Below are 72,089 nucleotides of genomic sequence, written 5' to 3'. Positions count from 1 at the left end.
TTGTGCAAATCTCCAATAAGCCCCATGAACCAGAATAAATTCAAGTATGAGAATAAAACATGACACCCTTTAGCCATTCTGCATCAAGAAGGTTTCTTCGTCCGTTGAAAAAAAAAAAAAAACTTTCAGTTGGCAGCTCTCTCTCGGCAAATGTTAAGGCCACTTGATCGAGAAGAGATCTCTTATCGTCCGTCCTTCATGCTCCGACAAGCATTAAAAAAATTACGTTTGGTGTTGCAAAGTCGCTGATTTTATTTCTTTTTTTTTTTCACCTTCCGCTACTTCATGAAGTTTTACACCTATATAAAAGAAAGAAAGAAGTATCTGATAAAAAAATAGAAAGTTAAAAAAAATGAGAGATATGAATAATCACTTGGAATGGAATCACAGCTCCTTCAGAGTACTTTCAAGTACTCTGAAGCAGCGGTATACTCGTACGGTTTTGTAATGTGAAAACATTGTAAGTAAGAGAACGGGGAATTCTAAATCGAAATAAAATTTAGAATCGATTGCGGAAAAATTTATCCACTAGCAGCATTGAAGATGATGATTGTTAGACATTATGTTAAGCAAATTTAATTGAAACTGAGCTAAGTCCTTATAAGGACTGGCTTAAAGGGGCGAAGCAAGAATGTTTTTCATCTTCCCCGTTATCTGTAGAGGACAGTCTAGGGATAAGGTGTTATTGAGCTATTAAAGCTCTGATCATGGCATGGCAGGAGGGTAACAGCAATAGCAGAACCCTCAGTTAGAACTTCATTGGCTACAACATTGCCATCCAATACCCTCCAAGGGTAATGGATGGCAATCTCCCTAATTTCCTCATAATTTGTATATTGTGATCTTTCAAGCAACAAAAAGGTATTTAAATTATAATGGTAAGATATAATTAAATAATTAAACTACAATAATAATCCAAAGAATTTTAAAATTATCGTTTTCTTTCAGGAAATATTATTGTAACACTTGTGATTAAAAAATAAATGTCTAACTATATTTTTTTTCTTTGGTTTCGAATATCACTGTAATTCACAATTTGAAAAAACTTTCAAGTACTAGGTAAAAGCGATATCGATTTTATCGATTATTCGATAAAAAGAAAGAACAAAACATCATCACACTGTACAGTGATGATATTCTTCTAAAACATAGCGGTAATTTGAGAGGGTAAATTGATTCAAATCAGCCATAATTACTATTGCAGAATTCTTGCATTGTTATCGTGCGGTGCATTTTGCAAATATAGAGAATACAGATAACTGTATTTAAAATATTTCGAACTGTGCAAAGGACTAAATGTAAACATTCAAATATTGAAACTTCGCCATAACAGTGCTCCCGCACATTGTTATGAGAATAGACCGTGTCAAAAGTTTTGATGAAACACTATGACGTTCTTTATTTCTAGCTCCTATACGATGATAACTTTCAAACGTGTCAGACCTTTAAGTGAGCATCATGACCAAACACCACCAAATAACCCATGCTTCTAATGTTTGCGTCATTATCGTCTACATTAATAATTTTATTGCTACTGCATCGAATATTTGTAATTTTTGCGAAAAGCTTTCTCTCCGTCAGTGGGCCACAAAAGTAAAAAAAAAAAAATGTTGTCGACAATCTATTTTTCCTTAATCCTTAATGTTTTTATTGATGACTGGATTATGAATCATTTAAAATATTTCATGCAATTGGAAGTTTTTACGAATCGATGAAGCTCATAGAGAGAAGCATTGTCTACGATGGTCGAAAAACTGTTGACGGTTTAATACACAATGTTCGATCTCGCTTTCTACTTTTCAAACCAGAAATATCCTGCTTCATAGCAAAGGTTTGCTATCTAAATTACATCCTTTCATCAAAATAAGTCGCATGATGAGCAGAATATTTTCTGAACTTTGCTATCTTTAATCATGAAGTAGATTAACATATCATTATTAGTTCAAAAACTGACTGCCATCTCTTTATATATTTTGTACTCTCGGTAGGTGAATAGAAAAAGAGATATTTTTGAGATGCACTTGATCGGAAATTCAAGAGAAGGATGAATAATTAGAAAAGCGTTAGCCGGTGGAAAGCCTATTAAGAAGAGCCAAGTTAATATCAATTAAACAGACTACAAAGAGAGGGGAATATGAGTGCTAGAGATATTAGTCTTGAGCATCCTTCATCATGACCTTCATTAATTCGGTGAGCATATGCTAATTTAATAAACTCCAGTACGTTATTCTGACACATGATGGGCTTCCATGCGGTCCCAGCATTCTCTTAATTATAAACGTACTAAAGACTAAAGTAGTCCCAAAATATCATAAAAATGTGAAATTTCATGAAAAGTATATGCCATTATTAATTTATCTTAACAAGAAATAAGCGGGCTGGTCTGTCTACGTAATAAAAAAAGATTCAAATAAATGCAATAGATGACGTTCTTGTGGGAAAGAGTTACAGGAAAATGTTGCATAGCATAACGTGATTAAAGCGCGCTAAATGAAATCGCGTCAAGCGAATACAATAAACAATAGGAATAATTATGATTCATCCGTCAGTTAGTATAAAGTAGGACAAAATACAGTACAAGCTATATTAGAGAATAAAACCAAAGTTAATATAAATTAATAGCTTTTAAAAATTTATTTAAGGTCTAAACCTTTGATTGAGCAACTTTGTTTACAAAAAAATTAATTATAGGTGTTTCAATTGTGCTCGACCTTTTCATCTTGTTATGCAATATGCGATAACTGGCGATCGCTTTATAAAGATTTCGGTGGACTTCGAAGCTTCGTTCCATATCAGGATCAGCATCAAACAAAATTTCCTCGGCATTCTCAATGTGATTGAAAACTAGCTCAAGTTCTTTTGGAATTAGCTTCTTAGTCGTAACAATATCTTCTTGTTCGAGCTCCTTATCTTCTTTTTCATATGCACTCTGTTATTCTTCTAGTTGAAGGAGATCGTTCTCTCTTAATTATTCTGAATGGGAATCAAGAACGTTTCTCACATCTTCATTATCTAGTTCATTAAATCCAAGTTCTTTTCCAACTGTGCTGATTTCTTCAATAATGTTAGATCTTGGGTTTTGCGCAAGATAAAATAACTTTGGCTTGAGTTGAAAGTCGCCTTCTGCATTGCATCCTAATGAAAGCTTAAGACGATATTTAGATACCTTGTATCCTGGTTGAGATGCTTCAGTTTTAGCTGGGAAAGTTTTTGTTGGCATACGCTTCCAAAAGAGACAAGTTTCGCCGACGTTGAATATTTGACGATCGTCATGATCACCTTCCTGAATTATACTTTGCAATTCTATAGGAAACTTGGCGGCAGAATCTTTATCAGAACTAGCAAATTCCCTAGTTATTCTTACGTTATTCAGTCCAGTTGCATTTTTAAAATGGTCAAACCATCTTAAACTCTCAGTAAAGCTTTCCCGTTCCTCTTGAAATTTGGACTCTTTCAATGAGGTAAAAATATTGAGATTTGCCTGAATATTCCTTGTACTAAGAGGCATTCTTTTTTGGTTACAATCTCTCCAGAGTAAGAGAAGAAGCTCCAGTTCGATCATTAAATGGCTTCTATTCCGATGATCTGCATTCTTAAAGAAGCAGTAGCAACCTTTCCACTTTCATGTCTCTTAATGAATTCCAGCTATTCGTTCGCTGGAACGAAAATTTTCACGTAACGTAAAAATCGCATGAACTGATTAATCGCTCGCTTAAAGCGGGAAATAGTATCATTTCCCTCAATCGCGCTAACTGATTATCACTCATATCGAATTTGCGTTAACCGAGGTTTTCCTATACATCTTTTCTTTAAACTGCGTCATAAAATTGATATTTTATGATAGAAAAGAGAAACCAACCCAACTATCAAACATGGACTGGCTGTTTGATCTGGCAATTCCTACAAACATTTCCAGTCATGCAAATGCTCTTTATTTAAAACGACAAGGAAAAGAACAACTGAATTGTATGATGACGTCAAATCATTTCAGAACAAGTTAATATTTCAATATAAAACTGAGCAGGATTTTTTGTAGCCCGGTCAGTTTCGAGAACACCCTTTGGTTGGAATGACCTAAGTTTAAATCCCGTCTAGGACACTAAGGACTCTTAATAACCAGCTAATTCATCTCCGCCTAACTGTGAATTAACTGCTCTTATACCGTGATAGTAGGACTTTTTCCTTCCCTAAAATCTGTTTTTTTTTCTTTCTTTTTTTATCCTTCAAAACTGCAATCCGGCAGTTGGAACACTCACACAATTAAAAGGCACAACACACTCTCCTCATAAATCCAAATCCATCAACTAAACTGAGCAAGACAATTTAGTTCACTTTGAATATTTGCCGAACTGTAATAAAACTTTGTATTTCAAAACCAATACAGTTGGTTCGTTGCTGAGGAGAGTTGCAAGTGTCATCATGTTTTGGAAAGCAAGTAAAGAATTACTTAGAGAGCAACCTTGCTTGGTCAAATAATGTACGCCGTTTTCGCACCCCAATCAAGGGTGACACGGACGCTTTGTGAATATCTCTAGACAACAGAGATGATTTTCTTCACCTGCTGTGACTGCACTTTAAGTGGCACTTCGAGGGGCTTGAAAAATACCACATTTGCCACCCAACGTAGACGAACAGGATTATCTTTAAGAAGTTTTTAAAATGCAAACGAATCCGAGAACAATTTTAAAAGATTTATCCAAAGATAATTCCGTATCCTCTTTAATAATAGTCGGAATGCCTTCCGTGAGAAGGAGGGAACATCTGCACGATGAAATCAAGATTAAAACTACATCTCCTTAAGAAAATGGATGTGAAAGATCAAAATTATAAAAAGTGTCAAAACCTAAATGTACTTCGAAGGTATTTGGACGCCTGTAGTGAGATTTCAAAAATCAGCTTATCACAGAGTATTTTCACTATACTTCAATATGCTGTGAAACAAGAAATGTGAAAGAAAGTCAAAATCTTAGAATAACGTCAATTTCTGATCAAATATAGTCGTTTCTTAGAAACAGTATATTTGACCTTCAATGTTTATATTGCAAAACGAAAACTATAACAGCGTAACACATTTTAATATTTCATGCAAAATTAATTAAAAAAACATGAATGGCAACATTGACTAGCAAATTCTCTATTGGTTGTAGCAAACGACATTACACACGAGCCAGAACTCGAAATAGCAGCTTTAAAGAGAATCGTAAAGAACAAACTCGCGTGCATACTCTTTTCCACGCCACCTTGAGGTAGAGTATTAGGCGCGTTTTTTTTTAACGTGGTATCCCCAGTAGGCCTACTCCACGATCTGTCAAAATAAATATACATTTTAGTGGGAAAAGTTGTAAAGTTAAGCAATAACGTCATACTAACCGTGATGACTATTACAAGGTACACAACCCTTTCCATCTCTTCAATAAATCCACAGTTTGGCTTTTTTCTTTTCTTTTTTTAAGAATCTGGATGAGCCAACACAGCCACTAATGATGTCAATGAACAAAACGCCATCTTGTCGGCCTTCGTGATGATGTAGACTTTAAAATTTTAAATATTTTATAAATTTTATATCAGAAATATTGTTAAAATTCTTCACTTTTTGCAAGATTATACATATCAGATAATTTACTTTTGATTTCTTCAAGATATTCATTGCTGGCCTGGAGGAAAAACATAAACACATCTTGAATTTATATCTACCCAGTTGTAAGAAATGAATTACCTTATACATCGAAACTAATATTCTTAGTAAGAGGAGTATTTTGACTTCTTCGTTGATACATTTGTTATCATCATGATCCATTGTCAATACATTGAGCACGTGTAGTTCTATCAGGAGCATGAGCTTACCTACTAATGAAATTTTGTTCTTCAAATATTCGTCTCTACAGCGAGATAAACGACGTTTCGATTTTATCGTTGGAGAAAAATGTCTCTTGGTTAGCAGTGTGTTCCATGAATATTATTTCTGTTCTTTGAACATTGAGAAAACATTGCATGTGCTTCTATTTTCTCGTTATTTCTCACTATTTCTCATTTCAGTCATCCAAGTAAAAAATAAATAAAATAAATAAGAAACACAATAAAATGAATTGAGCTGTAAGGAAGTGTTAACAATATGCATAATTTTACTAAATGGTGCAATATTAATGCACGATTAACCAGTTAAAAATCAAGATTTTTAGCTTCTTCCTGTTTTTGTTCATCTTGGGTCATTTTGTGCACATAACGCTTCCAAATCATTAATTCCAGTGGATAAGATTGTCTTAGGTACGTTGGAATACATTTCATCCATTAGCTGATCAGTGATTTATGGCATGAAAAGTCCAATTTGCAAGAGGAAAACCCTTCTAACTCGACACGAGACCGGCTAAATCATCTTCAGTTGAAAATCTCTTATCAAGGTTGTTCTTATCTTGCCTGGGAATCGAACCCAGATCTTTCCTATCACAGGCAAAATTAATTTTAACCGGACTCGTATTCAGCTTTCCTCTACTGAAAAGTGTCATCGAATTTGACTTTCTCAGTATAGTGCATCTCCATTTTTAAAAGAACAGAAAGATATGGCAAGAGTCACATTGCATTTCCATTTATATTTGGAAGTCTTCTTCGATTGAAATTTAGCGAAAAATAATAAGCGGATTTGATAATTCTATTACTAGAAATCCTTGTTTTATTGTCTCTGTCACATTCTCGCCGACTTCTTTTCAACACCTGTTCCAATGGAAACTGTCAGATGAGGTGGATCAAATTCCTCCATTGCTTTCTATCCTTCCAAAGTCTTTTTTCATGAACAGTGTGCCAGTTCAGGATTCTGTTTTCTAGATCTTCTCTTACCTGGTCCTCCTTCAACCTTTTTCGTAGTCTTCCTCTTGGTTTTTCCCTTCAAAATTCATTTCATACATTCTTCTTGGCAGTTTTTTTAACTCATTCTTATCAGATGCCCAAACCCATTAAAACAAGAATTCAAAAGCATTTCTTCAACACTTTTAGCCTTAAATTATTCATAATATCCACATTTTTTATTGTATCGCTTCTTCTTTTTGCCAACATTCTCCTTAAAATTTTCATTTCCACTGCTTTTATTCTATTCATGTCTCTTTTTGTCTGTCTCCATGTCCTAAGTAGCCTTTTAAATTGAGATTGTTAATCAAGATCCTTCCCTTCAACTGGACTTCATCGCAGTGAAATCCTCCTCATTGTCGAAACCACTATTATTAAAGTACACTACACTTCCCAGATATCTGAAGTCCTCACCACTCTTCAAACTTTGCCCATCCAGTCCAACACCATTCACGTTTATATTTCCACTTCAACGTGTCAGAACATTGAAGATTAATTGAACTACTTGAAGAATTCACCTCTAAAAGGATTCTTTTCCTGATATAAGAGAATTATTTCATCTTCCAAACTAAGTGAAATTATGTGCGCGTGTATCAGGAAATGAATCATTTTAGAGTTAACTTCTTAACTCTGAAACAAATTCGAGTCTCAGCAAATTATTCAACCATTATTGAATGCATTTAAACAAACTTTAATAAAATTTATTTTAGAATTTTGGACTTAATTTTTTTGTAAACATGTAAATAGCTGCAAAATGCTAAAGAGAAGGAAAAGGTGAACATCGTCCGTTGAACTTTTCTTTTTGAAATGTGGTTACTGAATTATCTTCAAATAATCAAGAATATAGATGTATGTCATGCACATGACATACATCCTACTCTTAATACATACATCCTTGTACGTTTTTATTCCTTATTACTTTCTCTCTTCGCCCTGATTATTTAGAAATTTTCCGTCACTTTAATTCTGAAATTTGTTCATTTCAAACGTTTATCCAACTTTCTATACACTCTGCCATACAGTTTGATATTCTTAACTGTTTTGGGGCACGAATAACTTATTTTCCAGACGATTTTATACTGTGTTGTTCCAGCCTACTTGATTTCTCTCTAGACTGGATAATTTTACAGTAATCATTTCAACGACAGGACTTGTAGTGCATTTCGTTTTCAGCAGTGAAGTCAGACATTGTCTTCAACGCGAATCATTATTTTTTTTTCCAATATCATTTCCAGTAACATTGCATTTGTTTGCAATGCTGATAATACACTGATTTCATACCAGCTGCCGACAAGACTGTTTGCTTGTGGTTGCGATTTTTTGTAGCCGTCTTTACTGATATAACAATTGCCGATTCATATCTTTATGAATAAGAACATTTTAATAATTTTAAAACCTCTCAAATTATAGAGCTGCTGATTTAAGCAGGTTGGAAATTTTTTGATTGTTGCATACTTGTCCCCGTCACTAGACTTTACGTTCAAAAAATCTCTAACAGACTGTCTCTCTCTCTCTCTCTCTCTCTGCTTTCGTGCTGTTCCTATTTTTCTTTAAATGACCTTCACATTTCTTACCGTTATCCAGAAATTGTCTTTACTCGCTTTCTTTAAAGTGCTTCCACCTTTCTCCTTTAGTTTCACAATGCCACGGGTTCACAGAATTGCTGTCTCTTGACACGGCTAATTTTGGTTGTTAACAGTTTTGATTAGTTATTTAGTTCTTTCTAGAAAATAATATTGTTCCCGCAAAAAAAAATCATAACAAAATATTTATCTACATAAATATTATAATACGTTTGTTACGTTTTTAAAATATTTCGTATCATAATTGTTTATATATCACAAATGTTTATACCATAAATATTTTTCTCTAATTTTGCTCACTCTCTCTGCAGATTAAAACATTTCTCACTTGCTCTCTTGCTCGCCAAACCACTGCTGAACAATTCTTGCGCGATGGAGTAGCACTGTCGTCCAGAAAACAACCGCCGCATGCTGGATTAAAAGTCAACAACGCAGAATGGATTTGATCGGCAACGATGTTATGTTCAGATATTCTCGAACTGTTCCGTAACAACAGAACATCTCCTACACGATGACACTATCTCCTTCAGAATCCTGAGTTATGTTCACAAATCAAACTGGGTTCATTGCTGGATGGGGCTCCCGCCAAATTCTCTGCCTTCTGTCCGTAGAGGATAAGGTGTGAGGAAATTGTCGGACCACAGATAACTCTTTTCCAGTCTTCCAGTGTCTAGCCACACTGTTACTGACACCACTTCAGATGAACGTTCTGGCTCTTCGCAGAAATCAGTGGTTTCCATATCAGCCTTCACTGCCAATACCGATTCTCTTCAATTCTCTGAGCACAGTTCGGTGAAATATGGGTCAGGAATACTCTTCATTACATGCTTAAGTCAGTTGCTGCAAACTCGAAGCTCTGTTTGTCCGCACAAGCCTCCTAAGACGACGACGATCTCATTTCTGTCAGACTGTCTTAGCACAATTACGCTTCTTAGACAACCAAAGTGAGTTATTTTTCCATTGATTAAACACACCGGGATATTTGACCTTTTGAGAAACAAGTTAGCTCTGCTCTTTTCAAAATTATGGCTCCATCCATACGGGCACGCATGATATGCCTTTTATCGAACCAGGAAAATTCCTTTGTTTTTTTTTCCCATTGTGATCAACACTGTTGACGATTATTGAAAAGCAGCATTCTTAAATAGTTGGCTAGAGCACGTGGTGACGCATGTGACCAAGTATTTTGAATATATACGCTGCGTCAATGACGCTTATATTTTAGCCGCTTTTATAATTAATATTCGATTTATCTACTGGTAAGAATCATCTCCGAACACCAATTCTTCTTAGTTCTTCTAAAGTCTGTTGCACGTTCAGCTCCCACGTTTTCCCGAGGTTTCTGTTCTTGTTTCATATGGTGATGGATTGTGTAACTTATGAGATGTCATTTGAAGCTTGAAGAGTGATATTTGTTTTTTGCAAAAACAGGGTCTACTCTGAATAGAAATGTCTTTCAAAATAAAAATAAACCACAAAGCAGAACAAAATATAATATTATCTAAACTAGCAAGTTTTATACGAAATGGAAGACAGAGCAATTTTAACTCTCTGTTAACGGTTTAATATGTTTATGGAGAAAACGATCTGCTTTCATGAGTCCATCTCAGATGAATGAATTTCATTCCGGTGATTCACACACTTTTCTTGTTCACATTTAACTGACAGATTGATGCCTGAATGCAGCTAAAAATGAAATGAAAATGAATTTCTGCAGTGGAGGGTGGGAAAGAAAATATCCATGAATGGGTTCTACTTTCTTCTCTAAAGAAAAAAAAAACACTGATGATGAACTTTTTTGTTTCTCATTTCTGTCAAATATCTACGTATGAACCAAAGAGAAGACCATTTGTCTTAATTGCATAATTCTCATATCTACAGTTCACAGTCTAGTTATAAAAATTACATAAAAATAAAAGAGGAAGAAAACAGGAGTGGAATTTCCGAAGGCTCTTTCGTTTCACCTAATAATTTACTGATTTTTACATGAAGCCCACGCAGAGCGGCTGCGCATCGTGATACCACTTTGGACGTAAAAGATCACTCTAAAGAACAATCAACGATTGCGTAACAAAGTTTTTACAAATCATTTAATGGAAAACCGCAGACATTTATGTACTCAAGGAGATACATATGCAACGTTCCTTAGGATATTATTCACTGCAATGTTGAATTTCCAAAAAAAATCACAGAATTTTCAGGGACTGCATATTTCTATATAAATTGTTGTAAAATGAAATTCAGATTTCTCTTGAACCGGAAGATAAAGAAACACCTCTTTTATAAAACTGAAACTCTTCAGTCTTGAAAGTCAGTTTTTTTTAAGAAATCTGAAGAACACGTTTTAAAAAATCAAATAAACAAAAAAGGAAGTTCATGATTAACTGACTGAGATGAACCCTCAATGGGTGTTGAGGCTAATATGGCATCATCTTCTGATTAAGTTTATCTTATAATTAATCTCCTATCAAACCTTTTTCTCCCACTTAGTTTATTAATTGTTAGAACTTCGATACTCTCGTATGTAACATTTCATCCTTCTAGAGTACTTCTCATTGAATCAGTCCACTTAGGTTTTAATGTTCCTCTGAGTCTTTTTCTTGGCATCAAACACCTGTTTGGCTAACCTTTGCTTTATTTCTAACCCATCTCTCAGATCCATAACTTTAAACAGGCTTGAAAATTGTCTTGCATATTGTTGCTTTCTTGTTTTTTCTCTTATTTCATATAAATGCATTCGTTTTGCTCCCCACCATATTAGCTTTGCTTATTCTGTTGTCTGATAGAATCCAGATTTCAGTTTCTATCTTCACTAAAACTATGCCTAAACGGCTGAATATTTTAATTGCTCTACTTGTTCTCCATCGAGAATTCAGCTGAATGTTCTATATGTTTGTATATTTCCACAGCTTTCGCCTTTCATTCTTGATTTTCATACCAAATATCTTACACCTGTAATTTAATTTAGTTTAAAGAATCTTGGTGACTTGCACTAAATGCTTTTAGGTGTATAATATTATCTATATAAAGCAAAGAGCCAAATTTGACATGTCCGTATCTAATACTAGGTTTAATTCCATATGCATATTAATAAAAATGACGAATATAACACTACAGATAATGTGTCTTACCCCTGATTTTATATCAAACTATTTTCCTGTATTTCCAGTTCCAACTGCCTATTTACAACTTAAATATAGATCATGTATTTGATCTGTATGATGTTTGATTTAGCACATCTGATTGTAGTGATTTTGAATAGCTTTCCTCGGGGCACCTTGTCATGCGTTTTCCAGATCTGCAAGACTTAAACACTGATCCAGGTTATATTCCGACGATTTCTCAACAACCTCTGTTTGGACTGAACCCAGCTTGTTCTTCTCCAAGTTTCTCTTCTACAATTTTCTGCCTCTTTTCAAGTATGCCTGCATAAATCTTATCTGAAACACTTAATAGAGAAATCTGTCTTTAATTTTCACATTCAGATTTATTCCTTTTTTTTCATAGATGAGAACAATGAGCGCTCTACTCCAGTCATTGGGAATTCGATCTTCCGAAAGGCCTTCTGAATTATGCAAAGTAGCCCTCTGCAAAACTTTTATACCTCCATATCTGAGCATTTCTTCTCGAACATCTCTTCGTTTTCTATTCTACTGTTCAGACACTACTTGTTTCATTCAACAGTCTTTCAAAGTAAATTCTCCAACACTTATGATATCTTCAGATTTTATGTTTCATGTTTGGCTCCTTTTATACAATTCTTTATCTAATCTCTAACCGTTTTCACAGAACATCTTACTATTGTACCTTCCTGATATTTAACTCCAGTATTTTACGGAAGATTTCCAAAGACGTTTCTTTAACTACTTGTACGCATGTCTTAGGTCTGTTACATTTTTCTCTGTATTCCCTTGGGTATCTGCCGACTTATTTGGTAGGAACGCTCGGAGTGCTTTCGTCTTTTCCACGACTGATTTTTAACTTCTTGCATCCACGTTGGTATTGTTATTTTTTTCATACTTGCAGACAACTTCAACACATACTTCCCTAGATGAATTAATCAATGTTTGCATTAGATTTTTCCAATGAGATTCCAAGGTTAGGTTCTTGTTTTCGTACTGTTTCATTTTTAATTGAAATATATCTGTATAATCGAACCTAAAGATAACCTGTGAAAGCCGTTCAATTGTAATTCTTTATAAAACTTTCTTGCATGTATTCTTTTGCAATGTGATATTCATTTTTATTCTATTTGGCATTAAGTGTTGGTCACTTCCAATTACAAATCCTGTCTACACCCTTGTTCTGAATCAGCATGAAGATATAACTATCAAGCATGAACTAGTCATTGAGCAGTTTCTTATTTCTCGAGTCTTATCTCCACGCGAATCTCTACAAGTCTTTATGTTTGAACGCTCTATTAGTAATGACTAGTCCCTATCCTGAAAAGAAATTCAGACGATACTTACCATTATTCTTAGACTTTCCCTTTTTGCAAGTTTCCCTAAACGTTTCTGTATGCCTGATGAAATTCATTTCTTGATCTGCTCTTAGATCCCCAACATAGACCCCTTTTGTCATTTTCTTTATATAATTGTGTGTATTATACGGGTAATGTGAGAAATTTTATTCACACAATAACCACTTCTTAAATTCATTTAATGATAAAGTGCTCACAGCACTTCTGGCTACCTGTTCCACCCATTTATCATTCCAACAAAAATCTTATCGTACTCTCCTTGCCAACCACACTCTCACATAATTTTCATGGGTGATTCGTCATTGTTTCTCTTCTGGTTTTATAGATGTATGGATACTTTTCGTACCCGTGAACTGAAAAACGTCTTCAGTATCGATCCTCTAAAATCCTTTTATTAACTTATATGTTTCTATAATGTCTTCTCGTTTTTGCTTAACTCATTTTGAAGCTCACACACCGTCAATCTATTCTCATAGGATGCATTCCATAGATCTGCCACAATCTTTGTCATTCTTATCTGGATCCTCTCCATCACTTCTTCATCCCCTTGGAATTCGATGTCCAGATCTGCACGAGTTAGTCAAAATGTTGTTATTAAATCTTTCTCCATGTCGTCAGCGTGTTCTTCAATAACCGCGTAATCTATAATCATTTACTATCGCTTTTCCCAGTTTTACATAATTGGCAAATAACTGAGCATTTCCCGTGAAATCATTTCCTGTATCATTGCTGTTCAAATTATACAACAGAGCATTAATTACTGAGCCCCCTGCGGTACACCACTGGTCACCTGCCTTCTTGGACTCAACTGCTCCTTAAACTACTCGTTGATATCTCTCCATTATCCTCCCTTTAATCCAAATCACTAGATTCATATCCATTCCAAGTTTCCTCAATTTATTCAACAGAATCGTCCGCGGAATTCTGTTGAATGTCTTTGCAAAGTCCAGAAGTATCACTGAGTAGCCATTTCCAAACGCTTTCATTGTTACGTTGTTCTAAAAGTAAGCAAATTACTCAGGAAAGACTCTTCGGAAAGCCATTCACCTTATAAAATACAATATTCCTAGTCTGACCATACGTAGCGTTTTGAAAGGGACAGTACCGTTTCTTTTATATTTTCCGACCGTCCCGTCGTTTTAATAAAAATGACAATCTTGTTCCGTTTTTAATAAAACCTATAAATATACTTTAATGTTGGTCAACCATAAATTATTATTCATAACCTATAATCGAACAAAATATCATGGATACCAGTAATTTGTATAACCATGGAGTCGCATTGTTCGATACTAAATATTAATATCTGCAGTGATTTATTCAGAGAAAATAAATACATGTTGGCAACTCTTGTGCGTCTCAGACGTGCCGTATTGTAGTGTTAGTTTTTGTTTTGCCTGTATGCTAACCTGGGGCTTTGTTATTCAATGCTAGTGGTTAAAATTTCATATTTTGTAAAGTTTTGGCTTATTTTTTAAAGACTTAAGTCTCTTCTTGCAGTGTCAAAGAGGCAAAACTGCGGCTTTAATGACGATCTCCAGAAAGAATTCAAATTTATTAAACTAAATAAGCTGTGCAGTGATGGAACAAAAGTGGTATGCCAACATTGTAATGTTCATTTTTCCGCTGCTCATGGAGGCAGAAGCGATATCAACCAGCATTTACGTAGCCAGAACATAAAGATACTAAAAAGATTTTGGATTCAGTTAAAAACATCAGCTCGTTTATGGTGAGACGTGGTGATAGTGAAAGCGATATAGCAACTGAAGCTCTTGTTTCTTAATATACTTTGCGTCTTATTATACTGTGTATGAACCAAACCTTTCTTCAGCATTCACCAAATTAGAAGCAGGAATAACTAACATTTTATCACCACACATACTCGGTGAAATAATAGAGGATTTTAATAAAAACAAAGTGCATTACAGGCAGTTTAGATGCATCAAAGAAAAAAAAGACATCAAACTTTTTACAATGGTTGTTCGGTGCTTTTTGCCAAATTGCGATGTTCAAGACAAATTATAGACTTTATTTCCTTACCTGGTGAAACATCCGACATACAGTGTGCTATGCTATGTTGAATTATTACACAAAACAGAATTGTTGCTTTGTGTGCAGATAACATGAACACCAATTTTGGTGGTTGCAAAAGACGACAAAAATATGTTTATGTAATGAAACGTTTTATCATCTTACTTTTTCATGATTACAGAATATTACATAACCCCCCATCACGGTTTTGCCATTCCAATGGCCCATTTTTGTCTCAAGGAAATATGGTAAGCCTACATATACCCTATCCAGGTAAAACTAAATTTTGTCTTTTACTAATTTCGACAATGCCACCACCACCACTCCTGAGATGACCATTGTCCTATAATTTGCTACTTCTGTCTTCGAGACACGTCAAGACAGTGATACCATTTTCATCTTTTTCTATTGCATTGCCACCTTCTCAGAACTGTGGGTTTAATTAAACAATCAGAGGAGCAGATAATACCATCGCACATACTCGTAATACACGGCCCAATAATCCATCTAATCCCATGGCCATGATCGTATCGTTGTTCTTCGATATTCTAAGCACGATTATTTCTTCAACTTCTACCCTATCAATCTATTTCAACTATTCGGTTTGTTCCAGCTACCTCCCCATCGTCAGAAGTATTTAAAATCATTCTTCCATAGTCATTCCTCCTTTTACTTGATCCAGAGGGAAATAAGTTTTGAGAATTTCTTTTGGCCTCATCAGCTAGCTTTCGCTCCTAATTAGCTTCGACTTTCCTTATCATACATGTCTACCTTCTTGCCTGTACTTGTACTGCTCATGAGCATCCTGGCCGTCTTTTCTTTATACTCCCTCCACGATATTTTTCTTTGTTTATATCTCCGGTTTGATAAGTCTGTTCATTCATCTAACTTCTACCTGGTTTGACCACTTTCCATACACTATCAACATCTCTTCCTTTCCAATTCTTCTGATGACTGACTCGTAAGCTTGGCTTGTGATAATTAACTGCTTTATAATTCCACATATTTTTTTCCTTACCAGAAAGTTTTGCATCTCTGGCAATCTCTCACAGGTGAATACTACATGACTACTTTTACCAAGAGGAGGCAGCGTATATAGATTAGTTACTCTTAAGGTTCTCTGATCGTTTGATCAGATTCAGCACCCTCGAAACTGGTGTCCCATTCATTACATGCTGTCTTAAGTAACCATCTCACAGCAGCTGCATAAATTCCATTTTTTTCTCTCCCTGGGACCATCCTTCCACGTAATCCATGTCGTTGTAGTAGAAATCTCGCATAATATTTACCCGATGTGCACTTATCGTGTTCATTCGCCAATGCATGTCAAATACATTTTCCCTTATACCCCTCCTCGTATTTTAGCATTAACGAATTATCAATTTCATCTTGCTGGCTTCAGTTTCACACTACATAGCCTACAGAAAACTTCCCTCTACATCCCTGTTCTCCTAATATATTTCTACTCCTTTGGGCTTTAGTTCTGCTATTATTATTAAATCCCAGGTCTCATCTTGCTCACTCTTTCCTCTATGAAGACGCCATGTATATGACTTCATGCCACTATTCCTCCTGCACAGTCTGTGCACTGACAAAGCTCTCCGTCTCTGCTCGCCTCTAGCATAGCGAGGCAATAGACCCACAACTTTTACTTTCTCATTATGCACTATCAACAACTCTTTTGCGTCTTAACACATAGCACATCTGCTAAATCATTTATCCCAATCATTTATTCGAAATAAACATCTCCTTCACCTACGCTTTCTGCATCCTTACAGTATTGCTGAGATTCTTCATCTTAGAGCCAGGAAAACACGACTTTGTCACACTTCCCTAAAACACTTCGTTCATCAATGAATCACCATACAAAATTAGATCCCTGTCCTCAAGATTCACCCTTTCATACTACTCTTCTTGCACCTTACATTGCCCTTTCTTTCACTTTTTTGTCATACTATCTGCCAGGTGTTTCTCCAACCACTCAACTCCCGTTTTGTTCTATGGAGAACTCCATGTAAGTGCGTTAACTTTTCCATTATTGCCTGTTCCTTCTCTTCGTTTTCGATTGTTTTATTCTTGTATTCAGTTACATCGTTTGGAAAGTCAATCTCACCAATATTCACCATATTCACGCATTCCGTCTTTCAACTGGCTATCATTCTTCTTACTCTCCACAGAATTCTGAGATTTCTGCTCAAAAACCCTTCCGACAAATCCGCTGACCAGTTCAGTTCTCCTTCGGTAAATCATTTTATTCTACGAGGTGTACATTTCGCACACGCTGCAGCTAACAAAATTACACCCATTGAAATGGCTCGCCACTGTTTTACGCATTGGAGCCATGATGTACAGTAGAGTATAAAATAAAAAATAAATAAATAAAATAAACGCTTATAAAGCACACAATTAAGCAAACAACCTTACAATTAAAGAAAAAACAAACACTTATAGACATAATAACGCAGAAATAGTGATGTAATTATCTCTACATACTTTTTAAAAGAACTTATTTATCGGCAAAAAAAATCTTCGGCCCTTTAGCAGAAAATATTATATCAGCTGCTTGCAGTAATAACTCAAAACATTCCTATACTTTTCCATTAGGAGAACCTTTTGTGGAATCATAGGCACAAATAAATTGCATCGTCCATTTTCCCACTGTGAAGTTCTCCCACATAAATCCACTTGAAATGCCTTCAATAAAGAAGTTTATCTTCATGTTTAGTGTTTAATGCTTTATTACCACCTCCTACCTTTCCCTATTGCCCGAGAATAATATTCCGTGCTTAGCTTTTAGTAAGATTTCACCTGTTTTTCTTCGTGGTCTCGAAAAAATTCCATTAAGTCCATGTGATACTTTTCCATTTCTTCTGCAAGTTCGATTTTCTTTCTATTATGTTAAAACTTTTTAAATGGATCATTGATGTCTTCAGTTCTTCTGACGTTCGGTTTGTTCTTCTTGTAGATGCTAACTTTGAGATTCTTCAATAGTTGACTTTTTCAATGTTCGCCCTGATTCCTCTGGAGAAAACAGCAAGGGGGGGGGGGGGGGTTGTTCAACAGGGCGACACCCAACCAGTATAAAATCTCATCATTTTGCCATCATGTATTTATCATTTAAGCCAACAGAGAGTATAATGTGATCGCCTGAGTCCCAAATTGACAGACTATCCTCGACTGTTCAGTGCTTAGTTAGATACCTACAAAGAGGCTGCACCACGTGATGGTGAGATTTGTACCTTAGGTCAGAAACCTTAGTTGGTTCTCCGCATTCCTTCAAGGTAATGTGCAGACCTTTCGCCCCGTTGCATGACATTGACTATTATTTGCCCTGCCTCACAAATAACGAAATTTAATAAACGAAAGAAAATAATTTGAGGGAATCCTAAGGGAAAGTGCTAAATATGCCATTGTGTATTTGGATCTAATGCATTGTCAAATACTATATAAAATACTTAACTATTTTCTTTTATAAATAATGAGTATATATTAATGAAAAATACTTTCCAGAATTCCTCAGATTGATAACTGCTGATGTGCATCTAGTTTCCATTACCCCAGCAAGGGAGCTTGAGATAATCGGATTTCTTTTGTAAGGCAACCGCAACCTTTCAATAATACGAAACGTCAGTTTTGTGCTAAAAAACAAACACGCTCATAAAGAAAGAAGTATATCCTTAGTGCGTCAAAAAGCAATTGAATTGAATTATAAATTACATAATGGTGAGTATCGCAAAGAATGAAGAAAATAATAATGTACTCTAATTGGAAATGACTGCTCAGGCTATAAATTTCCTATTCATAATTAAGGAGACTGCGAAAATCTCCAAGTTTGCGAAGTAAAGGTTAATAAATTGTCAGAGTTTTTCCTTTATCTACTCGCTGTTAAAACAAAACAAAAAATGTACACAGAATGTCGCCCTTCAAACTAATATTATAGAAGAACATGACAAAATATTATTATTATTATTATAAAAAAATCCTAAGAGATTCTTCGTGGGAGGTCAACTGTTATACACGCATTTATCATACCGCGCCTCAAATAAGTTCACTGTCTCTACTCTCATTACACTCTCGGGCAATGCATTCCAATCACTCACCACTTTCAAAAATGCACAAAATTCTGCTCCTCAATCCCCCGCCTTGCTCATGCTCTCTTTATACAGCTTCTAGGGATGATCTCTTGTTCTGTTCCTGTCTTCACCTGTTCTGTGCAAAACCTCCCCGGCATTAATATGGTAATAACCTCTTAAGAACATATACGTTTATGTTTCGATCATATTCCCTCTCTCCTTCTATCCATCAATTTCTGAAAATTGCAATTTGCTAATCTGTCTTGATACTCAACATTCCAGAGACCAGAAACCATACTCCATCATCTCTGAACCTTTTCCAATGCATGTTCATCTTTTTGGAAACCAGTGCATAGTAATCTGTGCATAGTAATCCATATGTGGCCTGATCAAAGCCTTATACAAGGGAACCATAACATCCTTATTCCACAAGGCAGTGCCCTCCGCAGCATTCCCCATTATGCGCTGTGCTGTCCTCACAATTTTAATAACATATCCCCGAAGTTTTAGGTCCTTATCCACAATCAACCCTAGATCTCTCATTTTCTCTACCTTTTGAAAGATATTTCCACCGATTGTGTACTCTACATCCCATCTCCGGTTCCCAAATTTCAAAACCTTACACTTGCAACACGGAATGGACATCCCCACTCATCCACCCATTCAGCCAGTGTATTCAAGTCCTCTTGCAAAGCTACAGCATATTCAGATCTCTCCTAATATCATTTACATACAAATTAAACAGCAATGGACTCAAAATAGACCCTTAGCGTACACTAGTAGTAACTTTCCTCTTCTGGAATATCGCTCCTCCATAGACAACTCACTGATGCCTATCAGACAGCCAAATCCTGCGCATTAATATACTGTTCATACCCACCGTCCAATTTAATGTCCAGCTTGTCATGTGGCAATTTATCAAATTCCTTTTTCTAAATCTAAATATGCCATTGTATATGCAACACCCTTATCCAATGCATTTGTCACTTTATTATAAAAAGTAAGAAGACTGCTAAAAAACGATCTTTCTTTAGCAAACCCATGCTGTAATTTTCTGTTGTCAACCCAATTCTGAATCTTGGTTCTAACTAACTTCTCTACCACCTTAACCAGAACTCCAGACACACAGACTGGTCTATAATTCAAAGCCCTACTGTTATCACCTCACATATGAATTCGGTTGACCCTCTTTGGAACTTGGCCCAGTGCAAGACTCATTTTGAAAGCATATATAAAAGTTGTTGTTAACTCACCTGACATTCCCTCAAAACATCTGGTGAAATAGCATCAAGTCCTACAGCCTTAATAGCATCGAGTCTATTCAATTCCTCATATACCACCTGTTCCTTACTAACAGTTCCTCCTCTTCCTTTCCCACTATATTGAATTTCTTCATGATGTCACTTTCATAAGAATGAAATACCTTTATAAATTGCTGATTAAATATATCCTCCGCAGCGGTTATCATTCCTCCGTTTTCACCAATCAGTCCCATCCTACCATAATCATTCTTTCTTCTACTGGCCACATATCGAAAAAAAAATTCCTTAGGATTTCTTTATTTTATTTTATTTTTTAGGCATTAGCTAAGTGTTGCTCATACTTCACTTTTGCTACCCTTCATTTATCACAATGAAGGTGTGATAAATCTACTAGAAATTTAGAACGAAAATTATTACAATATTGAAATGTAATAAACGCAATGCATTATTTTGAAAATTCAATCCCGAACTTTTTCTAAACATTTCTCTAGATATAATGTATTGGTCATCATTTAATTTATAAAAGTAAATATAAATTTAAACAAATAATTTTAAGTTATATTTAGAGTAAGAAAAATTTTAATGTATTTGAAGATTTTTAAAAAAAACATTAAAATTACGTGATAAACCCAAAACACCTGTTTTGTAATTAAAGAGAGGTCCTATAATTATTTACGTAAATAACGCGAGTTAGCGTAAAAAATATTTATTTACGTTTCACGTTAATATCTATCTCCATGGCATCGGCTTGTACATCAATAAAATTGTGAATCTGATTGAAAATAAAACATGGTTTATAACTACTAACTTTTAGTTGTACATTTGTAACTTTTGAAAATCGGTGAAACAAACAACAATATATGTAAGAGTGAGCGAAACTTTAATGAGCGTTCCAAATGAGAAGAATCAATGAGGGCTAATGTTGGAGACCAGAGATACCTTTAAACCAAGACCATGAAAACGTCTAGCAAAAATAGAATCGGAATGCTTTGCTAAGAATCACTAGAAAAATCAAAGTCCAAACCACCGATCCCAATATCGGGAAGTGCAGTACACAACAATAAACCGAATAAGAGAGAGAATATGATCTGCAAACCCTCGCAAACTTTGGTTGTCGTAAACCAAAATGAACCACCGTAACTGGAGTAACTAATTCATTAATTAGACAGTTGCTGCTGGTTAGCGAAACCCTGAAACTGAGGCATACAATCATACTAAGAGTTCTAAGAACCAGAAGGTTGGTCATAATTTAAATAATAATGAATTGTCTAATATAATATATTCTTAGTAATCGTATAATAACTCATATAACTAACCATTTAACTGTTGTTAAGTGATTAGTTATATCCATCAATGTAGAATTAATTACTTATTTTACCAGAATGTTGTCAACAGGTTATGGACTCTTCCCTTCAGATACTCCACACTCAAATTTCTAATTCAAATGAGTTCCTTATCATTATTAGAGATAAAGAAAGGCTTCAGAAATAAAATACAATGTTGACTTACCTGAAAGGTGAGTTGGAAAGATTTCTTATTCTGGTACCAATGGGATCCGGAATTGTCTGACTGTTGCTTTAACATTTGGGTCTACACTAACAATGAAATCCCATAACTGAGCTGTTTCACTTACAACAATAACTCTATTGCTTACATTCATTTCTGTGTTGATTGATTGTTAAACTAGCTTGCGAATCTGTTACGAATAGCTGTTACAAAATATGAAATAATATTTATGGACGGACCAGACATTTATTATTATTGTTATTAGGACTCGACAAATTACATAATATCTTACTCGTCATAAAAATGTACATGCCGAAGACCCCTTGTTTTTAAATATAAGTCAACAAGAGTTCCATCAACTGATCAATGGTGGCGCATCTGTGATTTTTAAGAAACTATTTTATTTAATAGTTATTTTCGTTAAATAAAAATATTCTGTTTTGTCCGATCTGCAACTGCTCCCCACGGGCGAGTGGGCTAGCGTATTTGTAGCCCTCTGACTGTCTGCGATCTGGTTAATCTGTTTGTATGATTTTTCCTGGAGTTTTAGAAAGTTGTGAAGATTTTTATCTTCAGTTGTTAATAACAATTAAGGCTTCGTGCCTAAGTTTTGAACATCATCTGTCATTGCAGCAGGACGCATGCGTAGAACTGTTCCTTTACCGATAATTTGGAAAACTAGCAGCTTAATGGATTCTCTTATTTATGAAACCGTAATTCTCGATGTGATTAATGAGAATGAGTGAAGATTCTTTGTCACTTTCAGAGTAATTTCATCGAAGCATACATTATACACAACAAGACACTAACAAGAGTGCACAGCAGCGAGAAGTTAGTGTTATTTATTGGCAAAAAAATTAGCCGTTAGAGTAAGAAATTAAAATTAAAATTAAAAGTTAAGTAATTTCACTTTTCAAACATTTCTGTTGTGTCAGAGCACAGAAAAGGACTTTTGAGATCACGGGGAAGCTGCTATTAAAATCAGTTGATTTCCCATTAGATTTGGAATTCATACTGGGAAATAAAGATGATTAGGTCCAATCATTTCTTCTTAAAACGTTTTTTTTTTTTTTTTTGCTCACAGAACTCGGATTTTTCATTGCAAGAATAAAAGAAGAGGGGGGGAGACAAACAACCAGAAGACACTTTCAGCTAACACGGGTAATTATATCATCCCCACGTCCGTTTCGGCTGTAATTCAAAACAACGTCTTCAAAACTTTTTGCAGCAATGAAACCTACAAGAACGAAACCGAACTGAACATTAATTAATTAACTTTTTTTCTGTGGTTAAGAAGTTCATAATAATTATTCCGGTTTTGTGACCACATTTTTATTAAAGAAAACTGTTTTTAAAACAAAACAAATACTAAAAACAATACCCAACAAGTTTCGTTAGTCGTCAGACTTACATATTCAGGGGTAAAGAGAACTAAACGTTTAAAGCACAAACTACTAGAATTACGAAAATTAGTTCATTTGTTGGTATTGTGAACATCAAAACAGTTCATTAAAAAACCGAATAACAGATCTATACAACCGTTAATGCGTGTTGGAGACAATGCTATTTGTTGTCGCGTTCTGTGGTTCACGCTCACTCTGTCCGAGTTCTGAATGGTTTCAATACTAAGTTAATTAAGAAAATTCTCAATAGAGCACACACAAGAAACGTAAATAAACAGGATTTCTAGAACGCAGTCACCCTTCCTTATATCAAGAATGTAACAGATAAATTAGCCAAACTTCTCTACAAATACAACATAAAAGTGACTTTCCTGCCTCTTGAAAAAATATCAAGATCTCTTCATCTTGATATTTTAAATTAATTATTTATTAATTTAAATAATTAACTGTTACGCGATAGGTTAATGAGTTGAGTCATTTTCGCTGACAGCAAAATTAATTAACTTTGTCTCTGAGGGAAGTGTAGCGATCCGTTTCCACTGGGTTTCCTAAGATATACTTTCTTAGCTGTCTGTGGCCAAATGATAAACAAAGGAAGCCCATTTCAGGTGCTAAATTAGTCCCGTTAGTCACCGATAGAATAACAAAAATATTTTTCAAATTCACTGACTGAGCAAAAGGTTTCAAAGGCAGTCGATAACATCACTGGAGTGGGCGAAGTTAGCCGAATTATTTATTTATTACTAAAGCGGATGACTGCGAGTGATGAAAAGGAGGCTATCCAACAGACACCTAAACAGTTGTCTAATTCTGGTCATCCGCAACTAACGAAGGCTCGTTCCGCTTCATTGGAATCGGCTGGAAGCAGTTTATTATTCTTTTAAAGCACGAGTTATTAAAAAAAATCATTGTATGATTGAGATCGAAGTTTTTTTCTATTTGGGTTTGATTTCAAATCAAATACTGATTTAGCATGATCAGAATGGACTTTTTTTTTTATTTTGAATGCGTGCATGTTGCGCGCGCGCGCGCGCGTGTGTGTGTGCGTGAGGGGGGGTATGTTCATATGTAATCGTTGGGAGTGTACTTTTTGTTCAAAGAATGCATTTTTAGACTGGAACGTTTTAATTTTTTTCAGGGGGTGCTAAGTTTATTTCTTGACATTTGATATTCACGGTAAGTAGAATATATTTGAGAGCCCGCCTCACTTGCTCTTTTAGTTATACATTTCTTAAGTTTCAAACTTCATTATACTAGCAAGTAAACCTCAATTTAGAGGATCTCTTCTTTTAATTCAGAAGACGACATTAATTCGTAAGAAAATAATTAGTTTCAAAATACAAGACAAACTTATCAGCATTTAATTCACTTATCCCAATATTCATAATCAGCAGCAGACAAATTCCACCTCCCTATTGAATCCATTATATATGTTGGAAATACGAACGAAGAGAGGACGGGATCATTGCCCTGTGGTGATTAAGTTAATCCCGTCGGTATAAGACGAGATGAAATTATTTCTGATAACGACAATGAAATAAAGAGTGTGCTGATATTTAAAACAAATCAACGACTGTTGTAGAAAGATGTCGACTTTCTTTTCCCGGTGAATGTTACAAATTGTTGGTGGCTTACATTATTTCCTCAAGAATCGTCATTCGCCTAAGATATATCTTTTATGTTCCAGGAAACGTGACAAATCGACAAAGAAGCAATTATAAGTTGAGAAATCTAGATTGAGAGATTTCTAATCTCCAAAAATCTACTCTCCTTACAAAATGTTATTTCGCTGACAGGAGAGCAACCGTGACATTGAAAATCACAACTGTAACGAAAGGAGTCAAACGAAGCTGCCCACAGGGTTCCTGCTGTGGGCCAAGTTTCTGGAACATCCAATAAGTCTCGTTATTAAGACTTTCCTTCACAATTGAAGACAAAGTCATAGCTTTTTTTTACTGATGTGATGAAATTGATTAGGAGATGCGACGGCTAGGACTTAGAAGTAACGGCCAACGAAGAACTTTTTAAAATTGCGGAGTGGGCGCGTGAGAAGAACCTTACTTTCAATAGCGCCAAGTGTAAAGTGCTCCACGTCTCAAGTAAAAAAAAAAATCAAAACAACCTATAATAGTCTTTCTAAACGGGGAAGTTCTAGGGGTAGCCAGCGAATTAAAATAGCTGACAATAAACAACAAATTTAACATCAACAAGCGCATCTCATATGTTGCCGAAAAAAGCTTACAAATAATAAACCTTCTGGATAAGTCGGCAAGGATAAACTGGAGGTTACGCCAACGAGCACTAAAAACATTATACACCGGAGCTATACTACCATATTGCTATCGTACGGTGCACCCGCTTGCAAAGATACGCTAAATTCTAAGAAAACGAAACAAAAGTTAAACAGCCCTATAGCCATAAGTGGCCTCAGAGAAAGAAAGAAAGAAAGAAAGAAAGAAAACATATATGTTGAATAAATGGAAAACGCTGAAAGCGGCGAATATATACACCTGTGTATAATATACACTGATGCGAGTAAAAGGGAACGAAACATCGGTTTTTCCGTCATATTCAGATTGCATTCCCCCCTCTGTTCAAACAACCAAGCGGAACAACTTGCTGTAATTTATTGACTCACATATCTCCAGTTTAGAAGTCAACACCTCTCATCAAAACACAGCAACAATTTACAAGGACAGTAGAAGCACTAGAGACTGCATGAAAAACCAGAACAACTACCTCGCGTTGATAGGGCGGACAAGAAATCTGGTCAGGAATCTCACTCCAGATGGATGGGAAATTAAGTTCTGCTGAGTTAGGGCGCATATCGGAGTAATAGGAAACGAAGCGGCTATAAACGAAAGGTTAGAAATAAGTTAGCAGAAGTACCAAAAGTACTCGAAATCAGCTATAAAAACATTGGCAAAAGAAATGCGCCTAAGCTTGTGGAAAGAAGAATGGAAAACATCTAAAACGGGTCACGAACAAAGGAATTCGTGGCAAGTATCAGAAGCAGGCTCCGGCTGAAAATAATCGGCATGTCTGCGGGTTTAACTACGCTGCTAATGGGACATGAAAAGATAAGACTACCTACATGTATTACGTATTCTGGAATCGTCATTTTGTGTTTGTTGTCCACCCCTTCAGCAGAGTGTCGATCACTTAGTTTACGACTGACAGTCGTAAAGTAAGGATGACCCTATTGCACACGTCATCGCTTCTGTAGCCACGAGTGGCCAGTTTCAAAACAGATACTTCTCCAAAACTATTTCTCAAAATTATTTAATTTTGCCAGTAGAATCAACTTCCAATCGTTGTAATGTTCTTATAATACGAGCGTATTTGGATTATATAGTATAAAATATAAATGTAGATAATGATAATAACACGAACGCGTACATATAGACATAAAAATATAAATGTAAATATGAATACTGATACAAAAGTATAAATATAAATGTTAGTCAGTTATTTAAAAGCTACATGTAATACGAGAATATTCTTCGTATGCAGTAGAGCATGTAAGAAATAAATGAACTCCTGTTAGGGTACTGTTGGGAGCAAAACGCACACGCGCTAAATTTTTTACACTTAGACATCCCTTACACATTTGCAGAATCTTGGCTTTCTCTTTTAACCTCAATAAAGGCCATGATTCTGAAAGAAAGAAATCAATGCCACAAAAGAACGCTAATAAGTGACCTTGAGTCCGCGCGGTTAGCCTAGTGGCTTTTCTTTTCGTAACCATATGCCTGGGGAAGGAGTGTCCTAGGTTCGATTCCTGTCGACGACGTGAGGAACTTCAAGATCTTCCTCAGCCATAGCCAAGTTAGCCTGTCTTGGGCGTGGACATCAGGGATTTTTCCGCCAGTTTATCTGGTGTTTTTCATCCCGTGAGCAGGCAAACCGGTCCGAGGACACACACGGATTACAGTCAGGAATACTGACCCAGTCATAGGTGTGATTCGTCAGCCTATGCCAGTTCCGGAGCCCGGATAAAATTTCGGGGGTGGGGACTAGATGGTACCGTGAACTCCCGTATAAACGGGGAACGCTGTATCATCACACTGAATTTATTTATTTATTTAGTGACCTTGAATGCCTTCGGTGAACTATCGCTTAAATGATCGGTAAAAATTCCCAAAATACAATGCAGACTGAAGTTAGCAACTTTTAGAGCACCAGTGAACACAAACCCAACGTCATAACAAACAACAGAAACACGCATGCGTATCGCTCAGAAACTTAAGGTATGAAACATCGCAATCTAGGCTGTTTCTTGCTCATATTATGAAAGAATATTTTATTTCACGTATTTCATATAAGATTACATAAATAAAAACACATCAACAATATCTTGTATCCTTTCTTTAAAGTTATAAAGATTTCTCTCGGTTCAGAGTTTCCTTTTCTTTTGTTTCCACTAAGGAAATGAAAGGTTTCACCTGTTAATGGCTGTGGTCTGCAACTAGCGAAGTCATCACTGAAATACTCCCATGTTCTATAATTAAACTTAATTTTCAAACAATTATCCAAAGAAGCATTTAATTATACATGATTTATGCTTCAGTCATTTCGAGGAATCTATTCGTTACTAATTATTTTTGAGGTGTTAAAATCAATGAAGACATCAAGCTGTAGTTGCCACTGACTCGCATAAACTGGACTCAGATCGTCAACAAAGTATAGCGTGGATGCAACGTTGCTTTTATAAATGGTCAAGTTGCAAACAGATGGCGACACTATCGCTTACGCGTCAAAGGCTAGTGATAGCAGCTTGCTAAAGGAAAGACCCATATTTGGGAAATTACTGAGCAGGGTAATGCTCTATCATTTGTGCAGCTATTTCAAAAGGCGTCAATGATCGATGCATCTAATCTGATACCATCCATGCAGATACCAAGTTCTTACCATCGATACTTAAATTCTAAATCACCATTAATAAGGCATATATTCATAGGTCCTTTCTTTACAATCAACGCAAATACGCAAATATTCCACAGAATTTTAATCCAGAATATTAATACTAGATACATTTACCCGAACATTTTGCCAAAAATGAAAGATCGTTATTGAAAAGTTTTTGTCACAATATATTTGTCATAATATGATATCCAATAGTTATCGCAGTCATGCATGTAGTCATATAGTGTTCGTTAACTTCCTTCCAAGCAGTGTAATTTCATTTCAAAAATGGTAACTTTATTTCCTAGTGTTCATCGATGTGACGGTGTCTCTTGGATGCCAAATGTAGACGGTCGCCAGTGAATAACTGTAGGAACACCGTGACTAGTCGTCTATATACTGCTCAGGGTTGGATTGGGTCTTCAAAACACTCTAATTCGTTCTATCAGAAGTGTAGGGGAAAACTAATGCGCCTGCGTCCAACAGGAATATCGAGGAAGTGGGGCTTCCACCATCCTAACGACCCGGCGACTGCTGTTCTACCTATTACTCTTCAATTCTTAGAAAATGTAACTACAGTCTTCGCGGTAAGTGTGCAAAATGGATTGCTTCTTAAATATCACCATCCTTCAAATGATGCCCTACAATCATGCCCTTTGTGAAGTTTTCTTTCAGATTTTTCGCCGAAAAATCTGAAAGAAACTAATAACTACAGCATGTAGACTAAATATGTGATACCCGTTTAATGAAAAATGGATATGATATCCATCCTTCATCAGAAAACTAACGTTTGCAAAGAAAACAAAATTAATGAAACATATAAGACTCACAGTTTGCTGCACCTTTGGTAGGAATCGCCTAATTATTGCACATTAAAATATCCTGAAGGATTATATCTTTGCTTTCAAGAAAAAGCAAGGATTTAGTGTTATATAAAAAAATTAAATATATTTTTAAAAATTAATAAAACCCTCGAATTAAGGTAACTATGTAATGTTATTTTACATCTCGAGATTCTTTAACTCGACCCACGAGATTTTCATCTAAACATTTGTGTTTACAGATCTCACAGGGGAAGTGGGTGGGTTTCCTGATGATAAACGGATAAACCAGGGAATACCACCCCCGATAAAGATAGCAGACAGGACTATTTCCCCTATTATTATAGTTTTAATGTGTTAAGAAAAACAGAATGGGCTGGCGGAACTTAGAGAAAACTCATAAAATATTCCGTATTGCAGCCCTGAATGGCAGAGCGAACAGAAAGCGCTTCTCTGCGTAGAAAGAAAAATCGCTTCCCGTTTTCTCAAAGGCAACACAACCAACAACAGATGTATCTTGAAGGACGCCTACTTTTATTAGTTTATTTGACAAACTCATTACTTCAGCGCTATGGAGCTTAAAACTTCATCTTCCCTTTGCTATCCATTCAGAAAAGACGTTTATGGTGAATCCATTATAAAGAACCATAACATTAGAAATCTAAAATAAAGCTAATGGGTTATCGTGAGGAAACTGCAAGAAAGCTCATCCTACATAATATATTTTCAATATTAGCAAATATTTCATTCCGAAAAATTTAAACTTATGAGAAAATAGGTCTTCTCCAAATAGTCGGTTTTCTCTTGTAACAAATTCGGCTCAATTGTGTTTGTGAAAAATTATGATCTAATTGATAAATTTAATACTTTTTTTCGAAGAAGACTGTTCAGTGATTTAAAAGATCGGAATCCTTAAACTGCAACCCTTATAAGGACTGGCTTAAAGGGGCGAAGCAAGAATGCTTTTCATCTTCCCCGTTATCTGTAGAGGACAGTGTAGGGATAAGTTGTTATTGAGCTATTAAAACTCTGATCATGGCAGGAGGGTAACAGCAATAGCCAAGCCTCAGTTAGAACTTCATTGGCTACAGCATTGCCATCTATTACCCTCCAAGGGTAATGGATGGCAATGCTGTATTGGATTGAATGAATCAAATGCTGTATTGGATTGAATGAGTCCAATCTGAGTTCTTTGAATAATATATAAATGACTTATATAGAATAGTGTTTATTGTCGCTGTTCTCCATTTGGGCAGTTTCATATTTTAAGGTAATAAGTATTTTTTTTTCAAAAATATTCAATAAACGAGGTTTATTGAATATTTTCTAAAGTTTCTAAAGTTATAATATTCTTCTATTTATTTTATGGAGCGAAGAGACAGTTTCTTAAAGAGAAATGGCCGTTTTAGCCATTACACTAATCAGTGTCGGGGGAGAGTAAGTCCATATTGGTTTGTAGTGAAATGTTGAAAAAAAAATTCATTCATTTCACACATATTTTCATAAAAAATATTCCTTGCCATCAAATGATTATATATATTTTTTTTTTCTTAACAAGAAATAAAGGATTTGATCTGCTACTTAATACAACAGGACATAAGCTTTTTATGTCCTGTTCCTGCTCTGCAGATGAAATTGGTCTTTCCACTTTAATCTTAAACGTCCTCGGTCTCTTCTTGTTGTCTGTTTATATTTATATATTTAGGTAAACAATTTTATGTGATTATTATTTCATACTTTTGCATAAACTGCACACTCGATGTAAACAGACGATAACGGGTTAGAACAATCTAGATAATATAATTCGTATACATGCATACCCCTGTAACACGACAAGTTAGGTTCTAGATGACAGTCGTATAGTCAATCACTGCCTTTTTTATATGTGCGTAACTGACGTAAGATTTATTCACATCATTTACGCAAATGAAAGATTCGCAAGCATAAAAAGTTATTCTGAATAAGTTGGTTTAAGGAAACACGCGAACGAATTTGGTCTTCAATCTACACCATTAAAAATTTTCCACTTCGGGAATACAGATAACTGTAATATTAACCTTTCAATCCGAAATATCCTCACAGTATAGCTTCATAGGAACGTTTTGCTATCTAAATCAATTTCATCTAAATAAGTCCCATCATTAGCTGAATATTTTGTTAACTTTGCTTTCATTCATCATGAAGTAGATTATATTAATTCCCACATCATCATTATTTCAAAAATTGATTGACATCTCTTTATATATTTTGGACCCTCGGTTTGTGAATAGAAAAAGAGATATTTCTGAGATGCACTCGCTCGGAAATTCAATAGAAGGATGAAGAATTACAAAAGCATTAGCCGGTGGAAAACCTATTAAGAAAAGCCAAGTTAATATTCATTAAACAGAATAGCAAGTGAGATGAAGGACCAGAGATATTAGTCAAGCATCCTTCAACATGATCCTGGACATTGATTAATTCTAACGTATTCTCTCCTTATAATAAGTTAATCTGACGCCTATGATGTGCTTCAATGCAGTTCCAGCACTCTCTTAAATGTAAACGTGCTGAAAACTAAAGTATTCTACAAGGACATCATTAAAATGCAAAATTGTATGAAACCCTACATTCCATTATTAATTTAGCTTAACAATAAATAAAGGATTTGATCTGCTACTTAATACAACAGATAACTTTCTTGTGCGAAAGAATTACATCCTTTCTTTAAACTGAGTCAATGAATTGATATTTTTGTGACATGAAAGAGAGGAACCAACACAACTACCAAACATGGAGTGACTGTTTGACCTGGAAATTCCTAAAAACATTTCCCCTCATGTAAATGCTCTTTATTTAAAACGACACCGGAAAGACCAAGTGGTCTCTGATTTGTATAGTGAAATCAAATCATTTCAGAACAAGTTATTATTTCAATCCAAAACTGAGAGGGATCTTTCGTAGACCAGTTAGTTTCGACAACACTCTTTGGTGTTGTCGAAAGACCTAAGTTTGAATCCCCTCTAGGACACGAAGAATCCTTAAAAACCAGCTAGTTGGTCCTCACCTGACTGTGAATTAATTGGTCTTATACGGTGATAATAGGACTTTCTTCCTTAAAGTCTGTTTATTTTTCATCCCTCAAAACTGTCGATCAGGCAGTTGTAACATACACACACACAAACACACAATTGAACACAGAAAATCCAAATCTACCCCTGAACTGAGCAAGACAATTTAGTTCAGTTTGAATATTGTGCTGAACTCCAAGAAAACTTTGTATTTCAAAAGGAATACAGCTGGTTCGATTCAGAGGATAGTTGCCATCATATTCTGGAAAGCACGTAAAGAATAGAGAACAAGCTTGGTTGGCTAAATGCATGTACGCACCTCATCCAAGGGTAGCACTGATGCTTGTAAATATTTCTAGACAACAGAGACGATTTTCTTCACCTGCTCTGATTGGAGAACCTTAAGTGGCTATTGAGCACTTCGAGGGGCTTGAAAAATACGACAAACGGATTATCTTTAAAACTTTTAAAAATGCAAACAAATCTGAAAAGAGTTTTAAACGATTCTTCTAAAGATAATTCCTCATCCACTTTACAAAAAGTCGGAGTTTCAACACAAACGTAAATGACATGCACCATCATTTAGATCCTCTACGACTACATTTCACCTTAATTATTCTAAATACAGACAGCATAAAGGTTTCCACGAGAAGGATGGAACTTGTGCACGATGAAATTACACAATAGTTTGACAACCGCTTAATAAAATGGATGTCAAAGATGAAAATTATAGAAGTTATCAAAATCTGAATGATACTTTGAAGGTATTAGGACGTCTATAGTGAAATTTAAAACGCCAGATTATCACACAGTATTTTCATTATACTTAAATTCGCTTTGAAATGCGAAAAAAAGTCAAAATCTAAGAATAACGATAATTTTTCATCTAACATAGTCGTTTTTTAGAAATATTTTATTCGGCATTTCATATTGCAATATGAAAACAATAACAGCTGAGTACATTTTAATATTCCATGCAAAATTAATTAAAATATATGAATGGTGACATTTGTCTAGCAAATTCGCGATTTGTAAAAAACGATATTTCACGCGAGTCAGAAAGGAAACGCCTCTCTGTCGAAATAGCAGCTTTAAAGAGAATCGTAAAAAGCAAACGCGCGTGTATACTCTTTTCCACGCCACCTTGAGGTAGAGTAATAGGCGCGTTTTTTTAACATGGTATCCCCAGTAGGCCTATTCCACGATTTGTCAAAATAAATATACATTTTGGTGAGAAAAGTTGTAAAGTTAAGTAATAACATCCCAGAAAACGTGATGATCTCTGAAATTATTACAAGGTGCACAACCCTTTCCATCTCGTCAATAAAACCCCAGTTTGGCTGTTTCTTTTCTTTTCTTAAGAATCTGGATGAGCCAACAAAGCCACTAATGATGTGAATGAACAAATCAACATCTTGTCGGTCTTCGTGATGTTGTAGACATTAAAATTTTAAAAATAATTTACTATACTTTAAAATTTTTATATGATAAATATTCTTAAAATTATTCTCCGCTTTCTGCAAAATTATACATATCAGATAATTTACTTTTGATTTCTTCAAGATAGTCATTGCTGGCCTGGAGGAAGAACATAAACACATCTTGAATTTATATCTACCCAGTTGTAAGAAATGAATTTCCTTCTACATCGAAACTAATGTTATTAGTAAAATGTGAATATTTACTAATAACATTAGTAATAGTAGTGAATCATGATGACAACAAATGTATCAACTTTTGTTGTCATCATGATCCACTGTCAACATCTTTAGCAAGTGTAGTTCTATCAGGAGCACGAGCTTAGTAATGAAATTTTCTTCTTGAAATATTCATCTCTACAGAGAGATAATCAATGTGTCGATTTTATAGTTGAAGAAGAATGTCTCTCGGTTAGCAGTAACAATCGTGTGTTCCATGAATATTATTTATGTTCTTTTAACATTGAGAAAACATTGCATGCGCTTCTATATTCTCATTATTTGCGTCATCCAAGTAAATAAAATAAATAACAGACGCATTAAAATGAATTTAGTTGCAAGGAAGTTCTAAGAATATACATAATTTTAACAAATGACGCAACATATAATGTACGATTAGCCAGCTAAAAATCAAGAATTTTAGCTTCTTTGTTTTGTTCATCTTGGATCATTTTGTCAACTAACTCTTCCAAAACATTAATACAAGAGGATAAGACGGTTTGTCCACGTACGTTGGAACAAATTTTATCTATTAACTGATCTGTGATTTATGGCATGAAAAGTCCAAATTTCAGGAAGAAAACTCTTTTACCTCGATACAAGACCGGCCAAATCATCTTCAAATGAAAATCCCTTATCAAGGTTGTTCTTATCTTGGATGGAAATCGAATAGATCTTTCCTGTTAAAAGGAATTTAATTCTAGCCAGGCCCATTTTCAGCTTTCCTCTGCAGAAAAGTGTCATCTTATTTGGCTTTATTAAAATAGTGCACCTCCATTTTTCAACCAACAGGAAGATAAGGAAGGAGTCCTGTTGCATTCCATATCTCTGTGTAAGTTTTATACACTTTTAATTGCGGTTGAAATTTAGCGAAAAATTTCAGCGGATTTATTAGTAATTTTTCGCATTGAACTTGGAAGGCGCTGTCGAACCTAAAGTACTGAACTGTTGTTTGATAATATCTTATTGTCTCTGTCCCATTCTCCCCGACTTCAATGTGTCTTATTCTTAATAAACAACTGTTCCAATGGAAACTCTCAGGTCAGGTGGACCAGATCTCTTCATTTCCTTTTATCCTCCCAAATTCTTCCTTAATGAACACTGTGCCAGTAGAGGTGTCTGTTTTCTAGATCTTCTCTTAACTGGCCACCTTCAACCTTTTCCATGGTCTTCCGCTTGATCTTTTCCCCTCCAATTTCATTTTATAATTTTCTTCTTGATGTTCTTTCTAATTTCATTCTTATGAGATACCCAAACCCCTTCAAGCGAGAACTCATAAGTATTTCTTCAACACCTTTAGCCATGAATTGTTTCTAATGCCCACATTTCTTACTCTGTCTTTTCTTGTTGTTGCCAACATTAAAACTTTCATTTCGACTTGTATCCTATTCATGTGTCCTTTTGTTAGTCTCCAAGTCCCTAAGTGACCTTTTAAATTAAGATTGTTAATCAAGAGCCTTCACTTCAATTAGACCTCATGGCAGACTGTTTTCACTGGTACAAAGAAAGGTTTCGTCCAGTGAAGTCCTCCTCATTTTCCAAACCATCATCATCAAATTACGCTGCATTTCACAGATACTTGAAGTCCTCACCACTCTTCAAACTTTGCCCATCGAGTCTAGTACCATTTACCGTTTAAATTTCCACTTCAAAGTGTGAACACATTGAGGATTAATTGAACCATTTGAAGAAATTAAAAACGATTCATTTCCTGATATCAGAGAATTATTTTTCTATCATCTAAATTACGTGAAATGATGCGCTTGTATCAGGAAATTAATCATTTTAGAGTTTCTTCTTCAAGTAGCTCAACTAATTTAATACCACAAATAATACCCAACCATGCTATGAAACGCATTTTGTACCACCGATGGTACTAACGTTAACGTTAAGCCGTGGAGAAAACAAAGTAACTAAAATTTTGTGGGTTCAGAGTGAAACAACTCCGATTTCCATCAAATAACTAAACCATTACTGAATGCATTTTAGTAGAATTTGATAAAATTTCGTGGAGAATTTTGGATGTACACATTTTGCAAACATCTATAACGGCGAAAGGCTAAAGAGAAGGAGAAGAATAATCATCATCCTTTGCACTGATTCTTTTTGAAAGGAGTTTTTTTTAGGGAGTTTTATGCTGAGTTGTTGAATTCTACTCAATTCCTCTCTAGGTTGGATATTTTGGGGAAAATCATTTCAGCAGAACTTGGAGTACATTTCATTTTCACCAATGAAGTCAGGCATTGTGTTCAACGCAAATCATCATTTCTTCATTTCCAATAGCATTCCCTTTGTTTACAATGTGTATAATACCCTCGTTTCATGGCTGGCTGCCGAAAAAAGATTATTTGCCACTGTTTGCTTGCGGCTCAATTTTTTGTCATCCTCTTTATTGACATAACAATTGTCAGTTCATATATTTATGAATAAGAACACTTTCATAATCTTTAAAACTCCTCACTTTATGGAGCAGCTGATTTAAACAAGCAGAAAATTTTGTGATTCTTGTTGCATTCTTGACTTCATTAGACTTTCCTTTTAGGAAATCTCTAATCCTCTCTTCTTTCGTGCTGTTCTTATTTCTTTTCCTTAAATAGTCGACGCATTTCTTCGCGTTTTCCTGCACATTTTCTTTGCTTACTTTTTTTAAAATGCTTCCACCTTTCTATTTTAGTTTCATAACGTCACGATTTCACACAAGTGCTCTCTCCTGACACGAAATAATTTTGGTAATTAACAGTTTTGATTAGTTATTTAATTCTTTCTAGCAAATAATATTGTTCCGTAGCAATAAAAATATAAAATATTTATTTATATAAATAATTTTTACTTTTTTTAGAAATATTTTATATCATAATTGTTTATGTATCATATATGTTTACATCATAAATATTTTTCTCAAATTTTGCTCAGTCTCTCGCTTCAGGCTTCACTTTCTAAAACATTAAACGATCGTGGAAATCGCTGTCACGCAAGCAGAACCACTGCGGAACAGTTCTCGCGCGATGAATAGCAGCATTGTCGTCCATAAAACAACCATGCCGTACTGGATAAAAAAGTCAACATGGCTGGGTGGATATGATTAGCAACAATGTTCATATATTCCTTGGAGGCCTTCATCAAATGCTTCGGTCAAACTGCTGCACTGAAGTTCTGTTTGTGCATACGAGCCTGATCAGACGATGGTGACCTCGTTCCTGACAGGCTGTCTTAAGACAAACAATATCGGTTATTTTTCCTCTGATTAAACACCCGGGCTTTTGAGAAACACCAGGGTCTGCTGTTTTCAAAACCGTTGCGACAGTTAGACGATCAACCAAAATAAGCCCTTTATCACACTCACTCTGAAAGATCCTTGGTTTTTCTCATTATGATCAACACTCACGATTACTGACCAGCAAGATTCTTAAATAGATTCTTGAGAAAGTATTTTGCATATACGCTTTGTATGTGACGTTTATGTACAACTGCATGAAGGTTTCTATTTCAGTAGCAGTACGTGTAGAAATATTTGAGAAATATCTATGGACCCATCTAAACAGCAGTCTCTTTTTCTCATTTTCATAGGTGGCATATGAGACTCCAATGAATGACCGACGTTTATTTATATCCTCCACATTCAGAATGTGAATATTCTTTTTCAACAATACAGGAATACGCTTTTGAATACACGGTATGAAAGAATAAATATAAGACTGGCGCGTAAAGTATGATGAATGAGACATGAGAAAACGAATATCGAATATAGAAAATGACAAAAACTGGGTTACTGCAACTCCACTTGGTTTGCGCCTTCCTTCTCTCTTTCTTTCCGACAACTCGTGATCCATGCCAGAATGACAGAATAAAAACGAGTAGAAACATCCGGGAAATGATTAAAAGAGAACATTTATTAAGAGTTATAAACTAAGCATGAAAGAACGAGAAATTGAAATGCATTTGAACTTAAGGCTACTGTCGTATTCATAATTAAGGACTGAACTGTTCGATGGGTAAGAATAATCTCTGAAGACCAATTCTTCTTAGTTCTAAACTCTGTTGTATGTTCAGCTACCAGGTTTCTCAGATGTTTCTATTCATGTTTAGTATGTTAATATATTGAATAACCTAGATCATACGGAACATTAAAAGTGATATTTGGAATATGTGATATTCCAAGTGATATTTGTTTTTGGAAGAGAAGAATAGAAATATCTTTGAAAATAAACACAATCCCCAAATTGCAATATCATGCGAAATCATTAACATTTATACGAAATAGAGGACAGAGGAATTTTACCTAATTATTGGTTACCTAATTAATGGTTTAATATGGTTATTGGTGTTTGTGGAGAAAGCGATCTGCTTTCATGAATCCATCTCAGGTGAGTGAATTCCATTCACAGACTTTTCTTGTTTACATTTGACTGACGAACTGAGGTGTAAATGTGGAAGATGAAATGCAAATATAATACCACAGTTGGAGAGGAGAATGAGTTTCTTCTTTCTGTTTGGGAGAAGAAGGAAAATACTCAAGAATGGGTTTCTCCGAACTCCTCCAAAGAACAGATCCACTGATGGACTATTTTACTTCTTATTTCTAATCCTTGTCTTGTTCGATCAAATATTTATGAACCAACGAGAAAACCAACGCAAAACGTTGGACGTAAAAGCACTGCCTCGAGAGCATTCGATGAAGTGTAACAAAATTCACAAATCATTTAATGGAAAACCGCAGACATTTATGTATTCTAGGAGATAAGTACTAAAATGTTCCTTCGGATATTATTCATTGCTATTATTGACTTTTTTAAAAAAGCGCAGACTTTTCAGGAACTTCATATGTTTATATGGAGTTTTGTAAAATGAAATTCAGATGTTTTTCTGTATATTATTCGCTAAAAATGGAAGATAAAGATACATCTCGTCTCAAAAAACTGAAACTCGTGAAAATTTTGAAAGTCATTTAAAAACGGAATCATCTTAACTACACGTTATAAAAATCAAATAAAGACAAAAAGGAAGTTCGTCATTAATTTTCTAATATGTATCCTCTTGCTATCTTGGCATCAGACAAGATAGCAAGAGGCACACGAATGAAAAGGCACACGAAAAGCGTCTACACAAAACTTTTTTTTTCTATCCATCTCACAGATCCATAACTTTAAACTGGCTTGAAAATTATCTTGTATATTTCTAGTTTGGTGTTTTGGCTAATTTCTCTCTAATTCTATATAATTATTTTGCTGCCCAACATTCCAGCTTTGCTTATTCTGTTGTTAATTTCCAAATTTAATTTTCTATCCTCATTAAAAACTGTACCTAAACAGCTGAATATTTTACTTACATATTCATCTGCATTCTCGATGAAGAAGGGAGCTGAAGTATTGTCTTACTCCTGATTATACATTAAACCATCTTTCTTTGTTTCCTTCAGTTGCATCTACCTACTTACAACTTAAATAAAAATTATGCATTTGATTTGTACAATGTTCCATTCTCTCCATATAATTGCAAATGTTTTGAAAAGCTTTTGTGTAGACGCTTTTCGTCTGCCTTTTCTGATGTACAAAACTTAAGTACAGATCCTTGATTTCTCAATTATTTGTCTTAAAGTGAAAATCTGATCTTGACAACCTCTATTTTTTACTTGAACTTATCTTGTTCTCAAATTTTTTCTTCTATAATTTTTCTCAGCTTCTTTTCAAGTATGCCTGAATAAATCTTACCAGGAACACACAGCAGTGTAATTCCTCTGTAATTCTCATATTCAGCTTTATTCCCTTTTTTTAGATGAAACCTATGACAGCTTTACTCCAATCATCGGGATTTCGATCTTCCAAAAGGCCCTCTGCTAAACGTTTACACTTTCAAATTTGCAGATGCCTTTCGAGTGGAATATCTCATCTTTTTCTAATGTTCTGTAACTGCTTGTTTCATTTAATTGACTTCCAGGGTAATTACTCCAACACCTATGATATCCTGATGTTCAGTCATAATATTTCATCTTTGGTTCCTTTTACATTTTAATGTCTAAGCATTTTCACCAGAACATTTTGCCACCTTCCTGATATTTACCGCTTTTATTCTTACTGAAGTTTTCCTAAGACTTTTGTTTAGCTACTTTTCCACAGAACTTAGTCTCTTACATTGTTCTCTGCATTCCCTTAGGTATCTACGAACTTATTTGGTAAGAACGCTCGGTGTGCTTTCTTCTTCTCCACATCTGCTTCATTAACTCCTTTTATCCACGTTGGTGTTCTTATTTTTCCATAGTTGCAGATAACTTCACCACATACCTCCGTAGATGAATTAATCAATGTTTGCTTCAGAGATTGCCAATGAGATTCCAAGGTTAGGTTCTCGTTTTCGTACTGTTTCATTTTTTATTGAAATATATCGAACCTACAGCTTATTTGTGAAAGCCGTTCAATCGTAATTCTTTATAAAACTTTCTTGCATGTGTTCTGTTCAATGTGATATTCATTTTTATTCTATTTGGCATTAAGTGTTGGTCATTTCCAATTATAAACCCTGTCTACACTCTTGTTCTGAATCAGCATGAAGATATAACTATCAACCATGACCCAGTTGAGCCTTTTCTTGTTTCTCGTGTCTTCTCTCCGCGTAAATCTGTAAACGTGTTTATGCTGGAACGCAGTGTTAGTAATGACTAGTCCGAAACCTGAGAAGATATTCAGAAAATACAGTTATTATTAGACTTTCCCTTTATGCCAAATTTTCTCAAAACGTTTCTATGTGCCTGATGAAACTTATGTTTTGATCTGCTTTTTTATTCTTGCAATCTATTCCACCCATTTATCATTTCAAGAAGTCGTACTGTCCCTACAAACCACACTCTCACATACTTTTCATGGGATATCAGTCGTTCTTTCTCTTCTGGGTTTATAGATTTATGGGTACTTTCTTTACCCGTGTACTGAAGAAAAGTCTTCAGTATCGATCCTATAAAATGCCTTTAATACCTTTTATGTTTCTATAATGTCTTGTCATTTTTGCTTAACACATTTTGAAGCCCAAAAACCGTCAATCTATTCTCATAAGAGCATTCCACAGATATGCCATAATCTTTGTCATCCTTCTCTGGATCCTCTCCACGACTTCTTCATCGCCATGAAATTCGATGTCCAGATCCGTATGAATTAGCCCATATTTTACCTTATTAAAGCCTTATAAAGAGGAACAATAACCTTCCTCTCAATGCTTGTCAACGTATTCTTCAGTCACCACGTAATCTATATCATTCATTTACTATCGCTTTTCGCAGTTTTACATCATCATTAAACAACTGAACATTTCTCATCAAATCATTTCCTCCATCACTGCTGTAGAAATTAAACAACAGAGCATCAAGTACTGAACCTTGTGGTATATCACTACTCACCTGCCTTCTCCTGGACTCATCTGTTCCATAAAATATTCTGATATCTCTCCGTTATCCACCCTTTAATCCAAATCACCAGATTAATATCCATTTCCATTTGCTCCCATTTACATAACGGAATTCTATGTGGAATTTTGTCGAATACCTTTGCCAAATCCAACAATATCACACAGTAACTATTTCCTCTTTCATCATCACGTTATGGAAGTTAGCAAATTACTAAGGAAAGACTTACAGTTCAGAAAATCATGTTTCACCTTAGAAAGTATCATATTCCTGTCCACGTTAAACTGAATATCGTCTTTTACTAATTTCTCCAATATCTTAACCACCACTCTTGAGATGCTCATTGACTTATATTTTGCTACTTCTGTCTTCGATACACCTTAAGACAGTGGTATTATTTTCACTCCTTCTATTGCATGGCACATTCCCAGAAAACTGAGGCTTAAATTAAACAGCTTGGTCAGGGAGCAGATCGTTCTCTTGCTTACTCTTGTAATACATGGCCCAATAATCCATTTAATCTGATGGCCATGTTAGCAACTTTGTTCTGCGATATTCTAAGCACGTTTATTTCTTCATCCTGTGTTCATTATTGGCAGTTTTTAAATTCATCCTTCCATAGTCATTCCTCCTTTCGCTTGCTTCGTAGGGAAATCATTCTTGGAAATTCCTTCTGTCCTCAGCAACTAGCTTTCGCTTCTAATTAGCTTTCCTTACCATGCATGTCAACCTTCTTACCTATATCTCGTACCGTTCATGAGTTTGCTGATCGTCTTTTCTTTATATTCTTTTCACAGTTTTCTTTGTATACATCTCCTGTATAATGATGCTGTTCATCCATCTAATTCGTACTTCGTTTATCTCTCTGACGCTGAGTACACATTCCAAAACTGATTTCTTAAAATATCCTTTGACCGCCTCCCATTGCAATCTCCCACAGGTCAAGACTACACTACCATTTTTTCCAAGAAGACTGAGTAGCTAGATTGGTTACTCCTAAGTTCTCTGATTCAGCACTCTCTAAACTTGTGTCCTTTTCATGCCGTCTCATGTAACTATCTTTTAGCACTTGTATAAATTCCATTTCCCGTCCTTCCCTCCATCCTGGGACCATCCCTCCATCTAAGCCTTGTCTCTGTAGTAGACATCTCGCATAATAATTACTCGATGTGCTCATCGTGTTAATTCGCCAATGCGTATAAACTACATTCTCCCTTATACCCCCCTGTATTATATTATCAACGAATTACCTGTTTCATCCTTTTGGCCTCAATCTCACACTACATAATACAGTTAACTGCGCTCTGCATCCCTGCTCTCCTGATCTATTTCTGCTCTTTTCGGCTTCAGTTCTACTATTATTATAAAACCCTTCTTCCATCTTGATCATTCTCTCCTCTATGAAGGTGCCACATACATCTCATTCTCTTTCAACCAAATCTCACTAATTCCAATACGTTTTGGCCAAGTTGCGCTAAGCAATGCCAAAAGGTCCTCAATTTTGTTCCGAATACTTCTAGCATTTTATACTTAAATTACAATACCGGTTTTTTATTCCATAGTCTCCTTAACACCACCTCTCAATTCACGTTTTGTTTCCTATGGAGAACCTCAGAATTAGTGCGCTTATCTTTTCCGTTATTATCTGTTCATGCTCTTGATTTTCCATCGTTTTATTCTGTAGTCACTTACACTGTTTGCAAAGTCAATCCTAATTGCATATTCACTCATTTCGTCTTTCATCTCACCATCATTCTTCTTACTCTCCACAGAATTCTGAGATTCCCTCTCAAAACACTTACGACAAATCCGCTGACCAATTTCGTTCTCTTTCCATAAATCTTTCATTCTACGACGTGTACATTTCTTACACGCTCGCCATTGTGTTACGCACCGGTGCCATGATGTACAGTACGGCATTAATTAAAAAATAAATAAATTAAATTAAAGCTTTGAAAACCATACAATTAAGCAAACAACCGTTATATTTGAGGACACAAATAGTGATCAACATAACAATGCAGAAGGAATGATCTAATTATCTCTAAATACTTTGGAAAATAACTTATTTTTCGGCACCAAAAATAACTAGTAGCATCTTCGGCCCTTTAGCCGACAGCATTATATCAGCTGCTTGAAGTATTGACTCAAAACATTCCTGCACTTCTCCCTTAGGAGAACCTTCTGTGGAATCATAGAAACAAATAAACTGCATCTTCTATTTTCCCATTTTGAGTTTCGTCCACATACTTCTGCTGGAAACTGTTCTCCAATCAAGGAAGAAAAGGAAGCCGTAACAGCGGCATTCATGTTTGCTTTGAATGCTGTTGTTATTGCTTCCTGTTTTAATTGTTATTTCCCGAAAACAATATCCTGTGCTTATTATTTAGTAAAATCTCGTGTTTTTCTTCTTTGTATCAATAATGCTTATTATGCCGACGTGATACGTTTCCAGTTCTGCAAGTTCGATTTTCTTTCTATTAAAACCGTTTAAATAGGTTATTGCCGTCTTCAGGTCTTCAGTTCTTCTGACGTTCTGCTTGGTCTTCTTGTATAAATTGAGTTTAAATCTGTTCAATAGTTGACTTTTCATTACTCTCCATGGTTTACCCCACCCCGGAGAAAACAGCTGGAGGGTAACCAGGCGACACCCCAGCAGTATAAAACCTCATTATTTTACCATCATGTATTTATCATTTAATCCAACAGAGAGTATAATTCGATCGCCTGAGTCCCAAATTGACAGACTATCCTCGTTCGTTCAGCGCCGAGTAGATACCTACAAACAGGGAGCACCACGTGATGGTGAGGTTTGTACCTTAGGTCAGAAGCGTTATTTGGTTCTCCGCATTCCTAAACGTTCATGTGCAAGTCTTCTCAGGTGCATTACATTGACCCCCACACACACACACAGAAGGAAGTTTAATGTAGAAAAGAAATAAATTTGAGGGAATCCTCAGGAGAAGTTTTGAGTATACCATCGTGTATTTCTTATCTAATGAATTGCAAATTCATACAAAACTTGAGGGAATTCATACAAAATTGCAAATTCATACAAAACTTAACTATTTTCTTTTATAAATAATATGTTTATGAAAAATACTTCCCATAATTCCTCAGATTGAAAACTGCTGATGATCATCCACCTGGCGTTACCCCCCAAAAGAGCGCTTGGAATTTCCTTTTAAGGCGATTGCAACGTTTCAATAATGCGAAACGTCGGTTTGTGCTAAAAAAAAAAAAAAAAAAAAAAAAAAAAAAAAAAAAAAAACACGATCATAAAGAAAGAATGAAGTAGTCCCAGTGCGTGAAAAGTGATTGAATAGAATTATAAATTAGAGAAATGTTTAGGTATCGCAAAGAAATGGAGAAAACATAAATGTACTTTGAACAAAATGTCCTCAAAAGAAAAAGACTGAACAGGCTACTTTTTTTTCGGATTCGTGATAAAAGAGACTGCGAAAATCTCCACGGCAGCTGGTTTGCTAAGTAAAAGTTTATAAATTGTCAGAGCAATCACTCGACGTATCGTTTCCTTGATCTACGCATTAAAACAAAACAAAATATGTATACAGAATATCGCCTTGAAACTAACTAATACTAGTCAAGAAATATGGCATAAAGAGGAATGAATGAATGTGGAGATAAGCCTATTCTTTAAAGAATTGGAATCACAGTGAAGGTGTGATAAATTGAAAAGAAATTTATAACGAAAAATAATAAAATATTGGAATGTTGTAATAAACCCAATGCATCTACTTTGAAAATTCAGTCCGAAACCGTCTCTAAAATGTCTCTACATGTAATGGATTTATCATAATTTAATTAATAAACGTAAATAAAAATATAAATATAAAAAAATGTAAATTAAATTAAAAATAAAATCGCAAGATTTATATTTAAACTAAAAAATAGTAAATATATTTGAATATTTTTGAAAAATAATTTAAGTTGTTATAATTCTAGTACACCTATTTTTTAATTAAAGGCAGATTCTATAAGTAATCGTGTATACGTAAATAATGCAGGTGAATTTGGAGGAAGGAGATTAGGTCTCTGAAAGTCCTTTTTAGGACTTCCAGGACAATAAATGGCAATGCTGTAGCCAATGAAGTTTTAACTGAGGCTCGGCTATTGCCGTTACCCAGCCATGACTAGAGTTTTTTAGCTCTATAACACTCCATTCACACAGATTTACTTCATTCAGATGACGGGATAAAGAGTCAAGGACTCAGTCCATCGCCCAGTTCTTTTAAGAACTTTAAGAATAATACAGGTACCTCGTGTGTACGACATGCATGGGCTACTAACTGTACCCCATGCATGTCGTACGAGAAGACCAAAATGGGCACCCAGGGAGAGTAATGAATGTCAAAGCCGATGAAGCTTTACCTGAGGCTCGGCTATTGCTCTCATCCCCTGTCATGATCAGAGCTTATAGCACTATATATATATATATCATGATCAGAGCTTATAGCACTGTATATTACCCCATCCATACGTCTTCTTCTACAGATAACGGGGAATATGAAAAGCATTCTTGTTTCGCCCATCTAACCAAAAAATAATAATACAGGCTAAATGTTTAACGTAAACGTCTGCATGGAATCGACTTGTTCATGAATGAAACTGTGAATGTGATTTAAAATAAAATGCAGTTAAATTTACAACTTTTGAAAATGGGTAAAGCAAACAACGGCGTATGAAATAGTGACGAAATTGTAATGTCCATTTCGACGGGGAAGGAATCAATGAGGGCTAATGTTGGAGACCAGAGATACCTTTAAACCAAGATCACAAAAAAATTCTAACAAAAATAGACTGGGGAACGCATTGCTCAGAATAACGAGAAAAATTAGAAAGTTCAATCACATCTTGCCAGTAACAGGTAGTACAGTAAACAACAATAAACCTGATAAGGGATAGAATGTGATATACAAGCCCTCACTAACATTAGTTGTCGTAAACCAAAACACCCGACAGAATGAACCACAGTAACTGTAGTAATCAAATTCATAAATGGGTTGCTGCTGGGGGGGGGGGGCAAAACCTGAAACTGGGACCAATCATACTAAGAATTTTAAGAAACGGGAAGGTCATACTTTAAATAATAATGAATTGCCTAATATTATATATCCTTAGTAATCGTATAATGGCGAATATAACTAACCATGTAACTGTTGTTAAGTGATTAGTTATATCCATTAATGCAGAATTAATTGCTTATTTTCCAAATTTCTAATTCATATAAGTTCCTTATCATTAGCAGAAACAAAGAAAAGCTTTAGAAATAAAATAGAATGTTTAAAGTACCTGAGAGTGAATCTGAAAAGATTTTCTAGTTGGGATCTATTCGATTTTCTTGTACCGATGTCACCCCGAAATGTCTGACTATTGCTTTAAGGTTCGAGTTTACACTAACAGGGAAACAATGAAAATCGCATAACTGAACTGTTTCAACTCCAACAATAATCGCATTGCATACGTTCAGGTTTTGTTGGTTGATTGTTAAACCAGCTTGTGAATCTGTTATCGCATAACTGAATTGTTGCAACTCCAACAATAATCGCAATTTTTAATACTTTCTTAGACTTTTCTTCCTAAACTTTATTTTCCTCGTAATGTAGCGCTTGCCACAGTACTGAAGTACCCTGAAACAGCTCTGACGTTTCTCTTTCCTTCATCTATATGAAGGTCTCATTTCGTAGCGAGGTTTTTTTTTTTTTTGGTTATTATCTGAAATCCGAAATCTAGCTAATACTTCTTTCATTGGCTGCTGTTGTCCATTTACTTACCAGATTATTCTAAAATATATATCAGCACAGTCAATTATGATAAGAGATAATTGCATGGATCGATGAATTGAATTCGGTAGCGCACCCAGGGGGAGTGCCGACTCAGGATAAAATCTTGAGTGCGCCACTGATTGAATTTATTCATATATTTCATTATAAGGCGTTATTGTCACCTCCATAATTCTACCGATTGTGGTTAATTTTTTTCCTGCTCAAACCAGCGCACTTATCACAGCTACAAAAACAAAACTTTCAGAAGGACGAGTTCGCGGGGATAAATATACATGCCGACCGAATGCCTTTCTGATCAAAAATCTTTCGACTGTTGCTTCGTTTTTGGACACCAATAAATGATTATAATTACTTGCAAGAGTTCTGTTTATTTAATTTTCTGTGTTTTATGGTATCCTTATGGCAACAATGCACTAACAACTATGGAATTCCGACATCTCTGTCAAGGGACAAAAATGGGTGTCAAGAAATGACTCCTCACACTAATGAATCCCGCAGTCTACAAAGTTACCATCTGGCTGGAATAATTCATTGCTTTCACGCTGCTATCGTATCCATTGGCCTGTTTGCAAGAGTGATTTGTTAGATTAGGCGACATTTTTATTTGTTCTTTGTCACTTTATAGTATTGTGCTGTTCGCATGTCCCTGGCATTCACATGCACATTTCCACACGTGTCCCCGTGTATCTGCTTATATAGCCTAGAACGGATTTCATAAACTCCGCAGATGAAAGGAATGAGCTTAATAAACTGACTCACGATAATAATACTGGCAAAGCTTTATTTTGATTAATTGGCATGAGAGAAAAAGTTACTTGTAACGCTCGTTGAACAAAGACCACTAAGATTCAGTTATCGCATCAAGGAATGAAGATCTTTTTCATCTTAGGACTTGTCTGTACATTAGATTTGCATTTATAGGACGCATGCGCAGAAATAAAAATAACCAGAAACAAAAATAAATAATCATGATTTAATTGAAAGCATGGAGATGATGATAATTATTATGATTAGGTTCATTCATAAGCAGATGCGTTTTCCATCCTGAAGGTACTACCTATAAAATACATTACTGGGCGTAAGCTTAAAATCAGGATTAGTTAAAACGGGAAAATGTCAAAAATCTGATAACTTTTTCAAGTTAATATTAGCTAATATTCAGTATTACTCTTATTATATATATAAACTAATATTTTACATTAATTAATATCTATTATTAACTTTCATATATTAATTAATATTCTGTATTAACCTTTATATATATATATATATATATATATATATATATATATATATATATATATATATATATATATATACAGGGTGATTCAGAACTCTTGGGGCAAATTTAAGAGGTGATAAAATACACTAAACAAACACTTTTCGTCATACAATGCGTGGTTCGAACTCAAGTGGTTAAGCTTTAAAGAGCGCCTTCCGGTGAACACTTATAAGCGCTGGTTTTTGCAGTCATCGTTATTTCTACCGTGCAAAAAGGATGGATTCTTTCACAAATCAGGAAAAGGCTGACATGCATTTCATTCACGGAGCTGCGGACGGGATTGCGATGAAGCCCAAAGACTGTACCGAGAGCGATTTCCGACCAGACGCGTGCCTGATCGTAAAACCTTTCGCCGGTATCTGTGCGAAATGGGCTCCTTTGTCAGCGTCATGCAGGATTCAGGGCATGCAAGGAGTGGGAGGACGCTACTTGTTACAGAGGAAATTCTACGTAGGGTTGCAGATCGTCCCGAATGTAGCACGCGAGCAATTTCCCATGCCGTACGTGTGTCCCAATCGACGGTGTGGCGAGTTCCACGAGACGAACTATTACACCCCTACCATGCACAGAGGGTGCACGCCTTGACACCTGCAGATTACCGGCGTAGTGTGGATTTTGCACAATGGATCCTGCAGTCAGATTTTGATGCACATGTCATATTCACTGACGAATGCACCTTTACACGTGAGGACATTTTTAATAGGCACAATTATCATTTGTAGGAGAGCAGAAATCCGCCCGCCATACGTCCATATTCGTACCAATAGCGTTTCTCCATAAATGTTTGGAGAAACGCTATTTATCCTACATGGCCATTTGATTGGCCCATACTTTCTGCCAGCACGACTGAATGGGAGAACATACCTCGTATTTGTACAAGAGGTCTTGCCAGAATTGGCAAGACCTATTGTACAAATACGAGAACCCTGTTCCAGCAAACATTCAAACACGTATGTGGTTCCAACACGACGTAGAGCCACCCTATTTCAGCGTGGATGAGTGGAACGCCTTGGATGCAACATTTCCAGGGCGATGGATTGGTAGAGGTGGTTCCATCGCTTGGCCGCCACGATCGTCCGATCTTTCATGACTGGACTTTTTCCTATGGGGCCATATGAAAAGCCTGATCTACGATAGCCCCATTGATTCCAATGAGGACCTTATTGCCAGGATTTCTATTTCTACTGCAGCTGTACGAGAAATACCTGGTGTTATCGCCAATGTACGCCAATCACTACGTCGATGGTATGAAGCCTGCATCAATGTTGGTGGTGGCTCTTTTGAACAGTTTCTGTAATTTGTTCAATAAAATTCTTTAATTTATGTTCTGTAATTTCTGGAATTATTTCAAATCTCCATCTCCTCTGTCATTCTTGTGTTTCTTCATTTCCTGACACAGTAGTTGCTAACCCCTAGTGCTTCATCGCTTGAGTTCAGACCATGCATTGCATGAAAAAAGTGCTTATTTAGGTGTATTCTATCACTCCTTAAAGTTTGGCCCAAGAGTTCTGAATCACCCTGAATATCATTAAAAATACGATTTAATTAAAATTAAATTTTCAGATTTAGGTGGAAGTAGTTCTGAATTTATACAATAATATAATGGAATACACATTCAGTATTTATACAGGATAAGCTAACTCACATTCGCTATTAACTTTCTGTAACGAATAAATTAATAGTCATATTCATATTATATTATATTATTAATTATAATATATAATTAATTAATTATGATTATTTACTCTTCACAATCCTAATGTCCTACAAAGGACTGGGAGATGGACTGAGTCCTTGACTCTTTATCCCTTCATCTGAATGAAGAAAATCTGTATGGATGGGGTGTTATAGAGCTAAAAGCTCTAGTCATGGCTGAGTAACGGCATTAGCTGAGCCTCAGTTAAAACTTCATTGGCTACAGCATTGCCATCCCTTACCCTGGAAAAAAAATAATCAGCCACCATCAAATCTCACTCTCTTCACAATCATATTATATACTGTATATGACAATGAATTTTTAACTTGGGGATATTGTATATTAAGATAACCAAGTAATTTTATAAGCTTGGTTATTTTTACTCCTAATCCCAAGTCAGCGAACAGTTAAGTTTGCCCCTGAAACGTAGTTCAAGTCTAAAGAGATGGTACAACACCAGGGCAACTTATTGCAAAGGTAGTTTAAAGCTCTGATCACTATTCTTAGTATTTCCCATAATGTAAAGCACATCTCACGAAAAGATTTATACTGTAATACATTATAGGTGGGGTCACTACCCAGACCGGTTCCAACATTTAGGGTCTAGCTACTCACTGAGGAGACCTCAAAAAAGGTTGAAACCGGTCTGGGTAGTGACCCCCACCCATAATGTATTGCAGTATACATTTTTTCGTGAGATGTGCTTTACATTATGCAAATACTAAGAATAGTGATCAGAGCTTAACTACCTTTACAATGAGTTGCCCTGGTGTTGTACCATCTTTAGACTTGAACTACGTTTCAGGCGCAAACTTAACTGTTTGCTTACTTGGGATTAGGAGTAAAAATAACCAAGCTTATAAAATTACTTGGTTATCTTTATATATATATAATATATATATATATATATATATATATATATATATATATATATATATATATATATATATATATATATATATATATATATATATATATATATATATATATATATATATGTTAATTTAAGTGTCTTTTATTATCTTTCTATGTTCTTATCGCCTGAAGAAGTCATTTTTGACGAAACATGTTGCGTTTTTTTCAAATAAATGTCATTGTGTTATAATTCTCGAGTTTAAGTCAGTTAATTTAAAAAATGAACATATCCCAACCCCGAGTTAATAGTACGTTTCATATATATATATATATATATATATATATATATATATATATATATATATATATATATATATATATATATATATATATATATATATATATATTAATATGCATATTGATGATGTATTGATATTAATATAATATAATATAATGAATTTTTTTTTCAAAAGATTCCTTAAAAATTATTTTGAAATTTATATAATAATATATTACATATCAGTACAGAAACTACATTCTTTTAATTTTAGAGTATGAAGTGAAGACCTTATCTTTTCAGATGAAGTATCATTTGTGATAAGAATGCGTCATTTCGGGTCACACCCTTCCATTTGTTAGATAATATTTAAACACGTTTTCGACCCCCAGGGCTTATACGAAGGTGGAACAATTGCTCGACTATCACTGATATATTGGCAGATGAAATTGATTTCTGTTTACGTGAAAATCGACTTCTTATAAGGAAAGTGAGTGACGTGAAAGGAGTAAAGTTGGATAGTTCACTGGACGGTTGTCACGAATGTGGAATTCCTGTTGCGTTCTTGTGGAAAAGTGAAGAGCTTTTTCCATTGTCGAAATCACACTTTAGGGATTTTGATCTTTTTAGAAGAGCCTTAAAATAATCTTCTACGAATTAACATACGATACTGGAGGAGCTGAGTAAAGTCTGCCCTTAAAATTAATCCTCGACATCGCTTTTGATGACTTAATGCTGAAACAAAATTATACGGCATTGCTTGCACTTGGAAGTAAATTATCTTTAAATTTCCAGTCTCCCCGGTTTGTCGCACAGACCCACAAATCAGTTTAAAAACTTTCCTCATTAAGAAACCTTCCACCTAGTGAAGAAATGGAATATTAAACGTTTTCCTGTAAATCAAATATATTTCTTGTGATTTTTTCTTTTTTGGATTCTTTATAATATTATTATGTTACGCTAAGAAATGCTGCCTGTTTGAATTTTAATTGTTGATAATCCTTCTAATCCAGAAATATTTATGTAATGCATGTCAGTGTAGCTTAATACAAACAGAACGGCATTGCGCCGTATTTTATTTTTATTATTTTTTTGTTAGTTGCTTATGTTGGGTAATTAATTACACTTCATGCTGTTTAGGTGTACCCTACTGACGTGTACCAGAAATTGCAACTTTATTCCAGCGATTACCTGAAATATCACTCTGATATACGACAAGGTGTCGACAGAGGAAGAGTAATTGGCCTTACGGTGTCGCTCTTTCCGTTGGGATATGCTACCAACAACAAACGCTGGACGGAACTCTTTCACCGATGCAAATTATTATCTTCCATAATCCCAAGGATTACCATGCTACTTAACGAGAAATTTGCTAACTTCACTGATATTTAAGAAGACAAGACTACAAACTTAGCAACCTTAACGAAGCATATTTAGATTGAGAAGGATAAAAGTTCTTGGTTAATAACAAGGCTACTCTTAAAGCAGTGTGAGTAGAGGAAAGATAATTTACACATATTACTCACCATACGACTAAGATAAGCTTTATAACGAAATATGTCAGTTCTGCACTGTAATTGAAAATCAGATCTCCTTTTATTAGGGGGAGGGTATTTTTCCTTGCGTGTGTGCGTGATAGTCTCAATTATAAACAGGCGATGCTATAGCGTCAAGAATGCAGGAAGTTTCAATGATATTTTATACATAAGAATATTATTAAATTGTCACTTTATTGAAAAGGAAATGCTTCTTATTTGTATATAAGTAATCGTGTTTTCCTCTTAAGTATGTGAATTTTTGGACTTTAGCGATGTCAAAAAGCATCAAGAACAGCGCCATCACACGGTCTGTAAACGAATAAATAAAATTGAATCCTTTAGAATATCATGAGAACCTCAATGGATATTATACTTTGCGTAGCTGTAAAAGCTACGAATCCACGTAGATTTCAGATGATTATTTAATATTAACCATTTACGACAGTCTTTCAATCCAAAGACATATTTCTTTTCGTCCTACTTGTTTATTCAAACTATAATTGCACCACTGTGGTCTTAACTGTTGATAAATGCCTTGTTTACAATATGAAACGTAAATATTTGAAGACATGAACTTACCGCATAGGCTTTGTGGTCCCCACTGTAACCACTTTTTTGCACCAAAATTGTAAAACGCAAGAGCTGTCAAAGTATTCGAGTTATTTAATTCGCATGGTTTTAAAGTGATTGTAGCGCCTGTGAGAATAATGGACATTATTGAATCAAGCTGCTCAAATATATTATTTATTTAATAATGTTCAGAATATGTACTTATTTTATGTTTTTGTATCGTTCTATCTGATTTTAGTACTTTTAGATTAAACAGGCTTTTTTCAGTTGCACCCAAAACTTGCGCCTATGCTAAAAGATTTGTAATAATTCAAGGAAATTGCGGAAAGCTAGTGATCTCATAGCATAACGATAATGACACATTTTGTTTTTATTAATCGATAAAATAGTTTTCTCTAGGGTCCTATTGCTTGCTATTATTAGGATGGAAGAAGTTCGTAGATATAGATCTCTTCTGTAATAGTCAGTATCTTCATTTGTTATCTCATGATTAAAAAAAAAAGAAAAAACTGCAGTTTTAACGGAGATAGTCGTTTTTATTCTTGTTATCGCATTCCAGTTTAAAAAGATGTACATCTTTACATACAACGTTATATACATACAATAACAACAGCTAGCATGCTATATAGAGGTTCGTGTTTCTTCTTTATATCCTGCGCTTTCAGAGCGTTTGTTCTGGTTATTATCCTTGCACACAGTCTAAACGTAATAAAATTTATTTCCTCGGTTTTGTAAACGAAATGCGATTCAAAATTGCCTGCATTTCTTTCCTAAGAAATTCTAGACTCTCAGTTTCTAGTAAATCCATGTTTTTTGTGTATTTTCAAGAACTTGTCTGTGAAGTAAATCACAAATAGTTTATTATATAAATGAAAGAAAAGAAACAGACGGTTAATCGTGAAAAAAAGTAATGAGTCTCGCAATCTCAAGTAGTGAGCATTATGTAAGTTATCAAAATAACTGACATTTTGAAAACGATAACGAGAACATTACCAATTCGTCATTTTAAATCCAAATAATTGAAACATGAAATTTTTGAATTTTACGAGAGAGGTAATAGAAATAAACCAGGATTTAAACAACTTAAAAGACACGAACATACCTTGAACTTTTGTTAAATCACTGATTAGGTACCGATTGAAATCAACGCTGAAATGGGAGAAACGATAAAAATAGAACACTTCAGCTACATACCCTCTACGAAGGATACAACATTTATCCTTATAGTCCTTATAAGGACTGGCTTAAAGGGGCAAAGCAAGAATGATTTTCATATTACCCTTATCTGTCGAGGACTGTGTAGGGATAAGGTGTTATTGAGCTAGTAAAGCTCTGATCGTGGCAGAAGGGTAACAGCAATAGCCGAGCCTCAGTTAGAACTTCATTGGCTACAGCATTGCCATCCATTACCTTCCAAGGGTATTACAAACCAACAATCAATCATACAACATTTACATACACTCCCATGTCAAATAGTTGTATTCTTTATAAGTAAACTATTAGTAGGTGTATTTGTGTAATGTCAAAATATGGAGAAAAACTGGTATAGTTTGAAAACGTTTAATAAAATATAATGGGGATATTAAATATTCATTATTATTTGTGGCATATAACATCTGAACAGAGATCAAGTCATTTAAGTAGTGCAAGCAAAGTCAACTATATATATATATATATATATATATATATATATATATATATATATATATATATATATATATGCGACGTTATGCGTAAAACAAGCAAATTACATGTTTAACACTGTAGAAACAATTCCAATCAATCTTCCTTAACTATTCTATTCCTGATAGTTCGATTTCAAAGACATTTAAACAGATGATGAAGGTGTGTTTAATTTATTTAATACGAAATCAGAAAGCAACCCATTAACGAAGTCAGTCTATTGATCCTGTCTCTTGTACGTTAATGTGTTTTGCTTGTGGTATTGCATATTGATTGGTTCGAAAGTCACCTGGTGACACGCGAAGTCAAATAATGGCTGCCGCTAATTACAGCGTTGCTACACCAAAAGATATTTTAATTCACTTGCGAGTATTAAACAGCACAACTGGAAACTAACCATGTGGACTTAAAGCGTACTTTATTAGCCACTAAATCATCAATAAATCGTATTTGGGAAACTCCCACTCCATCTCATTTATCCTGCACCCGACCTGTGTGTCAACCTATTAAGCACATAACCAGTTGGATGCAGTCAATTCAAGGCTATCTGTGGACAACTTTATCGTTCACTCCAGGGATTACATTATAGATACAAATCGTAGAGAAGATAGCGATTTATTGACCTGAAAAATGTGCAACTTTAAGTGGTATTTTTAAAGTTAATTTCCTCATGCACGTGACAAACATTCCTCAAAATTTATCATCATGTATTAGCATATTTGGAATTCACGAAACTTTAATTTTCTTTAATGGATAAATGTGGTCAGAAGATAAGGTTTCTTTTTCGTTGAAATCAGAGACTTCAATAATTTCTCACAAATCATCGATGAGTGTCACGCACTCGAAACCCTGATAAGAAAAGCAGGGGACCAGGTAATGTACTGCACTTTAGCTTAAACGCAGCTTTTTTGTCATTTTTTGTATGCGGAGTTACTAAGCTATCACATGCAACATATTAGTCGTATGAATATTTATAAATGGAGAGTAAATCTCTTTCTAAATCTAATGACAGATCCTCTGTCATTAATGCATATGTTCTGTTCAGGTTATCTATTTATAGGGGAATATGTGCAATATTTAGGGTGCGAGGTTAGGTGATAATGGTTTGAGAGTGTCACCTTCGAATATCAGAAAACATAGCTGCAATTAAATATCGAGGATATTATAATGTATCCATCTTTTATAGCAGAATACAAATGAAATTTAAAAACTTTCGAAATTTATTTCCAAAATTTATTTTGCCTTTGGCTATAAAATATCAGTGTATTTATAATATCCACCATATTTAATATCGAGAATAAGCCTGGTTAGTGATTTTATGTTCTATAACCTGCAGTGGTGTCATTTAAAGCATTAAAAAGGTAATAGTCGAAATATAATTACAGGTATTTGTAATTTTGGTTTGTAAATATATATTCATATACAAATATTATTCAATGATAATTTGTGCTAATTTACTTCAAAATAATAAAAGGTTTTTATTTTATATTTAGTTTAACGTGGAGCATATTCCAACACCTTTTACTTTTTTAAATAATATATTCCTATATAAAAGAGATGCGGGGATTGATTCATTCAATCCAATACCCTTGGAAGGTAATGGATGGCAATGCTGTAGCCAATGAAGTTCTAACTGAGGCTCGGCTATTGCTGTTACCCTCCTGCCATGATCAGAGCTTTAATAGCTCAATAACACCCTATAGCCAATGAAGTTCTAACTGAGGCTCGGCTATTGCTGTTACCCTCCTGCCATGATCAGAGCTTAGCCAATGAAGTTCTAACTGAGGCTCGGCTATTGCTGTTACCCTCCTGCCATGATCAGAGCTTTAATAGCTCAATAACACCCTAGCCTTACACTGTCCTCTACAGATAACGGGGAAGATGAAAAGCATTCTTGCTTCGCCCCTTTAAGCCAGTCCTTATAAGGACTTGATTCATTATGGGGGTTGTGGTTGAGGAGGGGAGAAAGCCAAAAGTCCTTTTTAGGACTTCCAGGGTAACAAATGGCAATGCTGTAGCCAATGAAGTTTTAACTGAGGCTCGGCTATTGCCGTTACCCAGCCATGACTAGAGCTTTTTAGCTCAACAACACTCCATCCACACAGATTATCCTTTCAGATGACGGGATAAAGAGTCAAGGACTCAGTCCATCGCCCAGTTCTTTTAAGAACTTAAGAACTTGATTCATTATCCCATGGCATTCAGAGACCAAATATCTTGGGGTATTGATGGATAAGAAACTCCTTTTCAACAAACACATCAATCTCGTTTGTTCCAAATCTTCCAAAGTCATAGCTCAGCTCTACCCATTGATCAACCGCAAGAGAAAATTGAACCTACATAATAAATTGCTTCTTTACCAGATGGTAATACGTCCAGTCATTACCTACGCCTCACCAGCATGTAGTCACACTTCAAGATCAAACATTTCAAAATTACAGAGAATCCAAAACAAATGCCTTAGGATGATCCTGGATGCACCGTGGTTCATCAAAAATTCACCGAGAAACCGGCACTCCATACATCTCCTCCCTTCTTCGTGATCTTGCAGAAAAATTCTTCGTGAAGTCAAGTTCACATTCAAACCCACTAATCGTGCAAGCTGTCAATTACAATGAAACTGATTACTACAAACACAAAAGACCGAAGGCTATTCTTCTCTCAACTGATCATAGCTAACACTACTGCCCTCAGAGAGCGAGCTTAATTGCTCACAAATCTCCCATTCCCAAATAACTCTCATTACAGATAAAGGGGAATATGAAAAGCACTTGTGCTTCTCCCCATCCTGTCAGTAACGTCAATGGCCAATTGATTCATTCAATCCAATACCCTTGGAGGGTAATGGATGGCAATGCTGTAGCCATCGGAATTCTAACTGAGGCTCGGCTATTGCTGTTACCCTCCTGCCATGATCAGAGCCTTAATTGCTCAATAACACCTTATCCCTACACTGTCCTCTACAGATAACGGGGAAGATGAAAAGCATTCTTGCTTCGCCCCTTTAAGCCAGTCCTTATAAGGATAAGGATATTTTTATATGAGGAGACGGAACAATCGACCGTGAGATGCGGTGATTGATTCATTCAATCCAATACCCTTGGAGGGTAATGGATGGCAATGCTGTAGCCAATGAAGATCTAACTTAGGCTCGGCTATTGCCGTTACCAAGCCATGACTAGAGCTTTTTATTAACTGAGGCTCTGTTATTGCCATTACCAAGCCATGATTAGAGCTTTTTAACTCAATAACACCCCATCCACACAGATTTTCTTCATTCAGATCACAGGATATAAAGCGTCAAGGACTCAGTCCATCGCCCAGTTCTTATAAGAACTATCCCTTAATTTTGGTATTATAGTGAGTCTCAAAAACTGCCGGATGTATTATAGTGTTACAAATATTCGATTAATTCTAGCCTGACCTCAGACATGACAAACTTCAAAAATTTAAATCAGCTATCAAACGGAATTCAAATTTCTTCTTCTTCTTTGATGCATCAATCCGAAGATTGGTAATTATAGCAGCACATCATAACATCCTGTCTTGTGACATTCTTTTTATCTCTTCATAATTCTTAGCGCCAGTTAACATCATTATGTTATTTACATATAAAATTCTTGATCTGCCTCGTGGCCTCTTTTTTTCTACTGTCCTCTGCATTAGTTCTGCAATCAGTCCTCCATGCCTCAAACGGTGTCCAATTAGGCTTTACCTTCTTTTATTGATGTGTTTCATTGATGACCACTCTTCATGAACTATATTTAGAACTTCTTCATTACTTTTCCTTTCTGTCCAACTAATTTTCATCATCTTTCTCCAGCACCAAATTTCAAATGCCTCCAACTTTTTGATGTCTTGTTTTGTTAGAGTCCCCGCCTCACAACCATATCATGCAATGGTCCATATGTATGTTTTCACTAGCCTTTTTTTGAGTTGGATGCTAAGTCCTTTAGTGGTAAAAACTTTTCTTCTGTTGTAGAATGCTTTTTGGCTAAGTTTATTCGTGCTTTAATATCTGATTGCTTTCTTCCATCTTCTGTGATCAGACTTCCAAGATATTTAAAAGAGGATACCTGTTGTATTAGGTTATTATTTATTTCCAGGTTTATTTTCATTGGATTTACTTTACTTGTAATTAATAGTTTTGTTTTCTTATAAATCATTTTTAGGCTGTACTGTGTGAAGATTTCTTCCATATTTGTCAGGGTGGCTTTCAGTGTATTTTCGTTATCAGCTATAACTGCTATATCATCCGCGAACTGTAGCCATTTAATATAAATTCAATTTATCTTAATTCCTGTTTCTATTAGTTCTTTCAATTTATTTATTGCATCTTCAATGTACAGATTTAACAACATGGGTGAAAGAGAGCACCCCTGTCTCACACCTCTACGTATTTTTGCTATTGGGTTTTTTGTTTTATTGCTGGCTGCTTCTATTAAGGCTTCTTGGTGCGTTGCCTTTTAATGATTTTTCTATTCCATCTGCGAGGTCTCATTGCTTAAGAGACATTTTGCTCTGTTGGAGATGAGTTCTCTCAGAGCATATTTTCCAGGTCATTGTGAGTGAATCTCCTTACGATATAAACGGCATTCCAATGGATTCTCTAAATAAAAGATTCGATATTGTTAATAGCCAAGATTTGTTGAAGAGTTTCGTTTATTTCATGTGTCCATTGTTCACCAGGTCTCATTTTAACCCGCTTGCTGGGAGCGCCAGGAATTTTGACAACTCCTCCTCTATGCCCTTTAAATCCCTACAGCGTGATCCTTTTCTATCGAGGTGAAAATGAAAGTCTCATTCATTGGAAAGGACATCCTTGTTTATTGTATCACAGCAGCAATCCTCGAATTAGTTCACGTACATTTTCGCACTGTCCAAAAGGTCTACGATGCCGAAACCAGAAAGATCTAGAGCACCACTGGAGACTACATGCTCCCGCTGCACAACGGACGCGAGAAGATACACAATCCTGACTGCATTTGACTGCAGATGTCCAAAAACCTTCCAACTAAGTATGATTCGTCGTTTGATACCTTCTATAGTTTTGATCCTTGACATCCATTTTCTTAAGGCGATTTAGCAAACATCTTGAGTAAGTTCATCGTGTACAAGTTCCGTCCTTCTCATGGAAGGCATAATACCGTCGGTAGTCATGATAATTAAGGTGAAATAGAGTTGTCGAGGATGTAAGTGATGGGATATGACACTTATGTCTAAGTTGAAATTCCGGCTTTTAGTGAAATGAATGTGGAATTATCTTTTGAGGAATTTGTTAACTTATTTTCCGATTTTTGCTGCATTTTTAAAACTCTTTTTTGTCTATTTCATGTGAGTTTGTTTTCTAGAACATCCGTTCTGAATTGCAGTCTGTTATTTCATAGCGGAAGGCTCGCAATTAGTATCCTGCAGATACAACTGCGAGATGGAAGAGATCAGAGCCTTACTATCGTCTCTTTCTGCTGCAAGTTACGGATCACGCTGCATAATTAAAAATCAATTTTCATAAGAAAGAAAACTTAATTTTGAGGTTTTTCTTTCCTTTTTATTTTCTATAATACATTGTTTCAAAGGAAGCAAATATTGTTTATACAATCCAAGAGCCCTGCTGTAAAGCCCAAACATGATTTACTCTGAAGATATAGTAAATATAGAAGATATAGTAAATTAAAGTAGCATCATTTACTATTATAGTAAATGATGCTACTTTAATGTACCTTGTTTAACATAAGAAGCACATAAATGAGTGGCAAATTATTTTGGATGTAGCAACCATTGGTGCAGTAGGACATTCTTCCAGAATAAGTATTTAGGAATGGGGGAGAGTCATTGATAAATCTGTTAAATGAACCCTTTTTGTATGGAATTTCTTCAGTCTCTGATCTCAGTCCAAAAAAGAGAATCTTTCTTTCTATCCTTTATCTTTTCTTCTTTTTCTCCTACTCGGCATTTACAAACAATGACCCCAGTAGTATCGGGTACAGTCATTAAGTGTTTCTCCTGATTTCACCAACCGTGCATTAAACTACTTCATTGACATACAGTAGTCTATAACAACTGAAGATGAACCACGGAAGCCTTACTGATTAGAATAGATTCATGAACATCTTCGACCTCGATTATCTTTAGCCGAACACTTGTGATCAAGACGGTTCCAATAGTTAGAAAAACAGAAATCAGTTGTGCCACAGATCTGAGTAGTATTTATATCCTCGCTCCTATCTTAACGTTTATCTCTCTTAATTAGTCAAACAAGGTCACGTGTTTCTTGGTAAGGCAAATTAAGAATGGCATTTAGTGATTGAAAGAATTTTACATTTTCTTATGTGCTGTTGGACAACTTTAATTAGCTGGACAGCACCTGTCTTTACATCTAAAAGATAGCCTTAAGTGTATGGAAATCCATCAGAGATATTAGACTAAGCTAAATGAGTTTATTACATTATCATTTGCGAATCGAATTAATCGAGGATGCAATTAAGTGAAACCATTCGCGCTTAATATCCATGGCTTTCATCTCTCCCTCCCCCTTTGAACTAACTATAGTCTGTTGCAATCAATATTAATTTATCTCTTTCTCATCTTTCTATTGTAATTCATCCCCCAAAAATATATATTTTGTTTGTTCATTTACCGATAGAATCAAATATTTAAAGCGATGTGAATCAATCGTTGAACTAGTGATGTTATGAGAATTTATAATATTTACTTCATGATGAAAGAAATCAAAGTTCGCAAAATATTCAGCTCATGATGCGAGTTATTGCGAGTCATTTGGATTATTTCATATTTGGTTAGAAAGCAGACAGTGAGATGCAACACTGCGCAGTTAAGTTATGTATTGTGAGGTGATTTTAAAATTTTATGGAATTGAAATCTAGACAAAGAGTAAGGCAGGCAAAACACTAGACTGTACTGAAAGAAATCACGTGAATAAAACATGTTGATTTCAACGAAGTAGCTGCGTTGTTCAATGCAAAATTTATTTTTATCGATATATTTTTTTATTTCTATTTTTTTTTCATACTTATGCAAACGTGTCTATCTCAAATGATTTCTAAAACCACAAATTAGTTTTGTAACTATTCTTAATGCTTCGAATTATCAAGGAAACTCTTATGACCGCATATGTTTTCTCATTTTACGTTATTTAGTTCTATCGGACTCAATATTTCCTTGTTATTGGTATGTTTAACCTCTCATTATAATAACGTATTTAGCAATTTTTTTTAAAAAAATAACAAATTTACTGTCATTTTTATCTATTTATTTATTTTTACTCCGTATATATGGTGGAGATAGTACGCATAAGCAAATAGAAGAAATGAGTGGAAGGAGGGTAATTATTATGGGAGATTTCAACTATGGTAACATTGATTGGAAGGAGGAGAGGATACATGGGAGGAAGGAATTGGATTTTATGCGGTTATTAAGGGATAACTATCTGCGACAGCACGTAATGGAAAATACTAGGGAGTGCTTGACCTAGTATTTGCATCTGAGAATTTGACTGTAACGAATATGACCACGTTGCCACCAATTGGTGTGAGTGATCATAGGGTCTTGACTTGGGAGGTGGCTAAATGTGTGGAATTTACAATTAAGACAGGGTACATGTGGAATTTACAATTAAGACAGGGTACATGTGGAATTATCGGGCTGGTAAGTATGACAAGCTTAGAAGATTGATTGGTTCAGTGCCATGGCATGTACAACTGCAAGGGCTAGAAGTTGATAGTGCATGTTAAGAAGTGTTTGTATGAAGCAATGGCTGACTGTATACCTAGAGTCCGAATAATAAATCAAGTAGTGGTTAAAAGGATGAATAACACTATTAAGCTGGAGCTGCAAAAAAAAGAAACAACTATGGAGGGAATTTAAGGAGAAAGGTGACCGGCAGGCACATGAACGGTATAAAGCGCATCCCAAGAAGGGTAACGAATGTGGTAAGAAAACCAAAAAAGGAATACGAAAGAACATTGACCATGCAGGCTAAAGAGAATCCTAAACAGTTTTTTTTTTCGATATGTTGCAAGTAAAAGAAAAAATGTATGTGGCAGAATGATTTTAAAGATGCCGATGGTAGTGAGGTAACTGAATCAGTTGATATAGTTGAATTACTGAGCGAGTACTTTGCAAGAATATATCATCCAGGTGGTGACATTACAGAAATGAATGAACCGATAGATTATACTGGAATTGTGGTGAATGAAGTGGAGGTGAGTAGTCTGTTGCAAAACCTCAATGTCAATACATCTGTGGGATTGGATGGTATACCAGCTCGTGTCGTACGTAAAGCAGCTAAAGAATTGTCACTACCCTTGACCATTTTGTTTAATTTGAGTTTCGGGTCTGGGTTAGTTCCGAGGGGGTGGAAAGAGGGAAAAATAGTTCCACTGCATAAAGGAGATTCCAAGACCGCTGTTGCAAATTACCGACCGATTAGCATATCAGGAATCGTTGTCAAGGTCTTGGAGAAATTAGTCAACAGAAGAATACAGGATTGGATAGATGAAAATGGGATACTGCATGGGGGACAACATGGTTTTGTGAAGGGTAGATCATGCCTCAGTAACTTGCTCACGTTTTATAACACAGTGACGGCTGAACTGGATAAGGGTAATGGGTTTACAGTGATACTGCTGGACCTTGCTAAGGCCTTTGACAGGATACCACATGGAACTCTAACCAGTAAACTGGAGCAGATGGGGATGTATATAGGGTTGGTGAGATTGATAGGAGGGTGGTTGATGGAAGATACCAGAGAGTGGTTTATTCAGGAGTGGAGTCCAAAAGACAGCTTGTGACTAGTGGTGTGGCGCATGGTTCTTTTCTTGGACCACTACTTTTCAATTTGTTCATTAACGATATAGGAAAGGATTTGAGAGGAAGTGTTCACTTGTTTGCTGATGATGTAAAGTTGGGTAGAGCAATTGTGAGTTCACAGGATGTCAAACTTTTGCAGGATGATTTGGATAGTTTGGAGGACTGGGCCAGGGAAAATGGATGTCAATTTAATGTGGCAAAGTGTAAGGTTATGCATTTCGGAGTGAAACGATTAGCAGCAGTATATCTCATTCGTGGAACCGTACTCCAGGGGATTGATGTGGCGAGGCATTTGGGAGTGTTGGTGGATAGGGAATTGAAGTTTAGGGGACACATTGCAAAAGTGGCTAAATCAGCTCATCAAAATACTTGGGTGCTTAAAAATACTTTAACAAGTAGAGACAAACAAGTTATTATTCCTCTATATCGAGCCTTCTCAAGGCTCGATATAGAGGACTACTGTCTAGACTACTGTGCCCATATATGGGCACCAGGGTTTCTTTTTGATGGGGAGGAGGTGGAGAGGATCCAGAGACGAGTGACCAAGATGATAGCAGGTCTGTGGAATGAACCTTATGAGAACAGGTTGACGATTTGTGAGTTGCAAAAATTGGTTGATAGGCGGAAAAGGGGTGATATGATTGGCACATTCAAATTACTGAAGGGTTTCTATAAGATTAATCCAGAAGATATTTTTGAGAATAGGACTGGTGGTGGGACGACGACGGGCCATACATGGAAGCTGGGCAAGAATGTGGTTAGCGGGGGTGAGAGAGCTAGGTTTTTTTACTTGGAGAGTGGTAAATGAGTGGAACAAGCTGCCAGAGTCTGTTGTGGGTGCTATGACCGTGAATGGGTGCAAGGCGAAGTATGATAGATACTGAGTGAATGTAGAATAGTTGTTCTTGACATGATGTTAGGGCTTCCCTCAATGAGTCTGTCGACTCCTTGGAGTTGCCCGAAATAATAATAATAATAATAATAATTTTTTATTTATTTCTCAGATAAATTACATACATTATATGAAGACAATTATGCATAACAAATACTTTTTCATACATAAAGTTTTTTTAAAATAATAATAATAACAATAACTGTTTACAACATATATTATTATAATATTCATAATAATTATTAATACAGATGTTTCTTTGCAATTTTACACTCTATATATACAATATCAAGGATATAATCACTCTATATTGCATACTTTTGTTACAGTTATTCCATACATTTGATTACATACGATACATTACTTACCTTTGTTTACATATGATACATACATTACATACTTTGGTTTACATGTGATACGTACATTACATGCACTTGGTTACATATGATACATATTGGATGAGAACTAATTTCTCTGCTTTCATCCTCGAAGCTTATATGTAGGCTTATCTGAGGATGACACCAGTTGGTTATTATTTATTGTTTTTTGCTGTGTTGGGAAGCTACGAAATCTATGATTGAGAAATACGCGCGCGCGCGCACTCACACGCACGCACGCACGCACGCACGCACGCACGCACGCACACACACACACACACACACACACACACACACACACACACACACACACACACACACACACACACACACACACACACACACACACACACACACACACACACACAAATAACTTGGAATGTATTGATGCGTCGCTGAACTGGAAGCCTGAACGAATATATTGTGTTTCATTAAGTTTGTATGGTATTTTGGGTGCGTGTTTCTTGTTCATAGTATGTCCTTAGAGCTCTTTTCAGGCTATTGTAGTTTGTAAGGTTTCTCTATTCAAAAGGTAATTTGTTTATCATGTCTGGGATGTAGAAGTTTCGCGTGGCCTTTCCATAGTGATTATTGTATTTATATGTGATATAATTAGTAGTCTGAGGTCTTGTTATACGGTATGTATTTCTGACTGTCCTGTAGTTTGCATCGGAATAATGTTTTAGCAAAGCTGCAAGTGACATAAATGTTTTGCTGTTAGTATTTTGTGTTCTAACATTGCAATGTATATAAGGTCGTTATTTTCTCTTTCTTCCCATAAGATCAGTTTTAGCATTTTGTACTGTAGCGACATAAATCTATTTAATTTGTTGGGTGCACAGAAAGCATACGTTGTTATAGCGTATCTTAATATTTTGGCATAGTGCAATGTATATTACTATTTTTAGGCGTATTGGAATTATGTCTTTTAACCTGTAGAGTTTGCCACTTATTTTTGGAGTTTGTTGTGTAGATGGTTTATGTGGCTATTCTAGTTCATATCTGCATCGAAGTAAATTCCAAGGTATCGTATTGTTTCAACCTGAGTGACTGTAGTGTGTTTTTTATGTTAGAAAGTGGATGTTGGATGGTTATATATTTGTTATCAACTGGTCGAGTCAGTGAATTTCTGAACATCATTAATTTTGTCTTTTCTGAGTTTAGGTGTATGGAGTTTTTCGTGAGCCAGTCTATGATCAGATTTATGTCATGTTGCATATTTGTTTGGGCTATGCTTGCGTTATTATGGATGGATATTATTTCTGTATCGTCTGCGTATTGGAATATCTTACCTTTGAGTGGTAGCTGATTAATATCGTGCGTGTAAATGTTGAATAGAGTTGGGGAGAGTACAGCTCCCTGTGGTACTCCACAGGTTACTGGTAGCTATCTGCTTCTGTTTGACCCGATACATGTGATATGCTTTCTATTTTGAAGGTAGTTTGAAAGCCACCTTTGAAGAGGCCCGTGTATTCCAACATGCCTCAGCTTTTCTAACAAGGTTTGATGTGTAAGTGTATCGAATGCTTTAGTTAGATCAATAAAGACTACCATGGCAATTTTGTTTTTGTCTAAGGCGGTATTAATTAAGTCTGTAAAGTCTTCCAAGAGAGAGATGTTGTTCCCTTATTTTTCTTAAAACCGTATTGTGTTTTGGGGATAATATGAAAGATCTCAGTGTATGCTGTGAGTTTCTTCAGTATGATCCGCTCCATAATTTGATTGATAATTGGTAATGTTACTATGGATCTGTAATTGCTGATTAAATTTCTTTTTCCATGTTTGTATATGGGTGTGATTATGGCAATCTTTAGTATACTTGGTATCTGTCCTGTTTTAAATATTTTATTTATTAGTTTTAGTAGGATAGGACTTAAACTAGTTGCATGTTGCATTATATCTTTAGGTCTGATACCATCTATTCCTTGGCCTTTGTTTGGTTTGATTTGATGTATTGCAGAGAGAAGTTCTGCTTCTTTTATGGTTGGGAACCATATGTCTGTTTTGATTGTGGTCCAAGTGGAGGGTCACGTTTTGTGATTGGGGGAAGATTTCTGTGCAGTTCTTGGATGGAGTCTGCAAAGTATTGGTTAATGTCATTTGCTAGTTGTTGGATAGGTTTTGCGTCTTTCATGAAGCTGTGTTTTATGGTTTCAGAGGCGGTGGTGTTGGGAACAAAATCTAGTATCTCATTGATCAGATGTCAGGTTTGTTTCATGTTGTTTTGTGCAGAGGTTAGTTTGTCTCTGTAGTAGCTTCTTTTTTAAAATTTCTGATTTGTGTTGTAAGGCGATTACTTGTTATCTTATATTCAGTTTTTTAAAGTTGTGTTATTTGGATATCGCTTTAATTCTTTCCATAAAGATTCCTTTCTGTGTATTTCTAGGATTAAGTTTTGTGTTATCCAAGGAATTTTGTGTGGTTTTTGAACGATTCTGACTTTATTTGTAGCTTTCTTATATATTTCCTCCAGTGTGAGTTTAATGTTGTTGTATAAGATATCTGCTGAATCTGATGCCAGGTGTTCCCAGTCTGTTTTTCTTATTTCGTGGTTGACTATTTCTTCGTCTATTATTGTTTTCTGTCGTTTTTCTTCTGTGGGACATTGCATGGGTATTGTTTTGGTGTAAAGGTTTAGAGCGGTGAAGTAATGGTCTGCTACTTTGCACTTTATGACTGATGCAGTGTAACTGTTTGGTGGTGCTTGGACGTTTATATGATCTAGACAGGAGTCAGTGATAGTATTTCCGAATATTTCTTCTCTAGTATATGATGTTATTGTTGGTATTAGATTATACATGGATAGCGTGTCTATGGTATTGTACAGTGTTGTTCTGGTTTTCGTTTGCAATATTTATGTTTATGTCGCCAATTATAATTAGGTATTCGGTTGAGTACCTTAACCGAATACCTAATGATACCTCAAATACCTCAAGTACCTCATCTGTAGGAACGTTAGTAAACAAAGATATAATGTCAAAACTTGCTAGAATGTCATTTTCATTGATGGGAATATCTTTTATATGCGAAACAAAATCTGTGGTGTTTTTGATGAAAGATGAAGATTTATTGGAAATAAATTTAATGAAAATGACATTCTAGCAAGTTTTGACGTTATATCTTTGTTTACTAACGTTCCTACAGATGAGGTACTTACATTACTAAAGGACAAATTATCCAAAAACGTTTGCTTTATTAAACCATTGCATTCATTCTGGTTACTTTCAATATCAGGACTCCATTTACCAACAAAAACAAGGCCTGGCAATGGGCAATCCTTTTTCCCCAGTTCTAGCTAACATCTTCCTTGAAGATTTTGAAGCGAAAGCCATATCTTCCTTCTCATTTAAACCGAAAGTTTGGAAAAGATATGTTGATGATATTTTCATTGTTTGGAATCACGGGCACATCTCTCATAGCTTTTCTTAATCATCTTAACATCCAACATCCTAATATAAAATTTACTGCTGATCTAGAAAATAATAACTCCTTGCCTTTCCTGGATGTCATGCTTACACGTTGCTCTGAAAGATTAAAAATCTCTATATGCAGAAAACCTATTCATACCAATAGATATCTGCATAATCTTTCTCATCATTTTCCACCACAAAAACTTGGAACTATATCTACCTTAGGACACAGAGCACGCTCTCTCTTGAATGAACAAGATGAACTACAAAAATAAATAAATAAACTCTCTCTTATCTTTAAACAAAACGGTTACTCTGAAAAAACGATTAAGAAATTTCTTCTGGATCCTCCTAGACAGTGCACCACAGAAACTAGTAATTTTAAAGGCAGCATCTCCATCCCATATATTAGCAGAGTCTCTAACAAATTAGCAAAAGTCCTTAAAAAATATAACATCAAGACGTTCTTCACCACCCTTCCAAAAATCCGTTCTCTAATCAGCCATCCAAAGCCTCCTCATCACAACCTAAAATATCCAGGTGTATATAAATTATGGTGCGATTGCAATATCCCTTATTTCGGACAAACTAACAAATCTGTTGAGAAACGTATAGAAGAGCATAAAAGAGACATCTCTTACAAAAGATCTCATGCAACTGCGTTATCCAGTCATGTTCTTTTTTCAAATAATCCTAATGATGATCAACAAAGCCACTCCGTTTGCTGGGATAGATCAGAAAATATTTTTCGCTCTTATGATGAGTTTGAGAGAAAAATTATAGAATCAAGGGAAATCCTTCTGAACCCTGTCCACTTAAACAACAATTTGAGTTATAACATCCCAGATAGCCATGCTGCAGTTATTCAATATTGGCGTTCACGTGAGTCTGCACGTATACTTGCAATAAACAATGGCACGCCTGTTTAGAACAACTTGAAAAAATACAACGTTTTTTATGTATCAATTATGTGTGGCGATTTTTTAACTGTATTTTCAAGTTTTTAGATACTTCAATGTTTATTACTATTCTCTTCCTTTAAGAATACCTGAGGAAGGCTGTTATAAGCCGAAACTAGTTGTATTAATCTTATTAAATTTTTATAAGTAATCTCGGTTTTTAAGTCATTAAATCTATTTAAATTTAAAAAAAAATTATATATATATATATATTTTTTTAATTTAAATATATATATATATATTTTTAAAATTTAAATAGATTTAATGACTTAAAAACCGAGATTACGTATATAAAGATTTATTACTATTCTCTTCCTTTAAGAATACCTGATAAACTTGGTTATCCTAATATAGTAGCTAGACCCTAAATACCAAGGTTCCTTATAGTCCTTATAAGGACTGGCTTAAAGGGGCGAAGCAAGAATGCTTTTCATCTTCCCCGTTATCTGTAGAGGACAGTCTATGGATAAGGTGTTATTGAGCAATTAAAGCTCTGATCGTGGTAGGAGAGTAACAGCAATAGCCGAGCCTCAGTTAGAACTTCATTGCTACAGCATTGCCATCCATTACCCTCCAAGGGTATTGGATTGAATGAATCAATCACCGCATCTCACGGTCGATTGATCCCCTCCATACCAAGGTTCTTAAAAGAACTGGGAGATGGACTGAGTCCTTGACTCTTTATCCCGTCATCTGAATAAAGTAAATCTGTATGGATGGAGTGTTGTTGAGCTAAAAAGCTCTAGTCATGGCTGGGTAACGGCAATAGCCAAGCCTCAGTTAAAACTTCATTGGCTACAGCATCGCCATTTGTTACCTTGGAAGTCCTAAAAAGGACTATATATTGATTATTCCCATACCAAGGTTCCTTATAGTCCTTATAAGGACTGGCTTAAAGGGGCGAAGCAAGAATGCTTTTCATCTTCCCCGTTATCTGTAGAGGACAGTCTAGGAATAAGGCGTTATTGAGCTATTAAAGCTCTGATCATGGCAGGAGGATAACAGCAATAGCCGAGCCTCAGTTAGAACTTCATTAGCTACAGCATTGCCATCCGTTACCCTCCAAGGGTATTGGATTCTTTGTTCCCAGTCACATACCAAGTTTTAGTAATATAGAGCCTTATCAACTTTACCTATAGAAGTTGCAACAAGGTGTTTTTATTTTTAATAAAAGTCTCTGGAGGAGATATAGATGTAATAAATTTTTTACCTTGGGGATATTGTATATTAGGATAACCAATTATTTTATATAAACTTGGTTATTTTAATTCCTAATCCCAAGTATGCAAACAATTAAGTTTGCGCCTGAAACAAAGTTCAAGTCTAAAGATGATACAACACCCAGGCAACTCCTTGTAAAGGTGGGTAAAGCTCTGATCACTATTCTTAGTATTTTTCCATAATGTAAAGCACATCTCACTAGAAGATGTATACTTAGGGATTAGGAGTTAAAATAACCAAGTTTATATAAAATAACTTGGTTATCCTAATATACAATATCCCCAAGGTAAAAAATGTATTACATATATATATATATATATATATATAATAATAATAAAAGAAAGTAAAACCTTCTTTGGATACTTTGAAAAAACGGAAGCAGGACTTCTCATAACAGTAAGACTAGGTAAATTTCCTGGCACAATTACAACACCTGAGGAAGAATGGTGGCACATCACCGAGGAGTAAAGAGACCTTTCAGCAACTGATGACACCCAATGAAGATGTCAAATTCTAACAATTAAAGGTAGCCACGCCAACTATAGAAAATTAATGATTCTTGCAAACAATAAAACATTTTATATTGACAGGAACAACTCAAAAAAATTTTTCTACCTGTAATGAACATTATGACGTCACCGATTGTTTCGGTGAATAGGGTATAACTACTTTGCTCGGGTACAGATTCTTTGTTAGATGGTATTTACTTAAAATAATTATGACAGGTCGAGAGTTTTGATTACTTTCGCTTCAAATAATTAGCCATTTAGCCCCTGTGGGAAGAATCGGAAAGTAGAGCAACTCATAGAGTAGCATTGAAATCCAACTATGAGTTGGATTTCAATGGTAGAGAGTAAGGTGTCATGGCCTTTATTCTCTGTGCGAAGCTGGCATGTGCGTAGGCTGTTTCTAGAGGATGCTAGAAGGAAGAGGCTAGGTGATATAATAGGAACAGAAATATTAATGATTTATAGATAAATTATATAGTAGCAGTTGATATAGATTACCTAGAAACGACATTTTTGGATATCCTGACGTTCGCGTACAGTGTTCATTCCTATAACAGAGGTCTTCTGCGGTGCTTCGTTGGAATTAACGACGTCGACTTTGTGTTTCGTAGGGAGTGAGCTGAAGAATGTGCTCTGACGAACGGTACGATGGAATTCCAAATGGACAGTTGCTATGTGTCTCAGATTCCATAGCTTATTCGAGAGTCGGAGGAAGATATGGGAAGAACAATTGCGTGGGGGTTTAAGGAGTGGGTGAGGGCATTTGTTATCATATCGAGTAATGTCTTTCGAGTTAGTGGAAATAAAAAAGCATAAAAGAAACAGAGATTAAGTTTTTATTTTTTTTTTTTTATCGGAATACAACCGAATGATCCATCATCAAAAATGGAGATACGACCTCATGGCGCACACCTGTATACGGTGGTGCCATAGCAGATCAGATTATCTGTTGCAAATAATCAGATACTGCAGAAAAATTCTCATGAGAGATGAGGATTTTATTTATTTTATTCATAAATCTCTTGATTATAAAAGTAACCTTCAGGTTATAATTCCATGAAGTGTTACGAGTATTTCGTCAGTCACAGTTGAGCTTCGAGTATATTAAGTTGTTCCGATATCGCTTCTACAGAATATGTAACGTTG

The sequence above is a fragment of the Typopeltis vanoorti genome, chromosome 7, assembly GCF_054136105.1.
Source record: "Typopeltis vanoorti isolate ZY-2024b chromosome 7, IOZ_Tvanoo_1.0, whole genome shotgun sequence".
Classification (NCBI taxonomy): Eukaryota; Metazoa; Arthropoda; class Arachnida; order Uropygi; family Thelyphonidae; genus Typopeltis; species Typopeltis vanoorti.
This window is presented reverse-complemented; position numbering follows the sequence as displayed.